We start from the raw sequence: 72,089 nt of genomic DNA on the forward strand, positions 1-72,089 counted from the left end.
CTATGTCATCAATACTCATCAAGACCCCATCATAAACATCCTTCTCGATGTTAATACGATCATCTCCTGCATCGAAGTTGAATAGGTGGGCAGTCTGGCGAACGGCTTTGTAAAAGCCCTCCTCATGTTGAGCCATGACGTATCCCTCCAACTCGTAAATCCGCTCTAGGGCCGCAATATGTTCGGCCTGCAGGGCCGCCAATCTCTCCTCTAACCTTTCCAGTGCTGTTTGTGATTCTTCATCCTTCATTTCCAGCTCCTTGCAACGTGCTTTCAGTGTATTGCGTTCCCCTAATAGCTGGGACCTCTCATTTTTCACACTACCTAGTTGTAGAGACACCTTTTGCCTCCTTTGATTTGCCTCTGCCAAATCCCTTTGCAATGTTTGTATTTCAACAGATAGTCTACTGGAGTCTGGCAACTTGCTTAACACCGTCTCCAAGTGTCGTCCAATTACCATAGCTCTCACTTGGAACTCGTTCAGTGCATACAACACAGTCTCTAGACGGAGGGCCAACACTATCTCCACCTCCTCTAGGGACAAGGACACCTCTATGCCTTCATTTATCTTCAACTGGGCATCAAAGAGGGCCGACAAGGCGTCTTGGCCTCCTTCTTCAGCATTCCTCGTCTTTTTTGGCGAAGGAGCGCGGGGGGTTCCTGGTTTGGAGGGCCTGTCGTGACGTTTGCCCCTCTTCTTTTCAACAGGTGGGGGTAACATGTCCCCCCTCTGTGACGATCCTTCTGCTGCCATCGGCCCAGCACTTCCACCACTCTTTTTCTTTTCTTCTTCCATCCTCTTGCGCCTTAGTTCCAACTAGATATCCTTTCCAAAGCCACCGGCTGCTGCCATGATACCTGCACAAGCATAAATGCATCAACCACCATTGGCTAGTTCCCCTGGCCAGGTACTATAGTACTGTAGAAAGACTTGGGGTGATGGTTTTAGATGCAGCACGTGGCAAATTAGTCTGAAGGATTGCAAGGCAGCCCAACTGTTGGGGTGCAATTGACTAGGAACTACATTTAACACCCTTAATACGCCCATCGTGAAATCGTCAAACGGCACGCAAACATGTAAGTCGGTAACTAAGGTTGCGTACATATAAAAGAAATCATGCGAATGACCCTCACACCCGTGGCACATACTATCCCCTCTCTTAACCCGCTCAACACTCATAATACGCTCATCGACGGTATCTGCTATGATATCAGCCCGCTTGCGCCAGGCTGCTAGTTCGGCGGATCGGGTGAACCGCGACAAGGGAAGCTTAACTCTAGGGTCTACCCAGTCATACCCCGGCTGATGTAAGGTCGCATATTCCTCGGCCCCTACAACACAGTCACTATCCTCTGGGGATGTCAGACTGTTCGACGAATCGGGTATATCCCACTCCTCGTCTGACTCACTACACCTACTAGAAGCACAATAAGCTGAAGGGGATGACATACCTGGGGAGGCTGCTACTTCTTCGCTTGGGGGACTTCCCTTCTCAGAGCACAAATCCTTCTCGCTCTGGGCCCTCACCTCTATTTATAGGAGCCCTAGGGTATCAGGTGTACAAGGGTTATGCACGGATTCCGATGTCGCCATCATGGCTTGTATCTCGAGCCCCGCGCTACTCTCACTCTACCTCTAGACCCTGCACTCCTATTTTCGTTTTGCAGCGCCGTCGTACGACTCATTACTCTTTCATTAATGTTTTCATATAGACTCTTGTTCACTTTGTGTACTACGAGCCTGGGGGGCTAGTGTATAGGGAGCCTCTCTACATCTCATTAATTAAAGTACAATAGGGAACCCTGGGAGGGATGTACTCAGACACGAACACGACAGGAAGGGGGGTTGTGCAGGGTAAGGCACAGTCAGCAGAAGAAGATGAGGAGAAAGTGGTGTGGTAAGATCCCGGCCCAGTGGCCGTGAACACCACGACCCAAATGGTGAGATACATCTCAGCCAAGGCGTGTTCTGTAACTTGGCAGGATAGCAAGAACATTTAGGATTGGAGGCCGGGTAGATGTCGGCCATAGGGGTTGGTACATTTTGGCCCAGTGGTCCTGATACGTAATGGGCCAGCAGCGCAGAGGGGTAGACTTATCCCAGTCATGACAAAGATAGCACGCAGGTCCAAGAGCTCAGAAAATCGACAGTAATGAGAATGTAGAAAGGTTACCGTTAAGGCCTGGGGGCAGTTACTGTATTGATTAGATTCCTTAGTGCTTAATGGGAGAAGGAAACCGCCCTATAGGCAATAAAGATGGAAATAATGCCAGGTAGTATAAAGGACAATTCACTAACTGACAGGTGACATCTATCTAAAAACTCATATAATATAGAAAGAATATCGAATTATTGTTGACTTAGGCATCAAAGTGTTTGTAGGTACTCCCACTCTTGACAGTGAACCAGAGTCAGTTGCGAGAAAGGGAGACATGTTGTAAGAAGAAGAGGACCGAAGGCTCTTGAGATCGTTTGGTTTCCTACCATACAAGAACATGTGCCAAATTACAAATCCCATTATATATCGAAAGAAAGTTGTGAGTTTTCGATAAGAATTTGATTAGAATATAATAATAACAATTAAGTTACTCTCAATATGATTAGTAATGAATAAACTTTTTTTTAAATAAAATAATTTCATCTCAATATGATTAGTAATGAATAAACTTTTTTTTTTTAAATAAAATAATTTCATATCCTTGGTGTTTTGGGTATGGTGAAATAGGAATTATTTTGGTGTGACAAACATGCCCTTTTTATGTGGGAGTTGACTAACGATCCGCGTTTTCTTAATCCCCTTCTCCCCTTCCCAGAGAAAGTGACACTCAAAAGCACGTTTTGAATTCCACCTTTCCACGCAAAACCAAATTGACAAGGCATTGGTGTACTCGCCCACTTTGTTTCTTCTGTTAACTTCTCTTTCGATTGGTTTACCAAACTGTTAGATTTGAGGTTTCTTGCTTGTCTTTCTTTGTGCATGTTTTGAAGATAGAAGAGCTGGAAAGAAACTAGTTGTTGTTGCTCATTGAGGGTTATATAATCGCTTAATCTTGCCATTATTGCGAGTTCGATATTCCTGAATATATTGTAAGATAGTTCTGTGTTTTTTACTGGATGCTGTGATTGGCGGGGTTGTTTGTTTTAGTTATAATTGGACGTTAAAGGTTCGAACTCGCAATCTTGAATGAGGTTTTTTACAAGGATTTAGGGGGTTATTAGAAAATAGAGAGATTTTGTTGGCAAATCTGTCAGAATTTGTGGGTTTAACCATTGAGGTGTTTATCGGTGTCATATTTGGAAGGAAGATGGTTGGAAGCATTACGAATGCACATTCAAATTTTTCTCTTGTGAATGTAAATGGTGGTAGTTTAGAAGAAAAGGTTGATGAGATTCGTGAGCTTATTGGGAAAGTGGAGGGTGATCCATTAAGAATAGTTGGTGTTGGAGCTGGTGCTTGGGGCAGTGTATTTATTGCTATGTTGCAGGAAGCTTATGGTAGTTTGAGAGAAAAGGTTTTGATAAGGATATGGAGAAGACCGGGAAGAGCTGTTGACAGGCCAACGGCTGAACAATTGTTCAAGGTGATCAATTCAAGGGAGGATGTACTGAGGAGGCTCATTAGGAGGTGTGCGTATTTGAAATATGTTGAGGCTAGGTTAGGTGATAGAACACTTCATGCGGATGAGATTTTGAAAGATGGGTTTTGTTTGAATATGATAGATACCCCTCTTTGCCCTCTGAAGGTTGTGACAAACCTGCAGGAGGCTGTGTGGGATGCTGATATTGTGATTAATGGCTTGCCATCAACTGAAACTCTAGAGGTCTTTGAGGAAATTAGTAAGTACTGGAAAGAGAGAATCACTGCCCCTGTCATTGTATCCTTGGCGAAAGGTGTAGAGGCTGAATTGGGCACTGAGCCTCGGATTATAACTCCCACTCTAATGATCAATCGAGCAAGTAAGATACATTTACATTTATTTTATTATCTGCTTTATTGATTAAGTGTCATTCACTCTAAAGTTTCCATTCTTTCTATCTGCATTTCAGCGGGGCAATGTAAAACGTATGTAAAGCTAAGTTAGTTCTCTTTTAGCATATTTAAATAGTTTTATTTGAATTTGTATGGTTCCGACCAAGCCAATTTCCTGTTCCTAGTTTGGTTTCTCTATTGCACTACCAAAACACTATAACCTTTTACTTGTTTGTGGAGGCAAGCCTAGTTATATGATTTCCTGTTAGTGTTTAAGATAGTCTTTGTTATAGGTGATCATTGTCTACGTAACTGTTTTCAGGAAGTTACAACAATGGTTCAGTTTGTTGTAACAGTTTTTCTTATTGTCACATTAGTGCTGCACAGTAGTCTTAACTTGGTATGCAGTCTTTGTAGAGTGTATATAATCCAAAGTGCACTGTACTGAATATTTCAGTAAGAATAAAATCTATCCTCTTTCATTTTCTCTGTGGATATTGTAATATTTCCTAACACGCTTGTGAATAAGGGAATGAAATACAACCAAGGCATAGTATTGAATAGTTGAAACAAGCATGGAAAGGTTGTCCATTGTCCTGAAGAATTTAACCATTGATAGCCTTTCTCTTGTGTCTTTTTAAAGTACCAGCATTCCTATATTTATTGATTAAAAATGGACTGACCATGTTCATAAGAAAATTGTTTTCTTTTTACCCTTCTGTCCATGTTTAGACGCTTGGTGAGAATATTGAGTCTATTTGAATATGATGTGGGAACCATAAGACCCAGTGACAACTGGAAATCTTTGTCTCACTTGCTTCTTTTCTTTATTCTTGTGTTTTTCTTCCTTGTTTGCAACATTCCTTTGTGGATTTTCCTGCTACTTAATAAAAAAATTGGCTGGTTCATGGTCTCATTAGTTGATTTGACCTATTCAGTCCGGTATTTAAAACATTGATTTGAAGGATTGAATCCTTAGTTAATGGGAAAGTAATTTGTTGTGCAAAAGAAAATGAGAAAGCACATTTTGGGACGTGCAATTCAATAGCTGTTTAGAAATAGAATATTGTGATATTGGACAAGAGATCTGCTTGCCCTGTAGCCATGGACTAAGAGATCTGCTTGGTTCTCTCAAAATACTGAGATTATGTTTAATAAAATTTAAAAAGTGATTTCCGTTCTTGATATACATCTATAAATGATGTTTGATACGTTGAATATTTGATTTTTGTTCATTGTCACATTTTGGCATTCAATAGAAAATTATGTAATTGAACCTTGTAATGGAAGAAACATTTCTGTTTGTGGGGAAAATCTTGATATTTTTTCTGGAGTGCTTATTTTTGTAATGGTGCTTGACATCCATGTTTAATCGAATTCCCATCATTGCCTGATTTACTTGCAGCTGGAGTACCCTTGGAGAACATTCTTTATCTTGGAGGACCCAACATTGCCTCGGAAATTTTCAACAAAGAATATGCTAATGCTCGGATATGTGGGGCAGGAAAATGGAGGAAACCGTTGGCAAAGTTTTTGAGGCAGCCTCATTTTATAGTGTGGGATAATGGTGATCTTGTTACCCATGAAATCATGGGTGGGTTAAAAAATGTATATGCTATTGGAGCTGGTAATTTCATCACTTTCTTCTTACATTTCTATAGATCATAAAGAACAGCTTCATAGAAGCAGTACCTAAATGCTACTTTAAGCAGGAAATAGATAATATCCGCTGTGGCTTTATTGAGAAGATAGAGCATCAGGGGAAAATATTGTCTGTGTTGGATTTTGCCCGTTGGTTATAGTGCGTGCTTGAATTGCTATTATTTGATTTGAGTATTGCAAAGGTGGGGTCCGGGGGTAGAGATGTAAGTAAGAGTGGCAATTCATCATGTGCTTTTTAGCATTGTGAAGACAATTTATATCTAGAAATCCTTCTCATTAGATAGTGGATGCATCACACCAGTGGCAATTTTTTGACTAGAAGATTTTTCGATTCCTAGTGTCTGCCATCTTGACTCTTCTTGAGTATTTACCTTTGCCTAATATCACTTGAGAGGTCTTAGAGACTAAATATTAGGTGTTTATTTATATTTCTGAGTGGTGCTTAATGTTTTGAACTTTGAATGAATTTTCTGTCAGGTAGAGCAACCTCTTTTGATATATCACATTTAATAAACTGTATTCATGATATTTCTATTTAATAGGAATGGTTGCTGCTTTAACAAATGAAAGTGCCACCAGCAAGTCGGTATACTTTGCTCACTGTACTTCAGAGATGATATTTATCACTCATCTATTGGCAGAAGAACCAGAGAAACTTGCAGGGCCACTTTTGGCTGATACTTATGTAACTTTGTTGAAAGGTCGTAATGCATGGTATGGACAGAAGTTGGCCAAAGGGGAATTGAATCTTGAAATGGGTGACAATATCAAGGGCAAGGGGATGATTCAGGTATAGATTTTGTACATTCAAATTTCAACATGTTTGTGAGTTGGGGATAATGGTTGTCATGCTGTCAGATAAGAAAGAAGGAAGAATTAGTCATTAGTCATAAATATACATTTGATCCCTATAACTATGTTATTTTCTTTAAATAATCTCTAAGGTTTTAAAAAAAGTCTATGACTAGGATTGGTGGCCGCATAAGCTGCATTTTTTACAATTTCAAGGATTGCAATAAAACCGCAACTGCTATGGTAATAACAATATAAAACCTTATTTAATTTTCTTAAAACCGTAATAATTGAAAAATTACGTGCCTCTAGTCCTTCATGACTGGTGAGGGACAAAATACATTGATTTTTTGTTAAAACTAGGAACTGAAAATGAATAAAATTTAAATTTGAACTAAGGCTCTATTGGACAAGCTTTATAAGCACTTACAGAAGAAAAAACGTGAAGGGAAAATGTAATAATCTTGCTTCATAAACTAAAAGATTTTGTCGGCTATTTAGGATAAATACTTGCTATTCTAGTTTTGAAAGAGTAATTATAAAATAGCAAAGATCTGAAATTATTATTTCAGACTATAGGGAAGACTTGAAATTATTTTCAGATTTTATTGTTGAAGGATTTTTTTCCTTTTTTAATATCCTAGAGATCTGCTTAAAGAGGAGATTCCAGATTTTATTAATTTCCTTTTTTCAGCCCTTAGTCTTCTATTTATGTGTAATATCTTCTGATGATTCTCAGTGGAGGAAATAAAGTTTTACTGCTTAATTGTCCTAGTTCACCAACAAGGAGGGAAGCCAACTAACTATAGATTGCAAATGGGTGTTTACAATTAGTTACTAAGCAGAAGGGTTCACGCACTCACATATGGCATTGATTACTCTGAGCCCTGTTGCTGAGCCAAACTCCGTTAGAGTTCTTTTATCTCTTGCAGCCACTTTTGACTGGTCCCTAGGACAATTAGATGTCAAAAATACCTTTCTCAATGGAGATTTAATGAAAGAGTATATATGGAAGCCCCTCCAGGATACGGAGAGAAGTTTGGCACAAAAGTGTGCAAGCTGGTAATGGGTTAAAACGGTCACCAGGGGCTTGGTTTGAGAAATTCACCGAGTTTACTTCAAAGTCATGGGTACGCACAACGCCAAGGTGATCACACAATGTTCTTCGAACATTTACAAGATATCCATATTAACAGTATATGTGGCTGATAATATAATTCTTGTAGGAGATCATGTGTTTGAAATGAACTGCATGAAGACATCATGTCAAAAACATTTGAAAACAAGGACCTAGGATCCTTTATGTATTTCCTCGGTATGGAGGTTACTCATTTAAAACAGAGGATTATGGTGTCACAAAGAAGTATGTTCTTGATCTTCTTAAGGAAGCAAGAATGAGTGATGTGGACCAGTAGACACTCCAAATGATCCCAATCATAAGCTTTATGATAAGAAGGAAAGATATATAGTTATACATTCATCATCTCAAAGGCATCATGAAGCAGTATATGAGATCCTTAGATACTTGATATTTACTCCAGGCAAGCGTTTATTCTTTCAGAAGACTCCATAACAGAATATAGAGGTATATACTCATGCACATTGGATAGGCTTAGTAACTAATAGGAGATTCACTTCTGGATATTGTACATATGTTTGGGAAAATCCGGTGCAAAATAAGAAGCAAAATGTTGTAGCAAGGAATTTGTCAGAAGCAAGAATATAGAGCTTGGCTAGTGGGATGTGTGATATGCTTTGCTGAAAATAACTCTTCAAGAGTTTCGGATGCCCATATACAAATGTCAAGGAAGTCACACTTCATCAAGCAGAAGATTGGAGCTATTTGGTTGTCATTTGTTACCTCTAACAAACAAATATCAGGTGTTTTCACCAAAGTGCTTCCCAAGCCTAGTTTTGAATAATTTGTAAGCAAGTTGGACGTGTTAGACCTATGCTCCGACTGGAGGGAGGTGTCGGATTTTAGGTGAAATACTTGCTATTCTATTTTAGGAAAGAATAATTATAAAATAGCGAAGTTCTGAAGTTATTTTCAGATTTTATTGTTGAAAGACTTTTATCCTTTTTTCAGCCCTTTCTATTTATGTGTAATATTTTTAGTCAAGAAATGAAAATAATAAAACTTAGTTTTTTCTTCTTAAAGTTTGGACATTGCTGTTTGTGAATAATTACCCTGGTTTGCATGTTAGGGAGTTTCTGCTGTTAGGGCCTTCTATGAGCTACTTAGTCACTCCAGCTTAAACGTCCTAAATCCTGAAGAAAACAAGCATGTAGCCCCAGTGGAGCTTTGTCCCATCTTGAAGGTGTTATACAGAATTTTGATAGCAAGGTAACGCATATTGGTACCTCATTTTTCACCTTTGCATGAAAGAAAAATGTGAGAACAGAATTCAATTATTTAAACTAGCTTTTTCACTGGTTTTTGACCTTGATCTGCAGGGAATATCCAACCCAGGCCATTCTTCAAGCATTAAGAGATGAAACCACGAATGATCCCCGTGACCGCATTGAGATTGCGCAAAGCCATGTGTTTTATAGGCCATCTCTTCTTGGTCATAAGCTTTAGTGCATGCTCGATTTCAATCATCAAATTAAACAGCTTTTTTTCTGAACATCTGAACAGGGAGAAAATGTTGGGTTGATGTTCAACGTCTTTTTGAGCAACAAATCAAACGCACTGTTTAATTTTTATGTTGACAAGCTTCAAACTGCAGTTTAACTCATTGATTGGGATGATGAAAAGTACATCGGAACAGTGATCTCAGATACTTTCACAATCTCATCATGGGTGAGAGAGCAAGTAAATTTTGGGATTTGGTAATGGTGCTTGTAAAAATATCAGTTTTTTTTTTCATTTTTTTCTCATAAGCTTTAGCTCGATAATGATTTTTCGTGCATGATAATAATGTTATCCTTTTAGTAATAACTAATTTTAAAAAAAATATGTAAACTGATTTTAATTAGTTGATTGTAGAATAATTTACAATGTATTAACTTTAAAAAACAAAAACAACGGGGATTGGAAATGCTGGCAATTAGGAAACTTTTCCATCGTAAATACATTATTGATGCAAAAGTAAAAAGTAATATAATTTTAAAGGCTGAAAATAAATTAGTATATTTAGAGAATAAAAATGAAAAAAATGTAGAACTAAACAAAATAACAAATTTACAAATGTGAATAGACTACAAATTGCAAGTAACTTTCGAAACAATTGTTTTGTGGAATTTTGAACCCAAATAATCCCAATCAAATAACTTGGATCATCTATCAAGGTAATTCTTAGTAGAGACCAAAATCATCTCAAAAAATATCCATGTTTTCACACTAATAAATTTTAATATTTGGGTGTAGAGAGCAATTACAATCACAAAAAGAAGTTACTCAAACATAATCTTAAAAGTTGTCAACGCGTTACTTATGTGATTTACTTTCTATAAAAACTGTGTTTTTTTTCTTTTTCTTTTTAAATTTTAACTCTTAGTTTATAAGCTCTTGCAAATAAATCAATATAATACCGCTAGATTCCATTATTGAAAATATTGTAATATAAAAAAATAAAGGCGCAAAAAGAAAGTTCTATCTATTTAAAAGACAGGTTCAAGGGCGTTTAATAAACTAATTTAAGACAACTTAACTAAAACAATGACACAATGTTTACGTCAATTTTTAAATTACTAATAACAAATTTAGTAATTTATTGATTTTAAGGTATCATTAAATTTTTTAATATTAATTTATAGTATCTTTTAAATAAATAATTATTATTTTAGAAGTACACAAATAAAAAAAACTATTTCTAGCATATAAAATAATTAAACTAATGAATAAAATTAATTTAAAAGATTTTTCCCAAAACCTCTGACACTGATTTTATTTGGGTATAATATTTCAAAAAAGGTTTTTCTAACAAAAAAGTTCTATTATTCTTACATAGTAATAATATTAAAACTACAGTAACTATCAAGTACAGTTCGCTATTGTGTTCGCATTTTTTTATTATATTATTCAATTTAATAGGTCTTAAAATTCAATATTCATATTGGTTTTAATTATATACATATATATATATATATATATATATATATATATATAATATTTTGCAATATATCTTTTAAATAAAAGTAATATTAAAATAACAGTCATTGCCTTGCAGAGCTTTTGGGGGTGGACGACGGTTCTGTATTATCATCCGTGAACCACGCATTTTCTCTTTCTGTGTCGTTAGTTTCGTGAAAGTGTTACAGTGGAAAAGCTAGGGTTTCACACCTCTTCTCTCTTCTGAACCAACCGGTGAACCATTTCTGGTTACCACCTGAGCTGTTGCGGCTCTATTTTCTCCGGCAAGCTTTTCCGGTGACCCATAACAGGTTTCTTCTTTTAATTTTCAGTCCTCTTCTTCCTTCCATTTCTAATCGTCTTTTCTCGTTTATTTGTTTTCTCACTTCTTGTTCTCAGTGTGACTTTTCTTGTTCTTCATATGTTCAATATTCTTGAGCTTCGCTTTTTCAAGATTTCAGAATTTAGTTCTCTCTTTGTCTTTTTTAATTTCATGAATGTTGTTATATGCATTTCTTTTTTATTAATTTTATTCTGCTGTTTCAAGTTTTATGTTGACACTGTCAAGACCCACAAAATTCACACTCACCTATATATTTTGTTCTCCTTGGCTTAAACCATGTAGATGGCGGTTTTTTTGGCTTACAATTTATTAGAAAAGATCGTCTGGTTGAAGATAATTTTGATCGATTGCATTGCATTTATAGGGATAAGACTAAGAAAACCCCTTTGCACAGGAATGACCAAGGCGCTGTTCAGCATGGTATCTTTTGGAAATATGAAAAACCAGACCTAGTTTTAACTGAATTTTCACTTCCAACCTTTTTTGCTTTTCATTTTTTAAAATGTTGTTGTTAGTCTTCAGCTTCTCAGAGCCTTACCTATATCCTCCCTATTTTTCACCTAATCGGCGAGGTTTGGTTCTTTGGTTTCCTACTGTTTAACATAAACTCGTAGTACCAAATCGATTGGTGAGTAGTCCCCTGGAGTTTTAAATGCAAAGTTAGAAAATCATAAAGGTTTTTTATTTCTGAGTTCGCGAAGCCGTCTCTGCCCTCGAATGGGAAATCAAAGAGTGAGGGAAAATGGGGTTTGGAGAAGGGATTGAGAGATTTGGACATTAAGAAGGAAAATGTAAAAGAATACGAATAATAAACCAGTACTTTTGTATTGTTTTAAAGTTCAGTAAAATATCCAACTCAGCTCTATTTTACTTGAACGGGTCTTGTTTTGAAATATTATTTTTTGAAACATGAAACTTACAACTATACCTAACAGGTCCGAAATATTCTTTTTGCTAGTTCACAACTTGTTTTCACTTGGAACACCCCGTTTTCTCAGGTTATAAACTGGTTTTGACTTTGTTTTAAACTGACCTATAGCTGGTTCTGAACCTAAACCATTCACCAAAAACTAGATTATTTTCCAAACCAAACTATTTTGACAGTTTATTTTGGTTTGGTTTTATATTCTAGTTCAAAACTTCCCTGTAAAGGTTGTTGACATCTATGGTGCTTTGCTTTTAAGACCTTGTGATTTTAGGATTCTTTGATGCTATGTTATTTTTTATAATGTTTCAAAAGAAAGCAGTTAATGATGAGAGTTTGTTTACTATGTTAATGAAGGGTAAAATGGAGACAGAAGTGGTGGATGCAGAGCTTGTGTTGCCAAGCTATCTTAGTTTTAAGAAAGTTCAAATGTACGAGAAATATCCTAAAGGCCAAGCCAGGGGCAGGCACTGGAAACATCTGAAGCAGATAATTCAAGCTGAGAATTACCAGAACTACCCTCCTGATGAACCCAATTGTGAGCTATTATTCCCTCTGTCTGTACTTTCCTAGGAATCAATTTAGTTGTTTTCGTTGCAAAAAATATGAAAAATTATCAATGATTGAATATAAAATAGTTTACAGTCCTAATCACTTCAGTTATACTGAGCACTCTAATCAGCATAGGTTGGTGTTTTCAAGCTATTCTATTAGTCAGTTATGTTGAACTGTGATATGGAACATACGGTATGGACCTCACTGTTAGTATAATAGACTTTCAGGCAGCCTAGTACTACCTCAGTCGGTAATGACAGCTTAGAGTTAGTTTCATCCCATAAATACTCCCTTTGAAATCTGATCAAACTGAATAGAAAAATAACAGTTCAGTTTATTGTATATTCTCTCATTCTCTATCTTCTAGTCTGTGCAAGCTACTAAGTTTATGTAAATACATGTATTTGTACTTTAACAAATGTACTAATGCAAATTCTTTCAGTTTACTTAAATCTCTCTTTGAATTCAACTTAGGTCTTGTTTCTTCAGAGGCTATGTAATGTATTTCAATATTGGCTATTTGTATGTATGTTTGCCACTTACGTGTGCCATCCTTGCCAACGAATTTTAATTATATATTTTTAATTTGGATTATCTTGCAGATGTGAATATTGAGTCACCTCCATCTATGCATCCCTGCAAGAAAATTTGTGATATTACTGGCTTTGAGGTATGTTGTGATATTCTTTTTGAATTACAATTATATGATCTGATGGATCATTACTGGTAGCCCATTTGGTGTTTGCAATAAAAGATTTTACCCTAAGACTTAAAGGACAGTTCTTCTTGTATGCAGTAGTTTACTTAGTATATATGTAAAAAGACTCAACTGCCTTCTACAGAATTTGTGAAAATATTCGATGTCTTATCTATTTCTTTTTTGTAAGTTGTCAAATTGCGATCTCATACTCTAGTATTCATTTGAGCAGCTTGTTAATTGACCTGGCTGCATGCTAACTCAAGAATTTATGCATATATACATTGGCGTGGAATGTGCTTTTACCTCTGTTTAATTAATTATAATTTTTTATGCTGCAGGCACCTTACCATGATCCTAGAACTAATCTTCGGTACGCAAATACGGAGGTTTTCAAAATCATCAGATCTCTTCCTAATGAGTATGTTCAAAGATACCTAGCTCTAAGGAACGCAGCAATCGTTCTTAAGTAGTTGTGAATGAAATCTTTAGAATGTGAATGAGTCTTACTATCACGGCATTCTCTCAACTGGTCTAGTGTCAATCTGTCACCACTTTGTATTGCAAGATTTGTGACAGATAACATTGGCGGTTGGCCAACGAATGAAACATGCTGCATTTACCCAATCTAGTATTTTGATCTGTGTTCTACAAAGGATAAATATTTATTTAAATGATCATAATATCATTGAAATATATAAAATAAATATTTTTTAAGTATATAAATTGTATTTGGAATTTATATAAATTTACACGAAGATAAAAGGAAGTGAAAAGGAGTGCAGAGTGAAAAGAGTGAAGTTTCACCTTACAAGACATGAATCGACTATATTAAAAATGAGTAAATCGGTAATATTTTCTACTCAATGAAAAACTCTGACAATGGCAAGTTTAGTTTGACACCCTTTTTTTTAGTAGTATATTGTGTGCATAATATTTATTAATTTTACTCATAATCAAGTGATGTAAAGAGACTTCGGAAATTATCTTTAAAGAGCTCTTTATTTTTAGCCATATATCATACAAGGTATGATCTCGAAATTTTGGTTGTATTTCCAACACAATTCATTCCAAGAGAACCTAATTCACAATGACACATCATTTTATTGTTTTTATAATTTTTTTTGAAGTACTTGAAGTAGTAATAAAGAAAAAAAATGACATTTTGTAATTATTAATGAAATAACTATAATAATTATATTTTCTATGAAGTACTGGAAAATATTATGATATAAAATGTGTAACATATCATTTTAGTAGTATAAAACTAATAAAATAAAACATTCATAATAATATTTAAAAGCAGATTAACAATATAAAAAGTATATTAGTATAGTCCTTCCCTAGTGCAGACTATAGAAATATATCGTTTATACAACAACATCAAACCTACGCACCAATTACTCATACATCTGTTGCAATCTCAACTCTAAGTATAGACTTCCCATCCTTTAGAGGCGTCTCTAAGCCTACATCTTCATTTGCTCTCACCAAAATTTTGATCATCGCAAAATAAGAAAGCAACACAAGACCACATAATGCAAGGGTAAGCTAGTATAGAAAAGAGAAATCCTAAGGCCATCATTAAAACATATCAATTACTAGTCATACATAGACAAACTACAGTAATTCACATAATTGCACAGACAATTGACACTAAACTCAATTATTTGGATACATGCATTTGGAATCAAAATCACTGGAGACTTGCACTTGTGGTAGCCTCTATTGGTCTGCAGAACCATTGCCAATGAGTTTTACCTTACCACACACAAGGTTAATCCATCATCATTTAGGGCCATTATCCTGCCACATACTAAGACCTCCTACTACCCTCACCACATGAACCATTCTACTCTAATTGAGTGTGAATGATTCTTAGAGTTTCAGAATGTCACCTTACTTGAATCCATAGTCCAATGCATACACTAAAGTAACATCACCATAAAATAAATCATTATGATCACAGTTTCACAATGCTTAAAGCTTACAAGTTTTTCAACCAAACATCAGGAAAATTTTGATAAGTAGAGATGTTCATTTCATGGAGAATGATATGTAGGATTGGAATGAAAAACAAGTAGTTGAATTTGCTGATCAAGTTTCAAAATCTCAACTTGATAAAAATGAGCTAGTAAATGGCATTTTATTAGAGGTATGATCATTTGCTAATATCTACCAAAGATGTAACGTGGTTGTGCTTGAACCAACACATTTTTTGGAAGTAGAAAAGGGTACAAAATGGATTACAACAATAAAAGAAGAACTCTTAATGATTGAAAAAAAAATGAAACATGAAAGTTGGTGAGAAGACCCACAAATAGAAAAGTGATTGATGTGAAGTGGGTATTTAAAACCAAGTCAAATCCTAATGGCTTAATCATCAAGCATAAAAATAGACTTGTTGTAAAAGGGTATGCTCAAATTTTCAATGTTAATTTTTATGAAAATTTTTCTCCTGTTGCCAAATTAGATACAACTAGACTAGCAGCGAAATCAGTTTTATTTTTTCCATTACCACTTACAATCAAACACAACCAGACCTTCCAATTCAACACAATCAGACCTGCCAATTCAACACAATCAAACTTGCCAATTCAACATTCCAATACCACATATAGATTTGGCAATTACACACAATTCTTCTTCTTCTTCTTGCAACACACCATCCACGTTTGTCGATGCGAAATGTTTGATATGACACATAATAAACTTGTCTAACATTGTTTACTAGAATGAATGGATCAAATGGTTGGTATCTTAAACTCATTTGAAGTTCAACAATATTATACTTAAGATCCACTCTTGTACCTCTTCTAGAAGGATAAAACCATTCACAATAAAAAAACAAATACTCTCTTTGGAGAAGTACAAGTGTTGTACTTTAACTCATATATTTTAAGAATTGTCCCATAAAAATCATTATAACCACTCTCGGTGAGGTCCTTGACGTACACACCACAATTAATTGTCTTCTTTTCGTTAGACCATGCTTTGGTGTGGAACTTGTACCCATTGACAAAGTATGTGTGCCATTCTATGATGCATCTCATGGGCTAATTTGCCAAATCCCTTAGCTCTTGATTTCTAAGACTTAATGACTCATTATAAACCTACAAAGATGTGCCAATGGAGAGTTACATCAAGTTTTATAACAAAGGTTTCATTAATTAACAGGACCATACTTACTTCATTTCTGAACCAATAAGGGAACTTTGAGTGTATGTTGGTAGAAGCATTTGCTTGAGGTATTTGTTCAGCCACAAGGCATAAACTGTTAAAAGGATACAAGTTGCTTAGAATCATTACAATACCGGTTACGTTTTACAAAACAAGATTAGAATATACTCAAGGTAAGATTTAACTTCAGTGCAATTGATCAAGACATGCACATAAACATAGTTGAATTCAACATCAGTTAACCAATTAATGCACTCCTTGCATGTGTGATGACCAACTTGTTGAAACACTGATAATGTTGATTCAGATGTTTCACTTTGCCATTGTGTTTCATTCTTATGATTGCTCGGTACCAACTTGAAGTTCTTAAAATAATGAGAACAAAAGTATGTGGTCTCATGATGCAAGTAAGCTGCACAAATTGATCCTTCTACTCTGCTTTATTTTTTACACAACGTTTTGATTCCCCTATAAATCTATATGAAGAAAAGGAATACATTAAGGAAGGACAATAACAAGATATACAAAATATAGTAATCATATCACCTTTCAAATGGATACATCCACCTATATTACACTGGTCCGCCAAGCCATGCTTCATAAGATATGCTAATGTTATCACATTTTGTATATACATAAGTTTGGTACAAACCACTTTTCTTAAAATTATAATAAATAAAATTAATGTAGCCAACTTAAACATGATTGTTACATGCTAGTAGCTTAATCAAAGATTAAACTTAAAGCCAAGTCCCTATTCCCAGCTGAACATGGAACATACTTTACAAATATGCATAACTAAAACCAATACAAATACTAGATTTGGGACCACTTTGGATAAACTTTTCCATAACCATTTCCAGAACAAGAAAGTAAGAAATAAAAAATTCCTTAAGTTAGTACTAACTTAGCAGTCCACAATCATGAGTCTAGACAAGCATATGTAAATAATGTTAGAGTGAAAGATAGCTATCACTTTATTACAAGATGTCACAAATGCATAAATTTTATGAGCAATGTCAATTATACCCATACCTCTTGATGTTGAACCAACTAAATCACACCACACCCAATCTTAGATGCAGTTGCAAAAAGGGCACCTAAAACAGAAGTGCAAAAATATTATTTACAATTATAAATAGTAATTCAAATTAGGTTGGAATAAAGGTAGCAAGCAAACCTTTCTTGAGTTGTTAGCACAAAGCAATAGCTCCTCAACCCTTTAGCTGAATTCGTTCACTAAACAACAAAAAAGGACCAATAAATTGTACAATGATCAATGGTTGAACAACTGAAAATCCACCTGCAAGTGAATAAATTTGCAATTAGTTTGATATCTCAGCCATCATTCACCAAATATTAATGCTTTGCAAAGCATATAATTGGATACAGAAACAGGGCCCTAAAACCTCCATAAATGACATTTACTTTCAACCTCTAGAAATGGAACAAATTGAACTATATCCACTTTGGCATCGCGTCCATATCAACTCTCAAGCCTCTCTCCCTTGTCTACATCTAAAACCTAAATAAGAAATTAGAAAACAAAACTATTTCACAAAACATGGTTCATACCCAATTCACAACATTACCTAAGCCTGTGAAACAACCAGAGTGACGCCAAATATGGCAATCTCCATCGACAACAACTCTCATTCAACCAAAGACTCTCGAAAGTAGAAGAGAAATTGCAATGGGGTCACTGGAGGAGAGCGAAATCGGACACCGGAGGACGTGCGCCATGACCAACGGAAGGAATTAGTGAGGGAGGTTTTATGTCGCGCTTGCTTTACTATGAGGGAGAGTGTGGTTTTTGGGAGCAAATGAAAAACGAAGGGGAAAATGAAATCAAATTTAATATTGTTCATCTAATTACTAACGAAATAAGTCATTCGGTAATTCAGACTGAAAGTTACCAACGGAATTACTAACGGATAAGCAGTACCTTTTCAAATGAATAACATTACTGATGGAAGAATCTGTCAATAAATTTTAATAGAATAATCCATTGGTAACTGGAGTGTTTAAGCGTTTGGACAAAAACCAATAGGAGGGTGAATTGGGTTCTTAATAAAAATTGTGCTTTTAAAATTCTTCCTTTTAATATCAAAGATCAATTAAAATTATTTCCTTTATTTTAATAAACACAATAAAATAAAGAGAGTAGAAAAGAGAAAATTGTACAAAGTATTTATACTGGTTCGGATCAAAAGACCCTACGTCCAGTTGTTAATCTCTCAAAAACGAGATTAACTCAATCACTAAAATAAACCAAAGTTACAATCAATGATAAGAAATATTAGGGTTTAGAAAACACTTCTCTTGAATCACACAAGAGATGAAGACACCTCCCTTGAAATCCACAAGGGATGAAAACACCTTCCTTGAATCACACAAAGGATGATTGGCTTCTTCTAGCAACAACAGCAACACTCAATCACTCAAGATCCCACTTGATGAAAGTTATCGCTCTACCCACACTAGGTTTTTTCAAAGTCTTCCCACAGAGAGTTGTCAAGTACTCAGACTTCTCTAACTTCTGTGTCTTGATAATGAAAGCCTACCACTCTATTTATAGAAGCCTATTTAGAAATTAGGTTAAGAATATGAAAAGTTAAGTCGCAACTGCCATAGATAATCGATTATCATAAGTGATAATCGATTATCACAAAAACTTTTCTAAAAACATTTTTCTTGTTGTGAAAATCTATTATCAATCAGGATAATCTATTATCAGCAGGTGATAATCGATTATCAGCAGTGATAATTGATTATTCCAGAGGCTTTGCTCAAAAATCAGTTTTAACTAAGATAATCGATTATCACTAAGAATAATTGATTATTCTAGTAAGTTCTGCAGATAAATAAAATTCTCTTGGTGTTCTACTACTTGGGTTTTGCCTTCTTGACTCTTGACATACTAATTTAATTATTTTAAATAACATACACAAATTACAAGACCTAAACAACTAAACCCCTAAGTCTTCAATGTATCTCTTAAATCAAAGCATTCTTTTAAGTCTTTAACATTTTTCTATGCACATCATCATCAAGTCTTCCATACTTCTTCATAAGTCATCATCATCATCAAAACTTTTAATTGGAGGAAGATGTTCATCTTCTTCTTTTTGTCAACACCATCGATTTATATCCGTCGATAAATATTGTTGTTCTTGTAGTGTATACTCCAATGTGCTAGAAGGAGAAGTTGAGCGAAAGAAGAAGTTGAACCAATTGATGAAACATTTTACAGAAGTCTAGTTAGTTGCTTAATGTGCTTAACGACTACTAGAGCTGATATCTTACATTTAATAAGTCTATTATCTATGTTTACCAATTATGCAATTGAACCACTGATGCTAAAAGAGACCTAAGGAATGTGAAAGTGACATTAAATTTTGGAACTAATTTTTCACATCAAAAATATGTATTGCAAGGATACTCTAATAGTGACTAGGGAGGTTCTCTTGATTACCTGAAGAGCACTGCAAGCTACTGCTTGTTTAGATCATACATATTCTCATGGTGCTACCAAAACCAAAATATGGTGGCACAATCTACAACAAAATATGAATTCACTACAATTATTATTGTTGTAAATCAAGCTTTATGGTGAAGAAAAGTGTTAGTAGATTTGAATATGAAGCAAGAAAGATGCACTAAAGTATCCGTTGATAATGAAATTGCTATTGCTATTTCAAATAATCTTATTTTTCATGGAAAAAGCACACACTTTAACATCATTTTACTTTTTCTTCGAGAAATGAGAAAAGAAGGAACATTTGGTTTGATTTATAACAAATCTAAATTGCAACTTGCTAATATATTTACCAAGCTTTTACCAAGAAGCAAGCTTGAGTTTCTTAGAAAAACAATTGGAGTGTACAACAACAAAAGCAAGATGGTGTGTTGAAGTTGTACTTTAGTTGTTGTTTTGTTATTCATTCTGAAATATTTTAGCTATTTTATTTATTTTTAATTAATGATTTTTATAATTGTATTTAAAGTTCTCACTAATCCAATAAACACATGGAATTCACACAACACTTTCTTATTGACTTCCTACATAACTTATTTATTCTTTCATTTCTTTTAAGACTTCAATAGACATAAGGATATCTTCATGGACGCATAAATCTTTGGATTAAATGCCATCAATGTGCTTCAAAAGGAAGAAAAACATTCCTTAACATGTTATCCCACCATAGACCTTCCTCCTATTAGAGTGATGCAATATGAAAAACATGCATATACTCCTAGGTTCAACTTAGTTATTACATCTTTTGCATGCGTAAGATAAGAGTTTCTCATGCACAACGATGCTATATATATATATATGTGTGTGTGTGTGTGTGTGTGTGTGTGTGTGTGTGTGGAGATATGCCATTTGTCATTTCTTTTAATCTTACCAAGCCAGTTGGACTACCTTATCATCTTAAGCTAATCATTCCATTGATGGATAAAAGATTAACAAGCTTAAACATATATAAGACCAATGTAGACCTAAACAATCTATAACTAAGTCCAAAGTATAAATAAATAGAAGTTTTGATACTTATTTAACTTGTTTATGATGGTTAACATATTTGTGCATGTGATTAACCGATTGGTCAAAGTCAACACAACTTGACCAATCGGCTACATCAACACCCTTTGATATTCAAGTTGAAGCACCCATATGAACCGCATAGTCCCAGGATTGGTGGAAACTTTACCACCTGAATCTGTAGACTTAGTTTATCATTATAAGCGCCAATATGTAAGAAGCAATGATTAGTGAGATAATCAAGTAAGATCAAAAGTGATAACACATGGTTCTCACGAAAAACACTATAAATATAGTTTAGGTCAGTAAACACTCTAGGTTTTAAAAGCATTTATTATCTTGTTGGACCATAACTAATTTGAGTCTCAAAGTATCTCAATAAGTATCTGATCTCGACATGTATGACCAAATTCAATAGCATAAAGAAAGGATACTTTAGTCACCTGCAAACTAAAAGAACTTGTGTGAGTATGAGCCCATAAGTTTTATAAAAATAATCTTGAATCACAAACTACAACACCATTTGAGTCATATCATCCACATGCTAAAAAAATTATTTCTTCAACAATTTTTATTTCAATGCGAATAAAATTATTATATAAAATAACTATTTAAGGTAACTTTAAGAAAATAATTATATAACACATTTCTTATATATAACACATTTCTTATAACATATATAGTTACAGATTAATCGATAGAAATTACTTAATGTATATTATTTAGAAAATCACTAAATAATAACCACTAAAACAAATAAAATGAGAAAATAATATATTTAGATCGAAAAATAAAATATACAAATTTAGGGTGAATTGCAAAAACTAAATACACATACATACTATTAAGAAGATATAAACGAAAATATTTATAAAAAATTCATAAAAATCAAAGAGAAAAATATTTTTTTATTAAGAACGACAGACAAAATTTACAAAAGTAGAAAAGAGAAAAAAAAAATTCTATAAGCAATGTTACGCTATTTAATTACACACCAAAATATTTTTTTTATTAAAATATATGTGATCTTTTGAATAAAATTGTCAGCTATTAATGTCTTGACAAATTTGTTCAGAAAGAGGAAGTGCAATCTTCACCGCGACTTGAACGCCGGCGACGACTGAGAGAAATTTTCAAACGGACAAAAAATGTCGCTTGTCGATTACGCTTCCTCTTCAGACGACGATGTTCCAGAACCCAATGAAGAAGAACGCAAGAAAGAGGAGGAACCCCAACCACCCCCTCCTCCTCCTCCTCGTTCTCAGTAATTTCCTTTTTCTTTGCTTCTTCACTAAAGTTATTCTTATTGCTTTGTGTTTTTATGTCCATTTATTTTTGAAGTTTTTCATTTCAGCATTTGATTCTGTAGAGTTATAGTAGTTCTTTATTTTGGTAATATACCAATAGTTTTTCTGTGTTCATTCGCAATTGTTAATGTTGTGGTTGGCATTTTTAGGTTTAGAGTCAATAGAATACTAACTGTTAATGTTAGGAGTTTTATTAATTATTGTATTAATTTCTACTTTATTTAATGAACAATGATATACAAAGAGGGGACTATGACCGGAGTGATGTGGATTGCTTGAGAGCATAGCGACAGTAGTGAAGTATGACAGTAGTAGAATCCAAACCGAAGAGTAAAAGGAAAATAAGGCAAAGGGGTTGGGATGGTTTACATAGTTAGACGTGGAATTGGCTTGGTGGTTAGCTTAAAACATATGAGAGGTATAGAAGGTGAGGTAAAGGAATTCGGAATTCTTGCTATGAGAAAAGTGAAAAACGTAGTAGTTAGTTTAGGCTTAATACAATCTGGGGGAAGAACTTGTTTCCCTTCTTACACCTGCTAACTTATTTGAACTAAAAGATGAATTCTTTATGGTTAACTTTCTGGTTTAATCTAGTTTTTAGCTGAAGACACGGGTGGGGAATGATCACTGCCGAGAATTCCCTAATAGAAGCACAATTAGGAAATAGGTGGGGTGAAAACATCTAACTGATGATGATAGGAAGTGACTAAGATACTGTAAAACTAAGAAAAGCTACCAGTGAATAACCATCGAAAGCTAGAAGATAAACATTGACATTTTTCATTGATTGATTGTAGGAAAGAAGAGTACACTTGAGAGATACCAACAATTAAATGGTGACCTACAAGTGTCACCAAGTAACTTTAGGGAATTAAATATAAGATCCTTGATCCACTTAATTTTCCTTCTTTTAGGCATCTTTAGGCCCATCTTATCAAATGATCCTTTTATTAACTAGAAAGTAACTATAGGCCTAATTCAACTTTATAAAAATGACTTGTAGGGTGAGATTTAATTTTTATATAATATAATTTGGCTATATCTCTAGTTGATGTGGTATCTCTAATATATTCTACACAAAGAATGTGTTACCATAATTACCATAGGTCACTACACTTGAGACTGAGACTTTGAAATATATGAGTAGTGGACAATAGTACCACTCTCCTTCTCTTCTATTTATAATGAAGCAAGTACATATGAAAAGACTACTCTAAGATACTAGGCATGATTAGATGCAGCAGTAGATATGGCAGTAGTGGGTTTCCCACACTCAACACCCTATACATAGGGTTAATGATACAATAGGTAATAATTCTAACACTCCCCCTCAAGCTGGAGCATACAAATTGTATGAACCAAGCTTGGAACAAATGAACTCAATCCAAGGTCCCCTTAATGACTTGGTCAACACATCTGCAAGTTGGTCATTTGACCCAACGAACTCAGTACAAATTTCCTTGGTCATCAATTTTTCTTGAACAAAGTGGTAGTCAATTTCTATGTGTTTAGTTCTCTCATGAAACACTGGATTTGATGCAATGTGGAGAGCAGCCTGGTTGTCACAGTACATCTTCATGATCTGAATTTCACAGAAGTTAAGCTCTCGAAGAAATTGCTTTACCCATATAAGTTCACACGTGAGAGACGCCATTGCCCGATATTCAGCTTCAGCGGTGGATCGAGCCACTACATTTTGCTTCTTACTTTTCCAAGAGATAACATTTCCTCCAAGGAGGACACAATATCCCGTAGTAGAGCGTCTGTCAATAGGAGAGCCTGCCCAATCAGCATCACAGTACCCAGAGATTTGAACATTTCCTTTATCTTCATATAGCAAACCTTGTCCTGGAGCTTTCTTGAGGTACCTTAAAATACGGATGATGGCATTCCAATGTCCAATACATGGAGTCTGCATAAACTGGCTAACAATTCCAACTGCGAAAGATAGATCAGGCCTCGTAATAGTGAGATAAATTAACTTTCCAACGAGCCTCCTATATCTCTCTGGATCGGAGAATAATTTGCCTTCTTCTGTTGTTAACTTCTGATTTGGGTCCTTAGGACTCTCTACTGGTCTGTAGTCAATCATACCTGTTTCTTGTAATATATCAAGAGCATATTTCCTTTGAGAGATTACAACTCCATCTTTTGACTGAGCTACTTCAATGCCCAAGAAGTATTTGAGGCTTCCGAGATCCTTGGTTTGAAAATGTTTACACAAGTGCTCCTTCAGTTGAGATATTCCAGTAGTATCATTTCCTGTAATAACAATATCATCAACATATACTATTAGGTAGACACATTTCCCAGGAGAGGTATGTTTGTAAAAGACTGAGTGATCTGCCTCACTGCGTCTTAACCCAAATTTCTGAACAATGGAGCTGAATTTTCCAAACCAAGCTCGTGGTGATTGTTTGAGGCCATATAAAGATCGATGCAATTTGCATACCATACCAGACTCCCACTGAGCAACAAACCCAGGAGGTTGCTCCATGTAAACTTCCTCCTCAAGATCACCATGAAGGAAGGCATTTTTGATATCCAATTGATGAAGCGGCCAGTGACGAATTGCTGCCATTGCAAAGAATAGGCGAATAGTAGTCATCTTGGCCACGGGAGAGAAGGTGTCACAATAGTCAAGGCCATAAACCTGAGTGTACCCTTTTGCAACCAATCGGGCTTTGAGTCGATCAACCTGACCATCGGGACCAACTTTAATTGCATACACCCATCGATAACCAACAACCTTCTTGCCCGAAGGGAGGGGCACGAGCTCCCAAGTATGATTGCTTTCAAGAGCCTGCATCTCTGCAATCATGGCTTGTCGCCATCCAGGATGATCAAGTGCTTCAGTCACATTTTTGGGAATAACAACAGAAGACACTGAGGATAAAAGTGAACAATAGGAAGGAGATAATCGGTGATAGCTAAGAAAATTATAAATAGGATGTGGATTTCGAGAGGAACGAGTACCTTTTCTGAGAGCAATGGACCAACCTGAATCACCTTCACCAGGAGTCGTGGGATCAAGAGACGAGGGAGAAGAATCTGAAGTAGGGGATTCACCATGTTCTTGAACAACTGGACTAGTCGTCGGCGTCCTGTGTTGGAGAGAATCAATAGGTGGAGATGATGGCTCAGGAGGACTTTGGTCGAGACTTGGAGTGACAGGGACATTGGAAATATTGTACTCAACCACGGGAATAGGAAGGACTTGCTGTATGACATGGACATCTTGAACAGATGGAGAGAAGTAAGGGGTCTGTTCAAAAAATGTAACATTGGCAGACATGTAATATTTCTTGGTTTCAGGAGAGTAACATCGATACCCTTTTTGAAGACGTCAGTAGCCCAAGAAAACACATTTGAGAGAGCGAGCAGAAAGCTTGTCTAACCCGGGAGACATGTCATGAACAAAACATACACAACCAAAAACTCTAGGAGAAGTGTGAAAGAGAGGATTTTCTGGAAACAGAATGGAGAAAGGGACCTTATGATTAAGAGAGGAAGATGGCATCCGATTAATAAGAAAACCTGCAGTTAAGATGGCATCTCCCCAGTGATGGACAGGAACGTTGGCACTAAGCAAAAGGGTACGAGCAGTTTCAACTAAGTGTCTATTTTTTCTTTCTGCTATACCATTTTGTTGTGGCGTATGAGGACAAGTAGACTAGTGCAGGATACCATGGGAACTCAAAACATTAGAAAGAGCAGACGAAAAGTACTCTTTGGCATTGTCATTTCTTAAGATTTTAATTACTTGACCAAATTGATTCTTGATTTCATTCAAAAAGGATGTGAAGAGGGATAATAATTCAGAACGATCTTTCATAAGATAAACCCAAGTACATCTCGAATATTCATCAATGAAAGTAACAAAATACCTAAAGCCAAAAGATGAGACACGACTAGGTTCCCAGATATCGGAATGGATGACAGAAAAACTAGAAGTACACTTTGATTGAGACCTTTTAGGAAAGGTAGATCTAACATGTTTTCCTAGTTGACATGACTCACATTCTAAAGTCTGGAGACTACTAAGTTCAGGAAACATTTTCTTTAACTTGGATAGGTGACGGTGACCAAGCCGTTCATGTAACATTTTAGGATTGAGAGCTGCAAGACATGACACCCGTGGACGAGATCCAAAATGGTATAATCCGCCCGCTTCATATCCTTCTCCAATCTGTCTCCCCGAGCCGCGCTCCTGTATAACAAAAGATTTGTTATCGAAGGTTACAGAGCAATTCAATGTTTTGGTTAACTGACTTAAGGAAATTAAATTGAAAGGACAATTAGGGACAAAAAGGACAGATTTTAGATTTAAGGACGGAGATAAGTTGGCTTGACCAACTCCCTTTAAGGATGTTTTAGAACCATTCGCAAGGGTTATAAAATGAGATTTTTCTTGGAATGAAATGGTTGAGAACAAGGAGGTATTACCAGAAATGTGGTCAGAAGCACCAGAGTCAATTACCCATGAATTGTGACCTTCCATGGATTGAGAGATGCAAACAGTTGATGTACTTGGAGCTTGAGATGATTGTGCCAAGCTGTTGGATTTGAGGCGTAGGTACTCTTGATACTCGTCCTCAGTGAACTTGGAGTCAGTAGTCTCTGCCTGGGAGACATTGGCTGTTTTGGCAGGAAATCCATGTAAAGTGTAGCAGTTTTCTTGGGTATGACCTATCCTTTTACAATACGTACACTGAGGACGCCCACGACCTCCACGTCCACCTCCTCTAGTTCCACGACCTCCTCTTCCTCGGGTGGCGACCATGACAGATGGTTCTATTACAGCAAGAGTTTCTGGAGTTTGAAGAGCTGGAACACATATCATGCGGGAGATCAAAGTTTCCATGGAAGGAACCTCATGAGAGGTCAAAATCTGATATCGGATATGATTAAAGTCTGGGTGTATAGCGCGGAGGATCATTACCATATAGTACTTGTCAAGCTTTTTCTTCATTTCATCTAGAGAATCGACTTCCAAGAACATTCGAAGTTCTTCCACAGCAGCTTGAGCGTCATTCATGAATGAAATCATATCATGGTTAGTCATTTTCATAGATGCCAACTTGTTCGCTGAATCATAGAGGCGATGAATATCATTTGCATAGATATTCTGAGTTCGCTTCCAAAACGAGTGGCAAGTTTTGAAGGCCCGTAGGGACATCAAAAGTCGTGGTTCCACCGATTGCCACAATAGAGCACATAGTTGGAAATTTGCTTGTTTCCACTGTTCAACCTTTTCAGAAGGAACGTGGCTGCCATCTTTCTCAAGGTGGTCATGATGTCCTTGACCGAGAAACCACATCTCGACGGCAGCGGACCAAGATAAGTAATTTTGGCCATTTAGTTTCTCGGAAGTAATGCAGGGGCTTTCGGAGAATGAAATAGCACTCCCAGTACCTCCAGTGGCCATGATATGATCAAGAGAATAAACAAAAACAGAGAGGATCTCGGAAACAGTGAAACAGTGACGATTCTCGAATTCGAAAGTGACGATTTCCACAAGGGGTGCTACTGGACTTCACTGGAATAGAGGTTTGAAGGTCAAAACGGGTAGAGGAAGCTCCAGCGACGGCGAAGGAGGTGGCGCGACGACGAACCGGTGACTGGAAGGCGGCGCGTGAGCGGCACGCGCCTGACTGGAGCGAACAGAGATGATGCGCGTGGAGGCGCGTGGCGACGGCGCTGCCTGCGACACCGGCGGGGTTGGCTGTCGCGCGGAGAGGCGGTCCAGATCCGGTGGTTTCCGGACGGAACTGCGTCGGTAGACGGCGGCGGATGGCGGCGGACGACGGCGGACGGCGGCGGACGGCGGCGAACAGCGGCGGACAGCGGCGGAGGACTGCAGACAATGGCGGATAGTGTTGAAATGTTGTTTGACAGTGTTGGGTAGTTCAGAAACGAGGTTAAACAACTTGGACAGCCGCGGACAGCGGCAGTGACTAACGGCGATCAACCGCGAACAGCGGTGACGGACCAGATGAGACAGAAACCAGAGCGGGATCGACCCGTTCTGATACCAACTTGAGACTGAGACTTTGTAATATATGAGTAGTGGACAACAGTACCACTCTCCTTCTCTTCTATTTATAATGAAGCAAGTACATATGAAAAGACTACTCTAAGATACTAGGCATGATTAGATGCAGCAGTAGATATGGCAGTAGTGGGTTTCCCACACTCAACATCCTATACATAGGGTTAATGATACAATAGGTAATAATTCTAACAACTACCAAGAGGTCCCATAGGTTGAAAAAACCATCTTCCAGGTATCGTTTTGTGAGTATGTAACCTTGACTAATGGTGAAGAACTTGAGTGTTTTCAAGAAGCTTTGGACAGTGAAGAAAAACAAGAGTGGTTGGATATAATGCAAGATGAGATGAATTCTTTGCACGATAATCACATTTAAGACTTGGTAAATTGCCTAAGGCCAAAAGGGCTTTGGAGACCAACTGGATTTTCATGGTGAAACTAAATGCTAATTTTACATCTCCAAGGTGCAAGGCCAGATTTGTGGTGAATGACTTTAGACAGAAGCAAGGTGTTGATTTCAATGAGATTTTCTCACATGTGGTGAAAATGTCATCCATTAGAACTGAGCTAAGTTTAGCTGTGGTGAGAGGGGTATTCTAGGCTAGAAGTGTGAGTGAAAAATCGTAGCCCTGTTAGAGACAAAAGAGGGAGAAAATTATGTTGACGAAGTCATTGAGCCAAATCTATAAAATTGCGATTCCTGTTTTGTTCACCATTAGATCAGGTTGAAACTTTGATAGAAGGTTCATAGTGTATGGTTTTTCATTTTGAATGTTGGGATTGTCAATCGGAGGTTTGAGGTTAAGAAAGCAATCCTGCACTGTTGCTGTGTTTTAGGCTCTCTTTAATTGTTCATCATATTTGAGAGGATTATTGCTTTATGTATTGGTTGGTTGTAGGCAAACTTGTGCTTTTGATTCAACTCTCTTGTACACATATATGATCGTATTGGAGCTAGATCGATTGGCTTGTGCCTGTGAGTTTTTACCAGTAGTAAGTATCGTGCAATTCACGATACGATACAATTCTCGTTGGCGATGATACGAATCGCATGAAGAATTGTTTTTTCTCACATAATTTAATTTTTATGTTACCTTTTTTCCCAATTATTTGTGTGGATTTTGTACAATAGTTTCTTATGGAAAACTACCAAACTTTTTTTTGGTAAAAGGTGTCACAAATCTAGAAACATATAACTATTCAAGTGATGATTAAGTCAATAAGTAATTGCTCATTAACCTCTTCTAAAATCTTAAACCAGTGGAGTGGTTACTTGTCCCTGAGATGGAAATGTTTTTCTTAGAATTCTATATTTTTCCATTTTGTTATTCATAGATCTTACCTATGTATCTCTTCTAATTATAGTTTCATTCTTTTGTAAAAAAAACAATGTAATGTATACTTTTTTCATGATTTTTGCATAAGATACATGTTAACCATAAAGAACCATCATAACTGCATCAGTGAGCTAGATCTGTAAAAACTCTGCTTTCCTGAAAAACACAAAAAAAGAAGAAGAAAGGATCTGCAGATAAAGGCATGCTTTATATGTGTCTTCTCAGTGTTCGCACCTGTGTGATTTGGAGTCTTATGCAAAGTGTCAACCAACATAAACTATTAGAATTTCACCTTTCTTGATCATCATTGTCCTCTAGTCTCAATATGAATGTTTTTTTTTAATATGTAGGACTAAATCTGGATCTTCGTCAAACCAGCAACTAGAAAATAAACCTCACTCATCTCTGACTTTAGTGGAGAAACTTCCTGATGCTTCTCTTCTTTTGGATGCACCCACTGTCTCATCAGATCTGATGAGTGCTAGTGACCACTTCTCTCGAGTTGCTGCAGCTCAAGCTGAAAATGCTTCCCGGAAGAGAGACTCAAATGGAATGGCCTCCTCCACTGTTCGTAGTAAAGTTCCCAAGGGAAACTTGCCTCATTCAAGGAACGTTCCAGAAACTTCTGGTGGTATGCTACTTCCACCACAGATCAGTGGAAGGTTCGTACTCATTTGTTGACAGATAGTGGTCTACATTTTTTCTTATTTGTGCATTTGTTGTTACTCCTTTTTAGAAGTTAAGTTTGTCTAATTTTAAATTTGATTAGTAGATCTTGAATTGATGCATGGGGTCACGTGAGGTGAATTTGCACGTTATGCACTTAGATTGAATTTTAAATGAGCTGTGCCTATCTGTTTATAATTTGCATATTGATTTCATCAATTTAATGCTGGCATTTTCACTTTTCTATTGTTTTTGTATACTTGTTATTTTAGTTTTGTTGAGACAATGGGGAGATTTTAGTCTAGAAGCCTACTTTAAAGTGAACCCTTTTAAGCAGGCTAACAAACTACTGAACAATAGTTGTAAACTTGTACGTAGGTTGGAGCAGGTTTAAGCATTTAAATTAAATATACTAACAAATTTATAATTTCAAAACATTATTTTAAAATTTAATACAATAATTATAATGAGATTCTTATGCTAATTATTATTATTTGCTTTGAATGGCCTAAAGCCTAGCCTTTGTGAATCATTTGACCTAACTTGTTTGGTAAATAGGCCTTGCTTGAGTTGGCCTCTTGTAAACCCCAAAAAACCATCTTGGGCTATTCCTATCCGTAGGTTGAATTCTCCAAAAATTGGGTAAGGAATCCGTCCCTGCTAGTAAAAGAGGCAATGGCAGGAAAGAAGTGTCTTATCTTGGGAATCATTTGAGTAGAAGTAAGTTAGTTAACAACAATCTTGGCTTCTTAACTATTCTTTGTGAAAAGAAAATCATATTTACTCAAGTCATGATCACCTTCTATTAAAGAAATTCTGTGGGTAATTTTGGAAGTTTGGTTTTGGAAGGAAAGGTAAGAGATGGTAATTTTTTCATTTGTAAGAAATAAACATTATCTAATTTAATAATTTTGTAAGGTGAAACTAAAATTGTAGATTATCATGAATTTAATGTCCTAATCTTTTTTTAATCGTTATATAAATATTATAACTCTTAATTTCAAAACAAATGGTTTCGCTTTCCTATCCTTTGCCTTCAAATCCCCACTCTTAACTTAAGAACTCTCTTAAGAAACTTTGAACTTTGAAAAATGCTTGAGTAATCCTGTCAATCTTTGATTAATGGTAACAGAAAATCAGAAATAAAATAAGATTTTCATTCCCCCTCAAGCAGGTGGATATTTAAGAGATATAGGTAACAATAAGATAGGTGTTGAATTTGAACCTTTGAAAATTTTCTATTTTGGAGTTCGAAACTTTTATGATAGTTCCTTTACCATTACTTGGTTAGGATGCAAGTTAGCTAAAATAATTAACTTTTTGATACAGGGAAACAGTTTAAATAACGTGCTTTGATGTTATTATTAATAGGTCTTATATAAGGTTGGTACAAACAATATTTCACGTGCAAGTTGTTCTTCAAGTAGCTTATCTTTTAGATATACAAATTTTAGACATCAGATATTTTGTCCATTCCAAATCTAGGACTTTTCAGCTGTTACATTTCACAAAATTAGTAATTAAAAAACAAATGAGATAAAAGAATAAGATGTTACTGCACAGTATTCTTAGATTGGCTCATCCAAACAATTGTTGGCTGCAGTTGAGAATCAGAATAATATACATGGTTTATTATTATAGTAATTCACTGTTTATCTTATAGGCAACAAAACATCTTCTGTTCGTGCTAAATAAATATAATGAATCTGTATAAACTCATGTAAGTTGTAGATTTGGATACATAAACTCATTTAATGTTTGTGTTCTCTATTTTATCGTAGTAACAGGGGCAACATGACAAAATTGCCTGCCTGGTAGATCCATTGTCCCTAGAGAAGTTCTTTATTTATTTATTTTTTTATTTTTTTTGTGAATCATGTATGTATATATTTGGTTTGCCTCTTTGATAGTTGCCTCTGGTGAAACTTTTTCTCCTCTGTTGACCTCTCGGCCCCGGCTGCTGCGTTTTCTCTAACAACTTTTTGCAGTTGGAGTGTCAGCTCTGCTTGTGCAGTGTGTCTGTTAGGGACCTAGAAATAGTGATGAAAGAACAATACAGAAAAAGAAGCAAAGATAAAGTCTTGTACTGTATTATTCACTTTACATGTCAGAATAGGTTTTGTTAACATGTTTGCTGGGTTCTCTCTCGTATCAATCTTCTACTGCTCAATCCTCTCCTTTGTGCAAATGAAGTGATACTTAATGTTATGAATCTAGCCCTTGGCCTAGCAAATGGCACTAAGACTACAAGGCCCTTCCGCCAAATATTCTCCTTCACACCTTCAGAGTCATACTCTCTATTTCAATAGTTGACAAAGAAATTGTAGGCTGCAATGTAATCTTCCAATTGACTAACGAGTTGCCAATTGTATAATCATACCTATTCACTGATTGCCACCATAGTAAAAATCCAAATAACTTGCAAGGGTGGACAACATCCCACCCTTGTAGATCAGCCCCATATTAGAAGTACCCTTACGGTACTCGAAGAAGATACACTTCATGGAAACCAATGCCCATTCCTGTGATTTCCCATGTACATACCCACCACACTAATTGGTTGTGCAACCTTAGATCTAGTGTCCACCATTTCATACATCAAACTCTTTAGTGCACCAACATAAGGAACATAGGACATGTATTCCTTCTTTGTTTCAGATTGAGTAGTATTGGAGTAGACAGACGAGTAATTGATGTCAAAGGAGTCACAATTGACTTGGAACACAATGTGACAAAGTAATCAATGATCTTTTGAATGTGATATCCCTGACTCAAATTTTTTGAAGGATTAGGTGTGTTCAAGAAGCTGGATAAAGGTGTGAAAGGGAAGCCAAACAAACTAAGTAAAGGAATGTAAACACCCTTGGCTTGTGCAATGAGTTAGGTGCATGGACTAACTCTAATTACTATGTAGTTGGAGTTAGCTTCTAGAATATTCTAACATATTTAAAAGCATAATTAGAATTTTTATTCTATGCACTCCAATCTCCTTCACGGGATTCTTTATTCTTCCTCTTGTCACTCTCTCTAGAGGAATCTTTATCTTTTGTTTGTCCTTTGTCTTCAAATCTTTGATGCCCTTTTGATGTTCTTATCACTTCCATGACCTATTTTTGACTCCTTCCTCCCTCCCTCCACCGACAACCAAATGCACTTTATCCCCAACTCCACCCTAATCAATGTACATCTCTACTAGTACCCACATTTCCAAAAAGGGGAGATTGAAGGTCAATGTGCATCCCATTGATCCTCTTAGCTAGTAATCAAGATGGAACTTGGTGTGTCTCTTAGATCTATTATTTTTTTTTGATTGTAATTCTATTATTTTGTTCCTCCAAATGTGGGTGATCATGTAAGGGAATCCTTCTAAATGTCGAGTTTTAATGAATATGGTGTTCAATACTGTCGAAGATCCCACATCAACTAAAGATATGACTAAATTACGAATGTAAACCTTATCTTACAAGCTGATTTTGTGAGGTTAAGTTACTATAAACTCACTTTCTAAGGTGATATCAAGTCCTACTCCAGCAAAGTTTGTTGAATCTATCATACAACCTACTATTGAATTATTTACAACTATCTAGTTTCACAATCGAGAAACACTTCTATTTTCAGAATGAAGATTTGTGTTGGAGATCTCATATAGACTTGAAATCTGACCAAATTATAGTATATAAGTTAGTGTAAATTTCACCTTGTAAACTGGATTTGTGAGGTTGAAATACACTTAAAATCTACTCACTTAGAATATGATTGGGTTACTTAGACTATAGTTTAAAATGCAATAGAAATATTGAAATTGTTGTTTAGTTTTATTTTTTCTTATTCTCTTTTTTCTAAGGGTCATCCTTGGTGTAATGGTAAGGTTGTAGTCATAACCTAGTTGTCGTGGATCTAATCCTGGAAACAACCAAGTAATGACAAAGTGTTGCAAAAACGGCCCTGGTCATTGAGCTGGTCAAGACATTGGATCAATGGGCCAAGAGTGGATCACTAATTAGCTGTGTTGATCTAGTCTGCTTTAGCAAAAGTAAAAATAAAAATGTATTATATATGTTTAACATAATTTGACAACTCTAACCTAAAATTAAAGTTTTTATAATAATAAAGTACTAATATATGAAATGGCTAATAAAGTTCAAGCCAATTTGATTTAAAAGTTCAATTTAAAAATATCATTATGGTCGGACCAGTCAGTTTTGATTTTATAACTATGAAACTATCACTTCCTCCAAACATGCTACAGATCATCTGCATATGCTATATGTATATTATCAGCACATGCGAGATGTATCTGTTCGAGATGCATATAATTTCGAGCGATAATCATTCCAAAATCCTAATCTCTATGTTTACTGCTTTGTTTTAGGCAATGCTAAAGCTGACTTAGCTGAGATACTAGTTTGTCTGCTCTTCAAATTCTCGTCATTGAAATGTCTTTTTGTGTATTATTTGTATACATGTGTGTGTGTGTTTTTGTGTGTGTATTCATGGATTTCTGATCTCATAATTTCAGGCAAAACATTGTTACAGAAGACATAAGCAAGCTCTTTGTTAAGAAACACCGCTGACATTTACGTCGTAGAAGTTTGCATAATGAAATCAGTGATGGGTAAGAAATGCACCCGAGTATGTGGCACTCTACCTGGTTGAAAGTGCTTTCTTTTGTAGAATGTGTACTCGTTTAACTTTTAAGCTTGTTTATATCAATAGGTTGTACTTTTGTCTAGTTGATCATAGCCAAGTAAAAGAAAATGGAGCGCAAAACCTGTTATGGGTTATTTGCTTCACGGCAAATGAATTGGGTTTTGTTATAATTTAGCATTCTTGAGAGTACTATGGATGATATTTCCATGCTTTGTTCAAGTTTTATAAATATTCGCCGTCCTGCAAGGTATTTTCAGAAGGTAAAAGCCCATGCATAAAGTATGTGAACTTGTCTTTCAATTATGGTTCACATTTCCTTTAGTTAAACTCTGATATGATCTTCATTTTACAATTTTTCAGCCCCTTCCTCTCTTATCAATCTATCAATATATATATATATATATATAGATAAGATATATATAGAGAGAGAGAGCGCTTTGAAATGATGATTAGGCTATACGAGATAATTAGAGACCAATTTGAGACCCCACTACTCTATTTATAGCCTCTACAATGCTTATCAAACTCACTTGTTAACCTGTAAACTTGTCTACGTCTTTCACAAAGACCCATTGTTTGAGTTGATTGTTAAGCAAACTAGCTTATGTGTGTACTTATTTTGTTTAATTATGTTATTGAAATATTGAATTAGTTTGTTATTTCTATATATTTTTTTTTCATATAAAGTAAACTCTTAATATGATCATGTAATTGAATTTGATAACCTTGCTCTATACTACACGACAAAAACATCGCTATCACATCCTCACATATACCATATTCTTGATGATTCCAAGATATTCAAATATTAGGGTAGCTCACTTCTGGTAGCATTTACCTTGTTATGCTTGGATATGTTATTTACTCGCTCACAATTAAGCACCATAAAGAGTTAGGTAGATTGATTATCTAGTATATTATTAGAGTGCAATCCTTCCTAAATGAAATAAAAGTCCCAGTCTTATCCCCTTTCATTCTAGACTGAAAAAGATTTTTAGAAGTTGTAAAAAGAAATATTCTTGTAGAATTAAGTACTTTTATAGTGACTCCTATTATTGAGAAAAACTAGGTACTAATGGTTCAACTAAGTATTGAACCATTGGATCTCTCTAATAACTAAGGTAAAAAATTGATCTTTAAAACAATGAAATAATGTTGCGTCTAGCCAATGGATTAGAGTTCATTAGAAGAGGAGGAGGTATAGACCCTTGAGATCAGTTTGAAGAAGAAACGAATTTTGGAAGAGCCTATGGTAAACTTCCAACTGAATCTATTTAATTCATTTTAGTAAAACAAACAAAGTCCCTGGAAGAATGTTGATAAGAAATTGAATAAAAGGTCAAATAAGTTGTTGAAGATGGATTTCGTAAAGGAGGTCACTTACATAGACCTTAACACAATCAACTCCAAGGATACAAATCGTTTGTGGTCGACACCAAAAGAGCAAACAATCTTCTAATATTTTAAATAGCTTTTTCTTGTTCACCGCTCAGGTTTGTTTCCTCTTCGTTCGTTTATGTTAGGAATAACTCAAATGTGAGTCAAGGTACTACATTGTTTAGAAAAGACAACATTAAATATTATATAAGATGAAAGGTCCATAACTCCATTGTCTTAAGGTTTTAGGTTAAAAGTGGTGTCAAATGTTTTATATGTGTAAAACTAATGTCATGTATATATACATACATATATATATATATATATATATATATATAATCACAATTTTTCGATGACTGCAACCCCATATGAAATACATAAACTCAATAGTGGTATAAAAGTCGATGGTTCAGAATGACTGACCATATAACCATAACAAAAAGGATCACCATATGATGATGATTCGGGTGATTGACAACATAACCATAACAAAAAGAGGTCACCATACACCTAAGGAAAAATATACCATATGAAAAAGAAAAAAAAAAGGAACTCACCCTTGAGAGGAGATTGTCACGAAAAATCTAAGTGTGAGTAAAAGTCTCACCTTGTCTAGAAAAGACAAAGTTAAACACTATATAGGATTTGCATTAATGTTTTGGGTTAAAAGTGGTGTCAAATGCCTTATATGTGTAAGACTAATGTCATATATATACAATCACAATCTCTCAATTACTAAAACCCATATGATGAAATATAAATCCAACAGTGTAAATAGCTCTTTCTTTGTTGTCTTCATTGTTTTTGCTCACCATTTGTTGCGTGACCACATTGTTTGGTTGTTTTTCTATAATGACCATCATTGTTGGACTTAGTTCTCGTTCAAGCACTACACTCCTAGATTTGTATTAAAATTTTATATGATGATATGTTTGATTTATTTTTTATTGTATGTGTCATGATAAAAGCATGAAAAATGTATATTTAATGTTAGAAAACAATAGAATTTTTTTTTAGAATTTTCTAAATAGTATAGGTAAGTGAAATAAATCTATGAAATGTAAAAAAAATGGGAGACAAATACCTAAAGAAATAGAAAAGAGATAGTAAATAGTGAAAAATTGAAATTGTTGGGATCCCTAACCTCTTCCCCTTCATTTAAGGTTTACAACAAAAGTTATGATCATTTCAAGCATTTTATCCACTAAATCTTTCCAAAACAAAACATATGACAAATATGTGCAATGTAACACTCTATAAACAAATATATAATAGTAGAAGTTAGCACAAAAAGTAAAAAATAAAAAAATTGACTCAAAAATCACGTTCTACCTAGTTTTAATAATTTTTTTCAAAATTATTACTAGAGGTAAAAATTGAATTTTTGTGTTGCTCACTTATAGTTCAACCATGTTATCTTTGTTGTTAACTCTTGATTTAAATTTTAAGGTTGTTTAAAAGAATGTAAGAACTACTAAAATGATTCTTTTTTTTAAAATTCCATAGTAGATTGGATGAAAAAATCGTAGCCTATTCATGATTATATACAAAAAATTTATTGTCTATAGTTATGAATAAACTATGATTTTTCTTATCCAAATGTAGCCTATAATTTATCATAGGCTACAATTTTCCAAGAACTATGGTTGTTATGTATTATAGGCTACAGTAACAATAGCCTATAATTTATCATTTTTCTATACTATGCATAGATATAGTACGATTCATTAACCATAATTTAACATTGAAAATAATCGTAGTCATATCCATTTGTTGCACTAGTGTAACCAAATCATAAAATATGACAATGTAAACATTATTAAAACTACAAACACTCTAATGTTGTAAAGTACAAGATGAGTATTCTTTGGACTTCACTACTCTTGGTTAAAACTAATTTTGTTTAGAAAGGTTATTAGTGTGGAATAACATCGTTCTTTAAAAGATCTTTGATGTAGAAACATCTTCATGAGATCCTCTTGTAAGACCAATTAAAAGAGCATTTTCTACAACATAAAATAAGCATTTGTAATATTAGAATTGTACCATGAAATGCTTAAGATCATATATCTTTATTGTATATTCAAGAATAAGCTGATCAAACAAAGATAATTACACATGATGTTTTGCGTCCATTCCTATAAAAAGAATATTACATTTGTTGTTATCAAATGAATTATTATGTATCTCATCATCATATGAATCATGATTTGATACAAAACATATTCATGCTTCAACATTTTGTTTATGAAAATACTTAATCAAAACACTTTGGGATCTAATGAAATTTTCTCAATAATTTGAATTTCTAAATAAACATAAATCAAGGAAAATTGACAATAATTGGTCAAAATGTGAAAAGCATGTCATCCATGCTTGGCCATGTTTTTCATCCTTCTTTACACTTGTCTAACCTTTTGACATAATTAAATAAGATAATTATTTAAAAATATTAAATAAAATGTTCAAATACATATTTGTCTTAAATTTTCTTTTATCATAAACATTATTGAATTTTCAAAGCCTTTTGTGGAAAGAGATAGAGAAAACTGCAATGTCAAATTTTTGTTGTTTGTTACCTATTTCTAACTTAGCGAAGTTGATTTTGACTTAGCTAAACCTCTTAACTTTTTCATGTTTTTCTTGTCATCATGCAATACTTAGCTTGACTTTTTGTGATTTTGATAATTTGTTGTTCTTGACTTTATCTTTAAAGTGACATGAAACTTTTATTAATTTATTTTCACATCTCGATAAGCTTAACTTAGTTGCAGTTGCATTAATATACTTCAAAATATCCAAAGAACATTTTTGCAACTAAAAAACTATTTTTAAAATATTGTTGCATCTCATGTAAATAATTCTAATTATAATAAATCTTATAAAAACAATCTATTAAACACAAAAGTCAATTAAGAAATCAAGATTAAAGGTTAAATGAGGGCGTAAATATGCACTCATCACATTCTTTACTCATTAAATTTACTTTGATTCCAATGCTTATTTTGGTCAAGAATTAGTTAACCTTCTTGGACTTGGATGTCTTCAAAAGTCTTCTTTCTTCATTCTTATCAATTCCTCACACTCCTTTGTCTTATTGTGTTTAATAAGCTCAAAAAGAAAATTATTATTTTGCACTTATTTTTCACATGGAAAAAAGGAAAGTAAATGTATAATTTCTTTTAAGTAAAAATAAACTCGACTCCTTAAGAATTTATTTATTCATCCCTATTTAAGACTTTTCCTATCCATATAGACTCATGTTACTAGGCATATGACTTGTGAGTACTGATCTAAAGAGCTTCCATTTCATAAGTACTATCACAACAATAAATTTGGCCAACCACTTTAACAAGTTCAACATTGTCCAAGTGCAAAGAGAACAAATGATAGAGTTAATGAAAAAGATCACTAGTTTATAGATAATAGTTTTAAATATTTCCTATAACTTGAGCTAAAGCACCGAGTATAATCAATGGAACACCCACAAACAAATAATCAAGTAGAGCCAACAAATAAAGTTATCTTAAATGAACTTAAAGAGAAGCTACGACATGTAAAAGGTTGGTGGGATAAAGAGATACCTAGTATCCTTGGGGGTTATCGTTGAATCCCTTAATCTTCCACCAAGTAGACCTCTTTTCAACTTACCTATAGGTTAGGCATTATGTTTCCTTTGAATTGAAGAACTATGTCTTTTAACGTGTGCGGGTTACTTTTCACAAAAAATATACAAATATGGGTTGATATTAAAAAAATTTCAGAAAGGTAAGTCGTAGGGGGGAAAACAACTTTCAATGAAGAAGTTGTGCTACCTCTAGCGATTTTTCTTCTGCTACGAGTCAAAGTTGATCGAAAGGAGAAGTCGTAAGCGGGATGTGAGGCTTCCTTTAAGAAGTCGTAGTACGGTCATATAACTTTAGTTTGAAGTCGTATTGCACGGGTGGATGAAATTTAATTTAAATTTGAAGTCGCCAAGGTTGGAAATGACATTGTTTGTTTGTAATCGATACCCTGTAATCGATTACCAGGAATGTTGTTGTAATTGATGACAACATGTCTGTAATCGATTACCAGATCTTAAGTGTGAAAAAATGGTTTTACTTATCATATTTGAAGGTTGATGATGATGTCTTTGTTCATTTCTTTATGTTCTTTGCTCTTGAAATATAAGATTTGAAAGATTTGTATAAGAACTCTATTGTAAAAATATATTAATAGTATTTTTTTTAATAAAAGAAGGTACATAATTGAAAGATACAAAACAACAAACTTCATTGACAAAAGGGACATGTTCCCCTATGGTGACCTTCATGGTAACAATAAGAACATTTTTTTGGCTTATCTGGAGTTGGCTGCCCATTTCGTTATGAATACATTTAGTAACTGGTCTTCCCAATGCCTTACGGCGCATTTGAGGGTCTGAGATAAAATTTGGTCTTGTATAAGAGGACCAATAATCCTCATTTCTAAGTGGATGAAATTGAACTTGATAAGTCATATTAATGGTGTGAAGGACGTAAACAAGATTGATAAATGAGGATAATGGTAGATGAGAATAAGAATAAACTGCTATTACGTGTTGACAAAGGAGGCAAAATGCTTCAAAGTGACCACAATTGCATCACCAATCATTTAATCTAACATTGTATGACATTGGGTTTTCGATGATGATGGGTGGTTGATATTTCTTGAACTTCAAATTCTGAATTTTCTTGATCATATCATTGAACATTATAGAATGTCAATCATTGTTGTTGATTTTTTCGAAGTAAGGTAGTGATATCTTCTAAATCAGTATGCTCTTAGCTAGTGATCCCTTTAGAAATGAATTCATGCACTTAGCTAGTTTTGTTTTCATGTGACCATACCTCTTACCACCATCAAAAGCCCGAGACCACTTTTCTAAAGAAATTTTATCGATCCAAGATACTGCTTGGGGAATTGGGTTCTTAGTGCGGAAAGTTTTACTTTCAAAATGGGTTGCTTGACCTCATAAGTTGTGAAAACATAATAAATGAAATGACATTGAGTGAAGAAAAATTTTAAAAGAATATTTAGCAAAGGTAAGCAAATTTAGTAACCAAGTTAATGAATTCCCTCTTAAGATCTAAAGTTTTGAATATTTTGTTCAAATTGAAAGCCAAATGACGTACGCAATGAATGAAGACCTTTTGATTTCCAATCAACTTGTTATGATCGTAAGGCTGACAAAATTTCCTTGCCTCTATCAGTTATCAAGCACAAATTTAGTTGCAGTGTGACATGTTCTCTCAATAGTTGAAAGAATCAAAGCAAAGCCTCCTTCGTATCACCTTCCACTATAGCAAATGTCAAAGGAAATACATTTTGATTGCCATCTTGAGTGATTGTAGTCAGCAAGGTGTCATCATATCAACTATTTAAAAATGTTTCGTCAACTTGAACAATGGCTTATAATATTTGAAACCTTCGATGCATGGTTTGAAAGACCAAAAAACACGTTCCAAAATATAGCAGGATGTGTCAGTGTCACCATCAACATTCACAAGAGAACTAATGCATTGAACAATTATCCTAAGATTAGTGTCTTGGACAACTTCTAACCATCCTGGTAGGTCATTGTAGGTGTATCTTTTGAAGGAAATATGGTAGATGAGTGGAAAATTGACCATTCTACTCATAATGCTACAAATATGATTTGTATTGAAAATGCCAACATTAGAGGTAGATTACTTATTGAGTCTGTGAAGGTTGAAACTTGTTTCATGCACTATATTATTTGTTACATCTACTTCCACATGCTTTTAACCTTGCACAAGCCATTGAAAAAGATACAATTTTGATGTGGGCACTCTTAACTAGAAGAGAGATTAACTAGGCTCATCTTATCAAACATCAAATGACTAAGGCCTTACAATATGATGTACCTTTCCCATATCCCCACCCATTACCATGTTTTTGGGGTACTTTCAAATTCTTCTGGAGGTTGAACCTGTGTATCGGTTAAAATGTCTACTAGAATTGGTCCTGATGCTTTGGCTCTTTTTGGTTTCCTTAAAAACCAAGATGGTTAGTAGGTTCACAAACATGACCAGCCTCAGGCTATTCATGATGAGCAGACACCATCTCCACTAGCTCAAGATACTTCTATACTCTTCTGACAGATGTTATGAATGAAATTTGCGATTTTCGTGCTTTTGTTGATACACGATTTCACCATTTAAATGGTTGATTAACTTGACTTGAAGAACACATGGATCATCTCCACCATCCCTTTGGACCCTTTTAATTTTTTATTTTTTTTGCATGCTTAATTTGACTACTATCCTTGTATTACTTATTTGCACTTGGCTTTGGTTTTTATATATCTCATTTTATTTCGGTGATCTTATATTGTTTGTTATGCTACTTTTATATGTACACAAAGGGGAGAGATAGTAAGCAAAAGGGATTACACATATATACTCTTCAATAATATTATTTATAACTTAAAAGTTAATGAATCAATCGCTATTCTTCAACTCAATCAATGTTCAAATAAGGGGAAATAAACAATTTATGATCCAAAAAGCAAAGAATATAAAAAAATGAACAAAGATATCATCATCAACCTTCAAATATGATAAGTAAAACCATTTTTTTCACAATTAAGATATGGTAATCGATTATAAACTTTTTGTAATCGAACAATAACATTAGTGGCTCACATAGCCCCTGATAACCGATTACAAAATCCTTGTAGTCAATTACAAACAGGCAATATTATTACCGACCTTGGCAATATTGTTTCCGACTTCAAATTTAAATTAAATTTTGTCCAACCCCACTATGACTTCAAACTGAAGTCGTATGACCCCACTACGACTTCTCAAAGGAGGTCTCACACCCCCTTACAACTTCCCCTTTTGACTGACTTTGACTCACAACAGAAGCAAAATCACCCGAGGTAGCTCAACTTCTTCATTATAAGTCGTTTTCCCTACAACTTATCCATTTTTTTTAAAATCTGGCAATGTCTGAAATTTTTTGTGTAACCCCCAACACATACAAAAATCGAAGAATCATCTTGGCAAAACCAAGTCTTAAACGAAGATAATGGTAGTGCTAATCTACATATGGAACTCAATCTAATTCATGAAATTTGAAAGAAGGCAAAGATACGAGAAGAAACCACCATGAATAAAGCATTTTAGTGGTTAATATATGCATAAGAGAATGAGTCTACATAAAGGAGACTTATTGTCATGGAAAGTCAACTCATTTCAACTAAAACAGAAATTTGAACCAACTTTCGGGTATCAAATTGTAGTTTTCCTACAAAAAGGAGCTTATGTTATGCTAAACTAAGAATTGTAATTTACATCAAAAGAGTTTTTAATTAACAATATAAATCTAAGTTTTTTTTTTCATAAACTCTACTATTAACAATTTATCAAACATAAACATAGGAGATTAGATTCTCAATTAATAGAATCATAATCATAATAAATCAGTAGAACTTGTGAAAAGGAAAACAAAACAACAACAAAAGTAAAATTCAAATAGATCAATTCTTCATTTAGATTCAAGATCAAATATCATGGATTAATTTATTCAAAATTGACTAATAGAACGAACACTAATCAACCTAGACAAAATTTCTATGATAAATAACTCATTGAAGTTTAATTGAATTAAATTCACTTAAATAGTTTTTCTTAACATAAATAAACTATTAAGATTCGCATTTCATTAATAAATTAATTCAAAAAGTTCAAACATTGGATGCTACCAATGTTTAAACAAATCCGAGAAAATGGTCTAGTATGTAAGGAATTTGACTATTCACCACACTCTACACTAGAATGAAGTCATCGAGAGGATGAACAGGAACTTGTTGGAGACAACAAAGAGCATGATGATGTCGCACTCTAGTTTGAAGTATTAGTTTATTTAACAATACAAACTTAATACACAACAAAATCTGTTTATCAACAAGTAAAGCACTTAATTTATGTGTGCTAGCATACATATTGTATAAATCTCTAAATATACTTTGCCTATATACATACATATCCTATAGATTGCAGAATGCAAACTTCATATGACTTATGTAACAAACAAACCTTTTAGGTTATACTAACTAAATGTACATCATCTTACCTACTATCACTGACAGCAATTGGAAAATATCTCAGGAGAAAGACATTTGTGTGGCTAAACCATCACTCTTGAGATGCAGATGACAAGAAGTTATCCACTGTCTCCACAGTTTGTCCTTCATTACTGGTCAAGTTATTTGCATCTACATCACAATCTACAATTTCAGGTTGGCAGTTTCCTTCCCATGGACTCACAGACTTTCCATATGCACAAATGTTGGCCTGTGATGATGATCCTGCATGTGGATGGAAGCATGTCATGTTGTTCTGACACTCAAGGCCAATTGTTCTTGCAGTAGAAAGCAAACCAGCATTCCCTTCTTTGGAAATGTAAGAGTTACACTGCTTTTGAAAGGGGAAAGCACCCAATTCACTGTCTATTTTCCCCTTGAGGTGTGCCAAAATGCTCCTCAACCTTGCCAATTCTGCTTCAAGAAGTGCTTGCCCTTGTAGTTTCCTTGCTAGTTGCTGATTCACCAAACGCAATTTCTTAACTTCCTCCTCCAAGTATGCAGTGTGAGCCTTCTTCTTCTCCCTATACTTTCTAACTGCTTCTCGGTTGCCAGAAGGCCTTTTTGGTTTGGAGTTGGTGTGGTGGTGCTCCTTGTGGTGATCATCTTCAGGTGCAAAAATTTGGGTGTGAGTGTGATAGCATGTGTGTGTGTGAGCAGCATCAGGGCCAGGTGGGTTGCAAGTGTGAGTGTGGGTGCATGTTCTGCTGCTACTCCTACATAATTCAGGAACTGTGTTCACAGATGTTGAAGCCTGAAAACTGCTAGATGACTCTGGATTCAGAAATAGAACATTGTTTGAAAGCTTATCAGAAAGCTCAGCATTTCCATCATCCATGTGTTCTTTCTGCACCCCAAACGAATAATCAGCAGAAGTCTCTCAACAAAAGGGTGCGTCTGCAACATCTATTTGAAATTAACTACCACTATGACATGAAAATGAAACAGAACACAAAAAACCTTCCCAATATATTATGTAAATCAGAGGCACACAGACTTAATATGGAATATATGCAAAGAAGCATATACCTAGAACAAAAACAGTCAAATAATTCATTTTGAGGGGTCCTGATCAAGGAATATATATATATATATATATATATATATATATATATATATATATATATATATATGACTAAACAATTGCCCAGGAATTATGTCAAATACTATTCTCCTCAAATTTAATGTTGGGTGACAAAGCTTCTCAAAGAAGCTTATTTGAGCAAAGTAAAGATTGCCCAGTTGGATTCTCTTCCCAATAATACAGCACAGAGCATAAAGGAAAAACCTTTTTTTTTCAAAATTGAAGTTAGATGAAAGGGAAGAGAGAATCCAAGGTGTAGTGGAGGCAAGATGGCACAGAATAAGAGTAGCCAAAAAACATGATGAAGAGTCATGTGAAAGAGCCAATAAAGGAACAAGAGTGTGCTTTCTTTGTGTTAGAAATTAAGAATCAAACATAGAGAGATTGGATTGGTTTACCTGGCCCTTGGTGGCACCAGAAGCATGACTGTTTGTTTTATATGTACCTTTCAAGATTCGTTCTTGGTAGGATTCAGGCCATGAAAAAGGGTGAGCTTCTGAGAAGTCTATGCTTTGGTCGAGATTGTTCTTTAGCCTTAATTTTCGTGTTAAGGGTAAGTCTGAGGATTGTATTGTAAGATACAAGAAGAGGAACTATTCTTCCACTGATGGGACCTCCCTCGGGACATTTCTTCTTTGTAGGGCAGGGGGGAAATTGCGAATTTTTTTCCCAAAAAGTACGGTTGATCACTTTTTTTTACTTAAATAACATACTGAAATTTAAATTTACCGTAATGACAAGATTTTTATTTTCAGTTGAAAATTTAGTCTTTGGTAGTCGAATTTTAACTTATGATGTTTTTTTTTCTTTTTATTTCAAGTTAGAATTTGGTTTCCAAGCATTCGAATTTTGAACTTGGTTTTTTTTAAAAAAATAAATTAGAATTAATTTTTTAAAATTTTTGTAATAAAATAGATATAAGATTTATTTTTTATCTTTTATCTTTTGTAAAAATTTTACATTAAAGGTTAAATATATATTTTTTAGAAATAGATATAGTATTGTATTTTTAGTTATTTTAGGTATTATTTGAAAGAAAAATAATAATAAATTATATTTTTTTCTTTTCAAATTTGTTGATTTAAAAATAGATTTTATATTGTGTAGTAAGTTATTTTATGAGCAATTTGAAAATATAAAAGTCAATTTAATTTAATTTCATTTTTTTATAATTTGTGTAATATTAATTAGGTATAAATACACATTTGGTACCCAAACTTTTTCGGAAAGTTCAATTTGGTACCTGAAATTTAGGAATATTCAATTTGGTACCCAATTTTCTAAAGAGATTCAATTTGGTCATCTCCGTTAAGTTGGAGTTAACACCATGTTCGTACAGGACACGTGTCAAGCCATAAAATTTTTATTTTTTTTTTAATTTTTTTTTCAAAAAAATTATTTTTTTTTTCAAAAATTTAAAAACTGCCACGTGTTAGTTTATCATCGTGCCACGTGGCAGCTTACAATCATGACATGTGGCAGTGTAATAGTTATTTTCAATTTAGTACCCTAATTTAAATTTTTGGTTCAATTTAGTACCCAAATTTTTTAAAATGATCCAATTTCGTCCTTTCCTATTTGAGACCAAATTAGTAAATAAACTTAATTATAACTTATATAAACATGTTAAAATAATTATTTTGAATTTATACATCAAATCACTACACCTAAATATTCAAATTATTTTAATCATGACAAGTGTAAAAATTTCATGTATAAAAAATTACAAAGGTTAAAATGTAAAAAATAAAATAATTTAAGTATTTAGGTGAAATGATTTGATGTATATATTAGAAAAAGTTATTGTAACATGTATATATAGGTTGTAATTAAACTTATTTACTAATTTGGTCTCAAATGAAAAATGACCAAATTGGATGATTTTAAAAAATTGGGGTACTAAATTAAACCAAAAATTTAAATTAGGGTACTAAATTGAAAACAACTATTACACTGCCACGTGTCATGATTGTAAGCTATCACGTGGCACGATGATAAACTGACACGTGGCAGTTTTTAAACTTTTTGAAAAAAAAATTAATTTTTTTTGAAAAAAAAATTAAAAAAAATTAAAAATTTCATAGCTTGACACGTGTCCTGTACGGACACGGTGTTAACTCCAACTTAACGGAGAAGACCAAATTGAATCTCTTTAGAAAATTGGGGTACCAAATTGAACATTCCTGAATTTCGGGTACCAAATTGAACTTTTCGAAAAAGTTTGGGTACCAAATGTATATTTATACCTATTAATTATTTTTAATAGATGTTTATAAATATTAAAATTACAGTTATCTTTTAATTTTTGATAATTTTAAAAATTGTATATTATAAACATTGGAAATTTGTTAAAAATATTTTAAAAATGATGGAAATAACTAAAATAATTTAAAAGCATTTCATTATTGTATTTTAAATAATTTTGTTATTTATTTTTGGTTTATGTAAAATAAGTAACAATAAAAGATAATAAGAAAAGATGTACCATTGAATTGAATGAAGTATAAGTTTATTGAACACAATTAAAAGTACAACATAAACTAAGTGGTTTGATGTGAATCATCTAAGTGCAGGGTTATTAGGACAATGATTTCTTGTGTGTCCTTCAGTTCTACAAAAGAAACACTTTTTTGATTGTCTTCCTTCCTTAATGTCCATCTCAGTCCTAATTCTACTTGATTTAGGACGATCCCTCTCGCTCCTTTTTGTGGTAGGATGAGGCCAAACCTGTGGCCCTTGGTATGTTGGCCAATATTCTTCATGTCTTAACTCGCCAAATAAATTGTCATATACTTTCATGATGACATCCAGCCTATAATGGGGACTTATGTACATGCTGAAGTCGTGATGTGCATGCTTGCAAGCTGCAATAACATGTGAACATGGTAGATGTATTTTTTGAAACTTTCCACAATCGCACCACCTTTCATTTAATCTAACCACAAATTTTCCTGCAAGACGTACTTCTCTGGAATTGACCATCTCTTCCACTCTGAATCTTGTGGTATTTCTATCAAATTCAACGACATGGTGCGTGTTTGACTTGGAGTCCGCATCTTGTAGGAAGTTGGTCGCATATTCAGAGTATACATGACCAGCACTGGCCATTGTAGTTATTTGCCTACCTCTTTTTGTGAAGTATGTGTTGCACCTGGTGTACGTGGCCAATATTATGGATGAAATGGGAAAATTCCTTGTCTTCTTCAGGACAGAATTTATTGCTTCAGCTAGATTCGTTGTTACGTGACCCCACCTTCTTCCTCGATCATACGCAAGACACCACTGCTCCCTTGGAATTTGGTCTACCCAAGCTGCTGCTTCTGGGTTGTCTTCTCTAATGATGTTGTAGTAGTAGTTACATCGTGGCTCCGTCAATGCGTATGCTACAAATATAATTATAAGAAGAATTTATTTTCTAATAATGGGTGTGAAAAATTAACAACCAAAAAAATGAAAAAGACAAATTTACATATAATAACTTACCCATGTTGACGAGGTCCTTTTTCAGAGTTGTATTCTTGAATCTTTTTGTAAAATTTTGTGCAATGTGTCGAATACAAAACACTTGCACACAGTTCCCTTCAGTCCAGCCACTACTGGGCCTGTTGAATGTTGCACTGATTGAATTGTGGCGGTCTGACATTAAGCACAAATTTTGTTGAGGCGTAACGTGTGTCCTTAGGTTTTTAAGGAAAAAAAACCAAGTTTCGGCGGTTTTACCCTCTACTATAGCAAATGCAATGGGAAAAATGTTATTTCTCCCATCTTGTGCAACAGCTACTAGAAGGGTGCCCCTATACCTTCCGTAAAGGAAGGTTCCATCCACTTGCACTATTGGTTTACAAAATGGGAAGCCATCAATGCATGGTTTGAATGTCCAGAACACTCTTCGAAAGTGTTGTTGGTTTTCTACGACCTCCTCCCTGTTTATAATTGGACTGGTTTTCAACTTGTATACAAATCCAGGCAAATATGTTTGCATGACTTGTAGTAGGCACGACAATCAGTTGTAAGATTGTTTCCAATTTCCGTACACATCTTCAATTGCTTGTTGTTTTGCTAACCATGCCTTTCTGTAGGTTGTGTTATATCCCATAGAGGTTTGGATGGAAGAAATTATTGTTGCAATTGGTGTGGATGGGTCTGACTCCACCATTTGCCTTACATGTTGAGATATTATTCTTGAACCCAGGTGCCTGTGGTCTTGCGTTATGAGTTGTGTTGCACATGTGTGCACACCTTCAACCTTTCTAATTTCCCACACTTGGTCCCTTGTACGTAATATTCCCTGACATTTCCAAGGACACACATGTTGCACACATTGCACCCTCAACCTTGTTGTGTTTGAGTGTGTGGTTTTGTAGGTGCAATGGTTTGTTATGTGGTACCTATTTAAAGCATCTAGAAGTTGTTCCTTTGTTTGAAACCTCATTCCTTGGGTCAGTGTATCATCATCGTTCTCAAAGTTGTCATGCAACATTGTGTGGTGGTCATAAGCATTTGGGAATTCCTGGTGTGGGGTTTGGTTGTATTCTTCATATAATTGGAAGTGTTGTGGTGGGTTATCGGGGACATGTGTCTGAGGGTGAGGGTGAGGGTATTGTTGTTGTATGGGGTGGACATCTAGGGTTTGGTCATGGTCATCATGTTGACCAAAAAGTATATTGTCCTCATCTTCGCTAAATGCGTCTAAGGATGCTGTAGGTAGACCTAGGTTTTCAACTTCTATGATAGCTGGAGGAGAGGACCTTTGGGTGTTGTGATGTGCGGGAGTTTGAAAAATATTTGAGGTAGATGAACCGGTTAGTAGTTCGGTATATGACTTTATATCATTTCCCCAATCCCCTAGGTAGGTAGTGTTAAGGTAAAATAGTTCTTGTTGCGGTTCGGTGTTTGGATGTGGATGATGTGCATCAAAATGTGTTAAAGAAATATTTTCAAAAGGTCTCGTACCTGAGTTGTAGGTGGTGCAGAGTTCAATAGATGTAACAGTTGGGGTGGCCTGTATCATGTCGAAAGCGTCGTCTAAGTCGTTGTCATCTTGGATCTGAATGGTTGTGTATGTCACATGTTGGCCACAAACTTTAGTCAGAAATTTGAAGTGAATAAGTGGAACTCCATCCCTTGGATCTCTATTTGCCTTGTCCATTATTATGCGAATAAGTTTGGACAAGCTGAAACCTCTATGGATGTTGATCATGATTGTCTTTGCAGATGCAAAGTAGACACCAGTTTGAGCGTCACTGGCGATTTCTCCATCATCGTATACACAGACAAACATTGACCCTTCCATCTGAGGTTGTGATTGAATCTGACTTTTGATGATTTTTCAGAGCGAAGAGAAATTGCAAGATTAAGATTATGAGTTTAGAAAGTGAGGGTATTCTTTTATACCAAAATTGAAGTTATCATGCCACTTTCTGTTATGTGAACATGTGACTTGCACGATAGTTAATGTTATCATGTAAGTGGCACGAGCTTTTATGTACTCATGTGATTGACACGACTTCTTATGTACCTATGTGAGGGGCACGAATTATTATGAACCAATGTGACTGGCACGACCTCTAATGTTAGCATGTGACTTGACTACATTTTATAAGAGATTATCATTTCATTACCGCCATTTTGTAAGTTCAAATTCATTGAAATTAAAAGCTGCATAAACATTTGATGAAGAAGAACATCATAAATAAAAATACATACTTCAAATAAGAAAATATAAACCTCAATTTAAACTGAGGGACATGTTGAAGTTATTAGAAAAATCAAAATAAACTTCGTCAGGGATTGCATTGTTTTGCCTTGTTGTAATAAATGCCATTATCTCAACTGAAAGATGACATGCTTTTGTCATTCCCATGTCAAAAATGGACTCAACATCGTCATCTCCACACATCGTACAAGATCGGTAGTGTGTAATGTCGCCCGATATGAAGATCGGTAACCTGTAACGTAAGTCTACTTCATAGTCGTTTAATGTTGCACAATTGAATTCCTTGAGGATTGCCTGCTTAAGTTGGGACAGCGTCATGGTATTTGTTATGGTCACCCATGCCGTGTTGGAGCTAATGAATTTATCGAAATAGTTATCTTCAATATAGATGTTGCCATTGAAGTACACAAACACAGTGAATGTTGTAGATGTTATTGGGGGGTAGGAGTTTGCACTGACTTGATTAGATTGATGAATGAATTGATGAAGGACATTATTTATAGCCTGAATGGCTCAGTGTGGGTTACAACAATGACATTTTTTGTTTGTTTATGCTATTGGTTTAGATTTAAAGTAGACTAATCCAACACACAAGATTTAGATCCACTTTGTAGAACAACCTTGGATTTTTTTCCATAGTGGTTTGTGATGTAGTGATTTTCCCTATGTGTTACAGCTTTAATTATTTGGCATGTGATATGTCAGGTTAAAATTAAAATCACTGGACCTTATGAGTGGTAGGCTTTAGTCAATGTCATCACGTGATACCAACATCACATGCATAGTTAATATACACACTGCACGATGAATGTCAATCATGCTTTATCCCACTTTACTTTGTCACGTGAACCCACTTTAATGTAGGGGTCAAGATTTTTTTTTTGACTATCAAGTAACCAATCCGCTTATAAATTATTAGGTCGTTCAGTTCATAACCATAGCTGCTTATTACCAAAACAAGGATGGTGATCCATCATGAGAATAACATTCACAATAGTTTTCTTGTTGCTGTTAATTATGAAGGTCGCATTAATTGTGCTTTTTATGTGTCTACTACTATGAATTTACTAATGTTGAAAGAAGAAATTGCAAGCTATCATTGCTGCAGTCAGAGAAGAAGAGTCAAAGATGTATGGTTTCACAAGCCCGTGTTAGGAGAAGGGGACCAGTATGAAACAATTAAGCTCCTCACGGATGATGATGTTCACGACATGGTTGCCTTCTTCCTTCCACTCCCACATGATCTCCCAATGAAGCTTTCAGTGACCTTACATCCTCCTGAAAGTGACAACATGGATGCAATAAACTCAGCTACAGTCAATACTATCGATGACTAAAGCTTAGTTCTTTATGTGTTTGGGGAAGTCTGAATAGTGTGTTTAGTAATATTTATGATTAGTACTTAATTTCCATTAACGACTTTAGTGTGTGCAATGTAACGAAGTATTTGTGTTTACATGAACTTATTTTTTAAGTACTAAGTACCTATTTTTCGATGACATTATGTATGGATTAATATTTGTTGTCGTATCTGAAACTTATGTCATTGGTTTAATAACGTCTTCTTTGCATGGTGTACATGAAAAAAAAAGTCTCCTAAGTTAATTATGACTTATGTGGGGAGTTGTGATGGTAGAAATGGGGAGTTATGTTGGATATTTTGGTCATCAGTTGCAGTACTTTAAAAAAAGAAAAAATTAAATGTCACCACCAAAAGTTCACCCTATTTTTTTTTTAAATATGCACCTTTAATGGTGGATATTCAGTGCTTAGGTTAGGAAAATTGTATCAAGGAAAATGTGTGTCAGTGACTACATTATGTGATCACAAAACGATATTTTATTTTTTTTTAACCACTTTCAAGTGCAATTCATAATTTGGAACACTGCTCCCCACATATTAATTATTGACTCCCCACTTACGGATGACTTGAGGATTTAGACAATTGTTAAGTAAGACAAGCACCCACGACAGATAACAAAAATTATATGATGGAAATTTTGTTTAAGAGACTAAATTGTGTGATCACAATACCATATTTAAAGTTTTTTAAATATGCACGTCCAGTCCAGAATTTACAATGGTACTTCCCACATATTAATTTTTTACTCCCCACTTACGGATAAGTTGAAGATATTTAGAATTTTGAAGCACCACAAACATGTTTGATGGTGGATATATATATATATATATATATATATATATATATATATATATATATATATATATATATATATATATATATATATATATTTACAATACGATATTTTAAATTTTTAAAAAGATGCAGTCCAGGATCTACAACACTATTCCCTATATATTAATGCTTGACTCCCCATGTATGGATGAGTTGAGGATTTTGACAATTTTTAAGTAAGACAAGAACCCCTGTTAGTGAATGGAAATTGTAGGATGGAAAATTTATGTAACTAACTGAATTATGTGATTGTAATACCATTTTTATTTATTTTTAAAAATCTCCAACCTCAGAACATAATTTCGAACTTCACTCTCCACATATTAATGGTTGACTCCCCACTTACGGATGACTTGTAAATTTTGATAATTTTCAATAGCCACAAAGATCCACGATGGTCAATATTCAGTGTTTTGGTCATGGAATTTGGAAGACAAAATTTGATTAATTGACTGTATTGCGTGATCACAATTCGATTATTGAATTTTTTAAAAAGCTGCAACCTTGGAACATAATTTTCAACTTCACTCCCCACATATTAATGGTTGACTCCCCACTTACGGATGACTCCCTACATAATTTTCAACCTTTATGTTCAATGTCATCCAAATAAAACTTTTGCATGTTCAAATTTTGGGTCCTTTATTCCAAAAAATTAAACAGACAAAAGTATTTATCCCATCATTAAGACCACAAATAAAATTGTCAAAGACATTCACTTTACTTCATTCTCCACCCTTTTTTACAACTGAGGAACTATTGTCTGGTTAATTTATCTTCTCATGAATAAAATTTATTGGTATTCACGATTTTTTTTATCTTTGAGCCCGAATTCTGAAAAGGTGTATGCACCGTGTAGTCACCTTCATACAAGCTTTAGTCGCCATCATGTTATGCAAATAACATGTAAGATTAAGTCTGAAAAGGTCTTTACACATGACAGATTGTCAGATTCACATTAATGACCATTGACATGACAATACATCAACCTCAATCTAAGGGATGTCATTCGTTTGAGTAATCCAACGACTATGTTTTCACTCATGAAGTCTTGCATTGTCTATAAATGTTTAATGTTATTGTTTTTAATTCTTGCTATCGACAGAAACCTACAAAGACTGAAAAAAATGTTGCTATGGAGACAACAAAAGCATAGGGCTGCATACATTTCTTCTCAGGTATGTCAACTTCATTTCTTATTAACACACCTAAGTTTTTATGTTATCACATATTTTACTTCTTTGTTTAGGACACGGAAGGGAGCATTGTGTCGTCTTACTGTCACTCCATGCCTGAACCTCAACCAAGTATTGTGCCTATAATACAAGAAGCAGGGTTTGGCGGTGTGGCTAAATTGTGACATTTAAAGGTTGACCATAGTTTAGTCACTACCTTGGTAGAAAGGTGGAGGCCTGAAACACACACATTTCATTTTCCAACTAAAGAATGCACCATAACCTTGCAAGATGTCTCACTTCAATTGGGGCTTCCTGACGATGGACCCCCTGTCATTGGTCCAACTATGTTAGATTGGGACGAGATGTGTGAAACCTTATTAGGTATAATACCGATTAAGGGAGAATCGATTGTCGGTTCTATGATCAAACTAAAATGGTTAAGGGATAATTTGTTTCCTATAGATGAAAATTACAGTATTGAGGTCATTCATACACATGCTAGAGCTTATATATTAGGACTTATTGGAGGGGTTTTAATGCCTGATAAGACTGGGAATAAAGTACATTTAATGTACTTGAACTATTTGACTAATCTTCGAAGAACCAGGAGATATAGTTGGGGTTCGGCGTGTTTGGCTGTGTTGTATAGGGAGATGTGCAGAGCAACGGATGGACGTGCGAGGACTATGGGTGGATGTGCTTCGTTGTTACAATCATGGACATGGTTTCGGATGCCCTTTATTGCACCCATTTCAAGAGTTCCACCAACTTTTCCGCTAGTTTGCCAATGGAGCGGCGGTCGAGTACTGAACTACAGAAATGTCCCCCACAATGATTTAGTCAGATACCGGGCAAGGATATATCACATGCAACAAAATCAGGTAACATTTACCATTTCTATATTGATAAATGGTTGTAAATGAATGACTAACATTTTCAATTTTTGTTGTAGTTTATTTGGGTTCCTTATGAGGGTTTGGGCTCTATTATTGATGTTGAAGCATATCAGGACCAAGCAATATGCTTTAATTTGTTTTGCCATTGTGGAGTGGCACCAGTCAGACAGGGTGAAGTTGCAATTTCGGCTATCACAAGAGATCCCTGAAGAACCCAACAACCTTGATCATCTACATAAATTAGACATGAGGGGAAGGTAAGATGAGAACTGGGTTACTAGACATGCGCAATGGATAAAGGTTTGGAATAACCGGCATGACCTAACATTGAATGGACTACCGATGTTTGGGCCACTTCAACACACAATTGAGTACATGTCATGGTACATTTCAAAATCATTTTTGTATTTGTCAGTTCCACAAATGTTAAATGATCCTAGAATGCATCGTGCATCGACATCAGCAAATGTCCCTCCACCACAACAAACTAGGCATGACTTCAACACTCCACCTCCACCATCAGGTATGGAGGGAAGAAGGAATTCAATTTCTTCAAACACAAAACTAGGCATACGAAGTATGTTTGCAACTTATGATGAAACACCACCTTCTGCACAACCGTGGTTGCGTACATATCCTCAAAGTCCAAATTTCTTAGAAGGATTGGATCAGCCTCAAGAAGACTCAGTTTACTACGTCCACAATCCATATGCAGAAGCATCATCATCTATTGCGCATTATGATCATCAACCTCAGAAGGAACATGAACCACAACCTTCACATGTAGAAGAACCTATACTTGAAGTGCGTAGGAGGAACCCCACTAGAAACAGGCATCGACCACGGTGTGGAACTAGACACCACTACGATGATTAAAAGGACAAAGATGTAGTTTAATATTTTATTACATGTGAAATAGGTTGTGTTTATGTGTTTGTAAGAGTTTACCGTGTTTAACACAATTTAGAAGATCAGCAATGGAAAAATTTAATAATTGCAAATGCTTTATTGCTAAATAGCGAACAACAATTTCTTTAGATAAACTCAACAAGTTCAATGATCTTAAAGACCAATGTTACAACATACAAAAAAAAAAACTAAATAGGTACAAAGTTGTCACACTTCTCAACTTTCATGAAGTTGACGTAAAAAGATATTGTCACCGTAGGGACCATCATTGAGTGCCACTAAATGGCATGTTGAAGATCTTCGTCATTCCTTACAAAAAGGAACTCATCAATGCCTTCCGCAACAAATTTAGGAGGGACATGGTACCACAAATGGCTTAGTGGGGGCTCAGATGGTCCCATCAAATGACTTCTTATGATGATGCGCATATGATTAAGAGTAACCCCATTTGGAAGTCTACATAGGGAGAACCTTCCATCTTCAAAATCAATAGCAACATTAAAGGAATTATATGCATTCAACTCCTCAAATAAAACCATTTTTACTTATTATACTAGAGCACTCCACAACTTTCAAACTAAGGAACCACAACCTTAAATAGAACTGACTATCTTCACCTGGATAGCGTGCCAAGAAACATATTTACTCTCACCACTGTAAAAGCTGGCGCATCTTTGAAATAAAGGGCCTCAGTTGCACCTTCTAATTATGACAAGACCTATCAACTTTATTGGGAGGTGCCAAAGCTAATTTATTATATTACTCTTCTAAAAGGTAATAGATACTTCAATTGGGATAACGTACCAATTCAAAAATTTACTTTGACCACTGTAAAAGCTTATGCATATTTCAAATAATTGGCCTCACTTGCACCTTCTAATTATGACAAGACTTATCAACTTTATTGGGAGGTGCCAAAGCTGATTTATTATATTACTCTTCTAAAAGGTAATAGATACTTCAATTGGGATAACGTGTCAATTCAAAAATTTACTTTGACCACTGTAGAAGCTAACGCATATTTCAAATAATTGGCTTCACTTGCACCTTCTAATTATGACAAGACTTATCAACTTTATTGGGAGGTGCCAAAGCTAATTTATTATATTACTCTTCTAAAAGGTAATAGATACTTCAATTGGGATAACGTGCCAACTCAGAAATTTACTCTCACCACTGTAAAAGCTGGCGCATCTTTGAAATAAAGGGCCTCAGTTGCACCTTCTAATTATGACAAGACCTATCAACTTTATTGAGAGGTGCCAAAGATGATTTATTATATCACTCCTGTAAAAGGTGAAAGATACTCCAATTGGGATAACATGTCCATTCAAAAATTTACTTTGACTACTGTTAAAGCTTACGCATATTTCAAATAATTAGCCTCACTTACACCTTCTAATTATGACAAGACTTGTCAACTTTATTGGGAGGTGCCAAGGCTGATATTTAATTCAGAAATTTACTCTTACCTTGCAATTTGGACAAAACTTGTCAACGCTATTGGGATAATGTGCAAATAAAGATACATAATTTTACCACTTCATAAAGGGTTATGTGGACGGTGAACCTTTTTAAAATTGTGCTAATACTGATATTGTTTGTAAATGGGGAGTACAGAGGTAGTAAGTGGGGAGTTGTGATGACTATTTTGGTCTTCATTACCCAATTTTTATATAAAAATCAAATTTCATTGTGAACATAATATCCTCACACTAACCTTAACATAGTACAAATTCATTTCCATGACCATGACATTAAATGTTAGGTAATGTGGCCACGGGGTTTTTTAGAATTTTCGAGTCACACTATCTTCGAAATTGAGGAGTGAAGAACAATGAAGTGGGAAGTTATGTTGGATATTTTGGTCATTAGTACCAGTGTTTGTTTCATATTTTCAGTTACTGCAACCGATAATAAAAAAATTTACAATAACTCCCCATTTAATCCGACACGGCTCCCCACATACCATTTATGTTACTTATGGGATAATTTGTAATGTTCACCATCCAAATAAGCTACTATTCAATTTGGTCGTCATGGAAATAATTTACTTTTGTTGTTCATAACTCAATATCAAAATGTCCATCGTAACTCCCCACTTAATCCATCATTAGTCACTACCTACCTCATTCATTAGTTATGAGACATTTTTCCATTATCCCCATCCAATTAACATTTAGTAGTCTTAGAAATATTATTGTGTTATCATATGATTACAATGAACATTTTTCTCTTGACTCTCAAGTTTTATATTTTCCATTTTTATACTTTCCATTGAATTACTGCAACTAATGTTCAAAATAATAAGAATAACTCACAACTTTATCCAACAAGACTCCTCACATACCTCATACATACTTAAGGGACATCTTTTCATTACACCATCTAAAACAGCTGCTTTTCAATTTCGTGGTAATGAAAATAGTTTTTTTTCTATGATACAATGATAACAAACATTTTGTCTTAACACTCAAGTTTCATATTTTACATTAACAAAACTGTTAGCGATGTTCATAATATTAAGAAAAACTCCCCACTTATTTCAGCATTACTCCCCACATACAGAACCCACAATGAAATGAAAGTCCACGAAGGAAAGATTCCAAACACAACACCCAATTACTCCTATTAAAAAAAATTAATACTACACAAATTATTAAAAAAAAAATAAATTAAATTGATGTTTATATTTTCAAATTACACATAAAATAACTTACTACACAATATAAAATCTATTTTTAAATCAACAAATATTTATTATTTTTTTTTTCTTTCAAATAATACCTAAAATGACTAAAAATACAATACTATATCTATTTCTAAAAAATATATATTTAACCTTTAATGTAAAATTTTTACAAAAGATAAAAGATAAAAAATAAATCTTATATCTATTTTATTACAAAAATTTTAAAAAATTAATTCTATTTCATTTAAAAAAAACCACAAGTTCAGAATTCAGATCCTTGGGACCGAATTCTGACTTAGAATAAAAAGAAAAAAAAAAGCATCATAAGTTGAAATTCGACTGCCAGAGGACCGAATTCTCAACTGAAAATAAAAACCGTGCCATCCATGTAAATTTAAACTATAGTATGCTACTATTTAAGTAAAAAAAGTGGTCAACGGTGCTTTTTGGGAAAAAAAATTGGGAAATTGCTAGTTATCTTCACAGATTGTGCTAAATAATGTTTATTACCTATTTTAAAATATACTATTCATCTATTTTTTATGTTTTTAATAAGATAATATTCATATTTCTGAAATTTTTAAATATTTTATTTTATGTTCAATTTTATTTAAAATATTGTATTATCTAAAACTAAAATAATAATTATAACAGATTTAAAATATAAAATTAAAGATTTTTTATGAAAAAAGTTAAGGATCCTATGAAAAATACAAAAAGATGTCATTTATCAAAGATATGAATTAAAAAAAGAAAGAGGATAATTTAATATAACATATACATTTCATTCATATTTAAAGTATATTTGTTTGGTTTTTCTTGAATTTAAAATTGATTCTGGAATTAATTATACCTTTAGCTGTTGTATTTTAAAAAAGAATGAAATTTTAATTCCAATTTTTTTCTATAATCTTAGTGTTTACATCTTATTCTGAAAAATCTAATTATTTTAATTTAAAAATAATTTTTATACCTTAATTATATTAATTAATAATTTTATTTTAATATTATATTATTATTGTTATTAGAAGGACTAAATGATAATGATTAATATTAAAATTTGAACTTAAATAGATGAAATTGTATAAATAAGTAGGACATTTAAAAGAACATTAAGTTAATGGTTAGAGATACCACAGTGGAGTTAATTTAATGTACTAATACAAATAACTCCAAAAATATGTGGACGTGGTTGTAAAAATTATAAATAAATCTGAGTTTTTTAACATGATATTAATGTTATGAAATAGTCCATAGGTTTGTTTAGAGCTGTCAAAATAGGTAATCCAATCCGACCTGGTTTAATCTTCTACGGGTTGATGATTTAGTAAGCTAACTCAAACCGATTCACCTTTTAACAAATCAAAAAAATTTGAACTTGACCCGGCCCACCACAGGTTGGCGGGTTAAATGAGTTGGCTCACGGGTTCACTTAATTAAAAAAAATATATAATTTTTTTTTCAGTCAAAACTAAATTGTAATTCTAATTAAAATCTAAATAAACTTTAATACAAACCAAAATAATAAAAAAATATAAATTATTTATGTGTTGGATAAAAAAAATAACCTAATATGACCCAAATGTAAAGCCCAACTTAATAAAAAAATAAAAAACACTTGTGTGACCCTTTTATCTACGAGTTGGTGAGTCAACTCAACTCATCAGGAGTTCAACTAGGGTGAGTCGGGTTCTAGATGAACCAGGTCAAAAATCAACCCGTATTGAAATTTATAAAAAAATTTTAACCTAACCTGGCCCGAACCCATGGTGAGCTGGGTTGGCTCGCGGGTTCCAACCCATTTTGACAACTCTAGGTTTGTTGACTTAAAATAATAATTATAATTTTAAGGAAATTAAAAACAATAATAATTTGTTGAAACAAATAGACGTGTTAAAATGAAAATATTAAACCTCATTCGATGTCCACAAGAGTTATTATTGGACTTTCATTGGAGTTATCATCGAACCTTAGTCGGACCTCCGTTGGACCTTTATCAAGTCTTTGTTGAACCTTTGTTGGGTCGTTATCCGACCATTGCTAGAACAATCGCTTGAGTTGTCGATAGAGCCTCGCCAGAGCTATTGTTGGAGTTGTCATCAAACTCTTTTTTGTTGGAACTTCTGCCATTAGAGTTGTCCTTGTTCCTAATGATGCCACATCGAGAGCCTTTTATCTTGTTATTCTATTTTAATTAAAAGAGAACTAAGGAATCATATTATTCCAACATGCCAGTTGCACTAAGCAATATTATTCTCAATGCGGCCTATCTTATTAACCAATTACCTTATCGATTCTTAGATGGTCAGATTCTTATTGAGTTAATATCTTCCTTTTTTGCATCTGCTTCTTTTCTTTCTAGTCTTTATAGTCTAGTGTTTAAATGTGTTGTGTTTGTCCATATATAGCCAATTTCATGCAAAAATAGATCCTAAAGTTGTTAAATGTATATTTGTTAGTTATACATATAATAAAAAGAGATATCATTGCTATCATCCTTTGAGTCAAAAGGTTTTTACCTCCATGAATGTCATTTTTTATGAAACTAATTCTTTTTACGAAATATTCTTAGCTTCAGGGGTAGAGTTCTTTTGAAGTTGAGTCTTTTGAATAATCTTTTATCCCTTTCATACAATAACCATTTCGTATTACTTTTGATACTTTTGGCACATCTCATATGGATATCTTTGAAGTTAGTTCCTAACAAAGACATCTTTATTTTTGAATAGGGGTTAGCTCCAGAAATTAGCCATATTTCTGAAGTTGCTCTGACTAAGGCCAACTTTGTCCTCAAGTTAGGGTCAACTCCAAAAATTAGTCATCCAGAGGACTTCTTCCGTATGAAATATTAGAGGACACAAAAACAACCTAATCGGATCCAGAAATAACACCAATCATCTAACCTCGAGGTAAGTGCTCCTTCTTCTAAAACCCTTGAACCTTTGGAAAATTTCTTGAAAATTAATTGTGAACCTTAACTTGATTACTTGCTCATTACTTTGAGAAGAGGAACTTGATATTGTACCAAGTATCGTATATCTCACTTTGTGACTACTAAAAACTTATCTATGCAACACAAAAGTTTCCTTTCTGCCATTAATGTAATTAGAGAGTTTACTTTAGTTCAAGAAGCATTGAAGGATGAGAATTGGGTTTAAGCCATGAATGAAAATATGAGTGCCTTAAAAAAGAACCAAACATGGGAAATTGTTAACAAGCCATTGGATAAAAAGGTAGTAAGATGCATATGAGTTTATAATGTAAAGTATAAATCTGATGGCACATTAGAACGTTACAAAGCAAGGTTAGTTGGTAAATGATTTACTTAGACTAATGGTGTTGATTATGAGGAGACATTTTCTCTAGCGGCAAAGATGAATACAATTAGAATCATTCTCTCACTAGCCACTTATTTGGTTAGGAATTGCAACAATTTTATGTAAAAATGTTTTCTTGCTTGGACAACTAGAGGAAGAAGTCTATATGGAAATTCTCCTTGGTTTTAGGACTAAAAAGGAATAAAGTATGTAGGTTGAAGAAAGCCTTGTATAGACTTAAGTAGTCACCATGTGTTTGGTTTGCACAACTCACTCATGTTATGATCTCCATGGGGTATCGACAGAGTCAATGTGACCATACCTTGTTCATCAAGGATTTTCCAAAAGGTAAACTTACACAATTCTTGGTCTATGTTGATGATATCATTGTTGTAGGAGATCATGAACATGAGAAGCAAATCTTGAAAGAAAAGCTTGCTGCTCATTCTAAAATGAAAGATCTAGAAAAGTTGAAGTACTTCCTTAAGATAGAAGTGGTCTACTAGAAGACAAGCATCTTTATCTCCAAAATAAATCATATTATTGATCTTCTCAAAGAAACAAGTATGATTGATTGCAAGACCACTAGAGTTCCTATAGAACAAAAACCATAAAATTGAGAGTGATGAAGGTAGTTTTTCATCAAATAAAGGTCAATATCTAAGACTTGTTGAGAATCTCATTTACTTAGCTCACCTCAGATTGGACAAAGCATATGTTGTGAGTGTCGTTAGCCAGTTTATGCATGACATAAAGGAGAGACATTTACAAATTGTAAATAAAATCCTTTAATATTTGAAGACAAGTCCAAGAAGAGGATTATTGTTCAATATAAGTGAAAATTAAAAATGGAAGTGTATATTGATGCATATTATGCAAGGTCTATCACAAATAGGAAATCTACCACAAGATATTGCATGTTCTTGGATGAAAATTTGGTGACATGGAGAAGTAAGAAACAAAATGTTGTTGCAAGGTCTAGTGCAAAGGTTGGTTCCGAGCTATGGCACAAAGGGTGTGTGAATTGTTATGGCTAAGAATTATTCTAAATGATTTTAAAGTGGAATGAGAAGTACCTATGATGCTTTATTGTGATAATAAACCAACTATTAACATTCCTCACAATCGAGTTCAACGTGAAAGGACCAAACACAGAGATAGACTGACACTTTGTTAAAGAGAAACTAGATAATGATCTTATCTCTACTTTCTATGTCCAGCCTGGGCTTCAGTTAACATATTTGTTTACAAAAGGTCTTCCCACTAAGTGATTTCAAATTCTTATATGCAAGTTGGGAATAATATATACCCATTCACCAACTCAAGATGAATGTTGTAAGTAGGATAATAAATACATTATTAGAAATTGGTGGAATATTAAATGTATTAGTAGAAGCTAATGGTTGTTAGAAGATTCTAGAGATATCTTTATAATTATTACCTTAAGGTTAAAGTTCTCTTTATACAAAGATTGATGTACTATTTCAAATGAATAAATTGAATAAAATTTGTCTTTCTTTCATATGAATTCTTTCAAGTATGCTTATGCTCACACACGCACACGCACACATTGTGTATCCTGAATTTAAAATATCTTACGTTCATACGGTTTACAAGATTGAACTAGCAAGTATACAAACACGGGAAATATATAGAACGCTAGTTGTATCAGACATTTTTTAGTAACATAGTGTTGTAAAAGTTGACAAAAACATGAGCAAAGTAGAATTTTGAGACGTGTAGATTCACTACGTTTAAGGACTTATCCAAGGTGTATTGCATAAGTACACCAAAATACAACATAAACTTCTTGGATTTCCCGAGGATTTTAGAACTAGCAAGAAATACTCTCAAAGACTAAAATTAACCCAGGATAAATTAAAGAATAAGAAAGGAGAGTAGAAGTAGAGAGAATATTTAATGAAGTTATGTTGTTTTTAGATGAAGTATGAGCCCCCATTTATAGATTTAGAAGGATTTTATGATGGACAAAAAAAATGGAACATGGAAGAGAATTTGTAACATTTGACTACAACCTCAATGTGACACTTGTGGTTCAAGCCTAACCCCCCACGTGACATGGAGATATCTACAACTGAAGCATTGCAACTAATTTCCACCATTTTGAAGATGAAGATTGAGAGCGCAAAGCATATCAAGGAGCATATTAAGAACTTCAGGTTTCTATCGGAAGGTTCATTCTATTCAAATACAAAAGGGTACCTTTTGTAATAATACCCTATTTCAATAACAATCCTCAACATATTGCAAAAATGTAAGATAAAGAAAGAAAAAAGAAGAAAATTTCTAGTCTCACATAGGATATAATACATCAAAGCTGGTATAGCAAGCTATATGAACCAGTCTTGTATTGAAAAACTTAAAACACAATGTAGTTGGCATAACAAACTATATGAACCAAAACACTTGGTATGTGTTAGCGGTTTATTAATCAAAATAAACCCATATAGTTCTTGTTGTTATCATTGTGTTGTGCTTACTAGGCCATGCAAGTGCTCGATATTCATGAGTTATAAGGTCATGCCAAGATCTCATATAAGTGGCCCCACTAGACACTCGTATAGGTAATTTCATCAAGCATATATTACAAATCATACACCACCCATAAAGAATATGAAAATCACTAAAAACTTTGTTTAAACTAAAGTCCTTACACCACAAAGAACTTTAATTACAAAGTTTAACCTCTCAATAATGCAATCTCAATCACTTTCAATTTAGTATTATCAAAACTAACAAGTTATTTGTTTTTACCCATACAAACCTTATTCATGGAATTTCCAAACACAAATGTTGGGTTACCAACACTTATTTGTTTGTAAGTGGCTTAAGCCCTATTCCCCTCAATATTTCTAAAATCATGATGACAGTTTCTCAATCAAAAGTTCTAAAACAAACTTATCAGACAAAATTATATTCTCTATTTTGATATCTTCAAGCGGCTTGTGATACTTGTTGATTTGAATTTTGATGTCTTTATCTTCAATCATCTTGATGTTTTGATAATATATTTGAGAATCAACAAAAAATACTATCGAAAATTTCAGAACTAACAAAAAATACTCTCAAAGAGTAAAATTAACCCATGATAAATAAAAGAATAAGGAGAGTAGAAGTGAAGAGAAGATGCAGTGAAATTGTGTTGTTTTTCAGGTAAAGTATTAGTCCTTATTTATATATGTAATAGGCTTTATTGTTTTCAGATATAGTATTAGTCCTTTTATATATATATATATATATATATATATATATATATATATATATATATATGAGGCTTTTTTTACGATGGTCAAAAAACCCATGGATTGCGAGGGAGATTTGTTACGTTCGACTGCAACCTCCACGCGACACTTGCGATTCAAGCCTAACCCCCAATTTGTAATACCCTATTTCAATAAAATATAATATATAAAGAATGCAATCTATAGTGCAGACTCAACCGCATGTTAGAAACTTAATTGTCACTAGCACAATCCAGACCAAAAATAGCTTATTTCAGTACTTAACACTAGTTTTGAATTTTATCTTATTTTACTGTAAGTTTATTCATCACAAGAAGCCGAGTGACATGTAGAGAAGGTTTCCAGGTTTTCTCCTCCTCAGGGAGATATCACAAATCAAAATTGTATCTTTAAGGTGACAAATTAAATTTTATAAACTTCTTTTCCTTCAAACTTTCCACAGTCTCCTTAAGGCTCACTTCCAAGGGAATAAATTCAATCCCCAAACTCTTTGCTTTTTCCTTCGAAACCTGATATATTGGCGCATATGGCTTATTATCTGCACACCTGGTAATATTGTTGACACAGTGAAACGATATTAAAAAATAAAAACAAGAAAAAATTGAATTATTTATAGTTATACAAATGCAAAACAAAATGTAGACCGAATGAAGAGTCAGTTGGACCCTATAATCTAAAGAGATTTTCATCCAAAAGAAAATTTGAAAGACCATCACATGCGAAATTTTTATTCTTGGCCCTATCTCAGGAACATATAATCCATTAGCTTACGGTGACACATCAAGTATCTCAAATATGCAACAGAAGTTGAATATGTATTGTTGCATGCACAAACCAATACATGTTCAGATCCAGGATACCTAATTAACATAGGGAATGCATAAAATATTCATGTATGGAAACGTCAGTAGATATCCAATCTCCAGCTAAGAGGAGAGTTATTGTCCCCCACCAGTTGTACAGTAATGTATTGTAATTTTAGCAACTTAAAACAATTTTTTTTATGAACACAAGTTACAATAGATTGATATTATAAATTAGGACAAATTGATAGTTGTAAAGTCTTAATTTAGGAAAGTTATGCTGTTTTAGCCAATAGAATCCAAGTTTTGTATAGCTTCAAATCATCAATGCCTATTGCGTTTCTGACACCAAATTCAATTTTCAAACAAGTAAATGAAGCACAGATAGTAAGGTACAAAACACCGGGATTTTTTTTTTTTTTCACGTTATATATGAATTCTATGCATTCTTGAAACTATCAAAATAAATCATACTCACTTCTCTGGAAGTTGCAATGCTGGGTACAAGTTACGTAAAATCTTCACAACGTCTGAGTAATGTGCGACTCTCTCAACCAAACAATATCTTCCATTAGCTGAAGAACTTTCATATGCTAGAATATGGGCATTTGCAACATCTTTCACGTTGATCCATCCAAAAGATGTATTCTGAAATGTTTGCACACCTGTATCATGGTGATGGAATAATTTCTTCAATTATCTAAGAATTGTGCAGTGATGCGAAAAATCAAATATATTGGAAGCAAATAGGAAATACTAATATTCTTTACAATGACAACTAAATAACTCAAAAAGATAGTAAGATGCTGTATGCTTCCTTTTTCTGAGATTACTATCCTATGTAACCCCCATCAAGCTGATGTCGTCAGTCATTCCCAGCCTGCTAACATTAGAGTCAATGTTTGACTTCAACAAAGCTTTATATGCTTCCTCAACTTGGTTTGAATATGGTATAAGGTAAGTTTTTGTGAAATTTGTTAATACTATTCATCATATCAAGTAAATTTTGAACGTTATGGATGCTGATGAAAGAGTAAGACATGCATAATAGCTTTATAGACACTTGGTGAAGAATAAATAAATCCTTTTAGCATCCTATTTATCCAAATAAAGTCACAAAACCCATGAGCAATTTTTGCATAGTATATCTCCGCTTTTACGTTCAACAAAAATAAAATTTCCCCACAATGTTAAGCTATACATCCTTGATGAATTTTTTTATCTTCAACTAATCTCACCCAATAGCACCTTCAAAGGGCCCAATACACTCTTTCTTCCTCAATAAAATCTCTTTCAGGTTAGTTGGATCCAATAATGGACAGCATGTCCACCATCGTTTTGTCCGGCCAAGTCAGGACTAGTTGTGCCTCAAGAAGAGCAACCCCAATGGTTGCATGACCAGACACTCCTTGACGAGTTGCCATGCACCATCATAGTTAGCTCCTTACTAGGTGTTTGTGTTCTACAGGTCACCTTAGTGACATCAAATTGGATCGTTGTCATCCATCTTGTTAGAGCATCTTTCAAGGCATGTTTCTACCCTTGTTCTCCTAGTTTGTTTCACATAGCTCTCTCCCCTCAAGGTTAGGGATCTTTTTCCCTCTCTTCTCATCACTATTTCCCCTCTAGTGTAGCAAAGGCTTGGGAATCAATAGAAGAATTAAAGTAATTCCTTGTGGTTGATTCATTGGAGGGTATCAACAAAAAAACGTGACAAGTTAGACATGGTCTTCAATCTAAGAAGTCTACACTCAAATTTTGATCATGAACATGACCAAATAATATTAGTAAGTGATTACATTCCTTCAATGAACAACTTAGTCAATAGACTTTTCCGAGTGCCTACCTTGTTAAAAGATGAAAATTCAGCTGAAGTTAGTAGGTCAACATCAATGGTAGCACCATGAGGAAGAGGAGGAGGTTGTAGATACTAAAGAGGACATGGTAGCTAAAGTGGATGTCCTCAATGGACATACTGAAAAAGAATAGGTCATACCCAAGAGGGTTGACTATAACAAAACATAAATTTAAACTCACCCTTATGTTGGAGCATATAAATTGTATGCACCAAGCCTAAAAGATATAAACTGAATTCTAGGTCCTTTTAAGGACTTAGTGAGGATACATACAAATTGGTGGTTAAAGCAGATAAGTCCAATACATAGTTTCTCGGGAAAAAACTTCTCCTGGATGAAATGACAATTGATCACTATGTCTTTGGTCCTTTCATAAAACATAGGATTTGAAGCAATATGAAGGGCTGCTTAATTATCACAATACAACTTGATAAGGTCAACTTGACAAAATTTCAACTCTTGAAGGATTGGTTTAATAACATATACATTTCAACTTAACATAATATCTTGCGGTGTATCTACTCTCAATGAACAACCAACCTGATCTACTTCATAATACCTTATAACTTGTGTTGGAAGTCCCACAAGATAAGTTAAACTTTACCTTACAAGCCGATTTTGTGGGGTTGGGTTAGGCTTAAAGTCTACTTACTAACATGGTATCAGAGTCATAGTTAAAGCCTATCCTAGCGAGATTTCTTGGACATTCTATTCCACCCCCTATCAGGCCCTATCAGACCACCTATTTCTAGACCCACACACAAGATTTATATACCTCAGCGTGAGGGGGGGTGTTGGAAGTCCCACAAGATAAGGCAAAGCTCATCTTACAAGCCGGTTTTGTGGAGTTGAGTTAGGCTTAAAGTTCACTTACTAACAACTTGAGTATTTCCTCTATCTTTATGGAACAATCCCTGTCTTGAAGCCTTCTTGATATATCTAAGAATGTGAGAATATGCCAAAAAAACACATTTAATAGCCTTTGTATAGAGTTTGTCTAAGCCTAGAGAGATAATATACACAAAACAAGTACAACTAAATACCTTAGGAGAGACATAAAATAAGGAATCATTTGAAAAAAAAGGAGTGAGGAATTTGATTCTCAAAATAAGAAGGCATTTTATTTATCAGTAAACAAGGCATTATATTTCTCAAAGAACAAGCAGTGAAAATTGCATCTGTCCAATAGTGTACAACATTTGTATTCAACATTAAAGAGCATGTTGTTTCCTTGACATGTGTATTCTTCCTCTCTGTAATGCTATTTTGTTGTGGTGCGTAGACATAGGTGGACTAATAAAAAATACCTTGTGTGGATCAAAAGGAAGAAAGTTCAACAAGAAAACATATTTTAGCATTGTCACTTTGAAAGACTTTAATTTTTTTTTCAAATTGGTTCTTAATCTCAATAAAGACATAAATATGAACAAAAGTTTAAATCTATCTTTCATTAAAATAAATCCAAGTATAATGGCAAAAGTCATCAATAAAGGTTACAAAATCTAAAGTCAAAAGATCTAACACAACTAGGTCCCCAAATATTTGAATAAATGGTAGAGAAAATTGAGTTGCATCTATTTTCATTTTATTTTGGAAAAGATGACATAACATGTTTTACTATTTGACATGATTCACATTCTAACAGTTGTGTCTTAACACTACGAGCTATTATATTCAACTTGGCTAGACTTGGATGACCCAAACCATCATAAAAAAGCTTAAAGGACAAGTGTATGCTTGTTTTCAGATTGTAAAGTCCTTATGATTCATGTCCTTCATCAATTAGATAGCTCGTACCATGTTCCTATATGACAAAAAAACTACAAAACAATTTAAAGAGTGAGTTAATTGGATTAGAGAAGAACAATATAGAATGTACAAGGCAAAATTACGATTTAAAAGAGATAAAGGAATTTGACCAATTCCTTGATATGCAACTTTGGATCCATTAGCTACAATAACAAGGTGGGGAATTTTTTTAGAATAGATAAATGAGAATGAAGAGCTATTACCATGAATATGATTAGAGAACTTGAGTCAAGTACCCATGGACCTTGACTTTCCACATATTGAGAAATACAAGTTGTTTTAACACTTAGCAAGGAACATAAAGCTGTTTTTTGGTGTACCTGGATTTCACATAAGGAACATAGGGTGTAACCTTCCTCTTTGAGACATACTTGAACTAATCTTTATATATATATATATATATATATATATACACACACACACACACACACACACACACACCACATACATCAGCTGAGCATACACTCAGATTTTTTATCACATCTAAATTCAAGTAATAATACTTCATCTCCTTTTTCCACAAGTACGGTGCCCTTTGGGATGATGTATGGTAGGAAGGCCTCAACTGTGATGCAATACTTGGTGAAAAGGCAATTGAATCTATGATGCAGTTCTGGTTGATCGAGATGAGGCTTTGAGGTAGCTCAAGTTTCATCTACATCGAGCTCAATAAAACATGAAGAAATATACTGATGCACATAGAAGGAATGTGGTAGAAAATTGGGTGTATATTAAGTTACTCCCATGTAGGCAGCAACACTATATTTGTCAAAGGATCAACAGTAACCTCTCTTCTCCCTAATATGGTCCTTAACAGTCTATTTCTTGAATCAGGGAAGTTACTTATAAGATTCAGCTACCAATAATGCTTGAATCAACCCAGTGTTTTATGCCTCTTGGCTCAAATGAGCAACGAAGGACACTACTTCAAAACCAACGTTGCCACCTGATATGTTTATAACAGACTTTGATCCTGTTATCTTGGAAGCAGCATCAAACTATGAGAAAAGGAAAACATAATGGCAAAGAAACAGAAAAGTCGCTTATCTTGGAGAAGATACTTCTTTGGAGCCAACAACAAAAGTCTAAGAGCGTTTTCCTCCTTTCTTCCTAGAGCAAATGGCAGTAGTTATAGGGAGCGGTAAGGATAGGATCTATAAATCTACAGTAGAGACCTTTTTAGATCCACACATGAAGGCCCAAAACACTCAAGCCAAGCATGGAAGAGAGTGGAAATTAGAAGCGGACGTATGTTATAGAGAGAAAATGTGGTTACGGAATGAGAAAGGCAAGTCTGTTAAATAGAAAAGGATGGACATAATGTAGGTGTGGAGTATTGGACTGATATTGGGAGTTTAGAGAGAGGAATCTCTAACAAGGGGCTTATAGGCCATACTTTGTTTCTTTTTCTTTTCTTTTTTTATTACAAAATGAATACATCAACTTTTGACTTTAGACACTAATCAAGCTAGATAAAGGAAACATATTAATACTACCATGTAGCTCAACAAGAACTATATGATTAAAATACACATATTTGATATCTCAAATGTACAATTGTACATTTAGATTGTGTTTATTATAAAACCTCCTTTTCATATTCCATTTTAATTTATGCTTCATTATTTTATTTTTCCTTTTCATTTCATTTGATCCACAAAATAGTTTGAGCTGAAAAAAATACATTGTGTAATCAAGATGCAGACAAAACAAATCTATAAATTTTTCAGCATAATATATAAATAGTAATTACCATTAACTACATTTAAAATGGAAGCAGCACTAGTGTTAAGGACTGGTTGCAAGAGAGGTCCAACAACCATTGCTGGGTTAATTGTAACCATGTCAATGTTGTTTTCTTTTACAAATTTCCAGGCTGCATCTTCAGCCAAAGTCTTTGAAAGTGTATACCACATCTAAAACATAAATAGAAAATAGCAAGAAATGTGAAGAACATGGTAACATAACATAAATGACAAATTATAACAATTTGTCAACATTTGAATAAAAATAAGTATGATAGCTCAGTAGCAATTGTCTAATGCATTTAAAATTACAACTATTAAGTTGTTCTCACAACAAAAAAAGGAAGCCGTT

The 72,089-nt window shown here is 34.2% G+C and overlaps 6 protein-coding genes and 2 pseudogenes across 14 annotated transcripts in view; 4 read left to right on the forward strand and 4 right to left on the reverse strand.

Moving 5' to 3' along the window:
- Positions 1–2,765: 2,765 nt before the first annotated feature.
- LOC114187145 (putative glycerol-3-phosphate dehydrogenase [NAD(+)] 1, cytosolic) lies at positions 2,766–9,279 on the forward strand. Of its 4 annotated transcripts, XR_003605196.2 has the most exons (6): positions 2,766–3,958; positions 5,377–5,598; positions 6,176–6,423; positions 7,201–7,572; positions 7,652–8,409; positions 8,633–8,770. XR_003605196.2 is itself a non-coding variant. In XM_028075291.2 (5 exons), the coding sequence occupies exons 1-5, from the start codon at positions 3,307–3,309 to the stop codon at positions 9,007–9,009; spliced, it is 1,389 nt and encodes a 462-aa protein (XP_027931092.1). In that variant the 5' UTR covers positions 2,775–3,306; the 3' UTR covers positions 9,010–9,279. The 4 variants fall into 4 exon arrangements, 2 of the variants coding, with proteins under 2 accessions (XP_027931108.1, XP_027931092.1); XR_003605195.2 differs by having other exon boundaries at positions 7,201–8,409; XM_028075291.2 differs by lacking the exons at positions 7,201–7,572; positions 7,652–8,409 and adding an exon at positions 8,883–9,279 and having other exon boundaries at positions 2,775–3,958; positions 8,633–8,772.
- Positions 9,280–10,573: 1,294 nt separating this feature from the next.
- Positions 10,574–13,650, forward strand: LOC114178476 (chromatin-remodeling complex subunit). 2 transcript variants are annotated; one of them, XM_028064417.2, is made up of 4 exons: positions 10,574–10,814; positions 12,129–12,309; positions 12,929–12,996; positions 13,365–13,650. In XM_028064417.2, the coding sequence occupies exons 2-4, from the start codon at positions 12,135–12,137 to the stop codon at positions 13,494–13,496; spliced, it is 375 nt and encodes a 124-aa protein (XP_027920218.1). In that variant the 5' UTR covers positions 10,574–10,814; positions 12,129–12,134; the 3' UTR covers positions 13,497–13,650. The 2 variants fall into 2 exon arrangements, with proteins under 2 accessions (XP_027920218.1, XP_027920210.1); XM_028064409.2 differs by lacking the exon at positions 10,574–10,814 and having other exon boundaries at positions 12,102–12,309.
- Positions 13,651–21,764: 8,114 nt separating this feature from the next.
- LOC114193171 (uncharacterized) lies at positions 21,765–34,990 on the forward strand. The gene is made up of 3 exons (XM_028082885.2): positions 21,765–22,013; positions 29,796–30,107; positions 34,631–34,990. The coding sequence occupies exons 1-3, from the start codon at positions 21,898–21,900 to the stop codon at positions 34,683–34,685; spliced, it is 483 nt and encodes a 160-aa protein (XP_027938686.1). The 5' UTR covers positions 21,765–21,897; the 3' UTR covers positions 34,686–34,990.
- Positions 25,577–26,839, reverse strand: LOC146888645 (uncharacterized). The gene is made up of 2 exons (XM_085669044.1): positions 26,503–26,839; positions 25,577–26,266 (listed from the first exon to the last, which is right to left on the reverse strand). Exons 1-2 carry the CDS (start codon positions 26,837–26,839, stop codon positions 26,229–26,231), a joined length of 375 nt encoding a protein of 124 aa, XP_085525170.1. The 3' UTR covers positions 25,577–26,228.
- A 9,096-nt stretch (positions 34,991–44,086) lies between the features above and the next one.
- Positions 44,087–45,996, reverse strand: LOC114165225 (basic leucine zipper 24-like). 5 transcript variants are annotated; one of them, XM_028050061.2, is made up of 2 exons: positions 45,802–45,996; positions 44,087–45,119 (listed from the first exon to the last, which is right to left on the reverse strand). In XM_028050061.2, exon 2 carries the CDS (start codon positions 45,108–45,110, stop codon positions 44,325–44,327), a length of 786 nt encoding a protein of 261 aa, XP_027905862.1. In that variant the 5' UTR covers positions 45,111–45,119; positions 45,802–45,996; the 3' UTR covers positions 44,087–44,324. The 5 variants fall into 5 exon arrangements, with proteins under 5 accessions (XP_027905862.1, XP_027905825.1, XP_027905782.1 ...); XM_028050024.2 differs by having other exon boundaries at positions 44,087–45,169; XM_028049981.2 differs by having other exon boundaries at positions 44,087–45,178; positions 45,755–45,996.
- Positions 45,997–47,915: 1,919 nt separating this feature from the next.
- On the reverse strand, positions 47,916–50,649 carry LOC114187374 (uncharacterized; annotated as a pseudogene).
- A 3,908-nt stretch (positions 50,650–54,557) lies between these two features.
- On the forward strand, positions 54,558–56,219 carry LOC114187382 (serine/threonine-protein phosphatase 7 long form homolog; annotated as a pseudogene).
- Positions 56,220–65,772: 9,553 nt separating this feature from the next.
- The window catches only part of LOC114163483 (cinnamoyl-CoA reductase CAD2), a 9,488-nt gene continuing 3,171 nt past the window's right edge, over positions 65,773–72,089 (reverse strand). Inside the window, exons 4-6 of the mRNA XM_028047796.2 lie at positions 71,746–71,908; positions 66,806–66,992; positions 65,773–66,070 (exon numbers count right to left, since the gene is read on the reverse strand). Of these exons, the coding sequence (XP_027903597.1) occupies positions 65,914–66,070; positions 66,806–66,992; positions 71,746–71,908 (507 nt within the window). The 3' untranslated portion in view covers positions 65,773–65,913. The remainder of the gene's footprint in view (positions 66,071–66,805; positions 66,993–71,745; positions 71,909–72,089) is intronic.

This window comes from Vigna unguiculata, chromosome 1 (genome assembly GCF_037176805.1).
Source record: "Vigna unguiculata cultivar grain cowpea cultivar isolate G323 ecotype 2 chromosome 1, ASM3717680v1, whole genome shotgun sequence".
Classification (NCBI taxonomy): Eukaryota; Viridiplantae; Streptophyta; class Magnoliopsida; order Fabales; family Fabaceae; genus Vigna; species Vigna unguiculata.

Excerpts from the sequence above, each read along its gene's own strand:
- LOC114187145 (XM_028075291.2), top strand. The coding sequence starts at position 3,307 with ATGGTTGGAAGCATTACGAATGCACATTCAAATTTTTCTCTTGTGAAT. Across the intron at positions 3,959-5,376 it reads TCTAATGATCAATCGAGCAA|CTGGAGTACCCTTGGAGAAC; the intron begins GTAAGATACATT and ends ATTTACTTGCAG. Across the intron at positions 5,599-6,175 it reads TGTATATGCTATTGGAGCTG|GAATGGTTGCTGCTTTAACA; the intron begins GTAATTTCATCA and ends TCTATTTAATAG.
- LOC114178476 (XM_028064409.2), top strand. The coding sequence starts at position 12,117 with ATGTTAATGAAGGGTAAAATGGAGACAGAAGTGGTGGATGCAGAGCTT. Across the intron at positions 12,310-12,928 it reads CCCTCCTGATGAACCCAATT|ATGTGAATATTGAGTCACCT; the intron begins GTGAGCTATTAT and ends ATTATCTTGCAG. Across the intron at positions 12,997-13,364 it reads GTGATATTACTGGCTTTGAG|GCACCTTACCATGATCCTAG; the intron begins GTATGTTGTGAT and ends TTTATGCTGCAG.
- LOC114193171 (XM_028082885.2), top strand. The coding sequence starts at position 21,898 with ATGTCGCTTGTCGATTACGCTTCCTCTTCAGACGACGATGTTCCAGAA. Across the intron at positions 22,014-29,795 it reads CCTCCTCCTCCTCGTTCTCA|GACTAAATCTGGATCTTCGT; the intron begins GTAATTTCCTTT and ends TTTAATATGTAG. Across the intron at positions 30,108-34,630 it reads CCACCACAGATCAGTGGAAG|GCAAAACATTGTTACAGAAG; the intron begins GTTCGTACTCAT and ends TCATAATTTCAG.
- LOC146888645 (XM_085669044.1), bottom strand. The coding sequence starts at position 26,839 with ATGGTCGCCACCCGAGGAAGAGGAGGTCGTGGAACTAGAGGAGGTGGA. Across the intron at positions 26,267-26,502 it reads TGCTTCTGACCACATTTCTG|GAGCGCGGCTCGGGGAGACA; the intron begins GTAATACCTCCT and ends TTTGTTATACAG.
- LOC114165225 (XM_028050061.2), bottom strand. The coding sequence starts at position 45,110 with ATGGATGATGGAAATGCTGAGCTTTCTGATAAGCTTTCAAACAATGTT.